The following is a 72,089-nucleotide window of genomic DNA, read 5'->3' as shown; positions in this document are numbered from 1 at the left end:
CACTTGTCATGGAGGGTTAAGGCTTACGGTGTGTGTGTGTGTGTGTGTGTGTGTGTGTGTGTGTGTGTGTGTGTGTGTGTGTGTGTGTGTGTGTGTGTGTGTGTGTGTGTGTGTGTGTGTGAGCACGTTTTAGAATTCCTCCTCTTCCCAGTCTCAAATCTTTGTCCGTGAGAATTTCAGCTGGACTTGTGCGTGTCTGAGTTTTCAGCAGAGATTTCAAATAGATAATAAATGTGTCAGTAGGACGAGCTAGAGCGTACTAACTTTCATTACGTCTGCAGTCACTCACACACACACACACACACACACACACACACACACACACACACACACACACACACACACACAAAGCCATGCCAGAAGGTCCGCTTCTAGATGGGATGTCTGCGTCGGCCTGTGATACAAAAGGTTTATAACTGGTGTCTAGTCCTCCCCGTCTCCATAAAGACAAGTCAGCTCTGCTTTGTGTGTCAATGATCTCTGTTAGGACCACTTTGAGTTATAGACCTTGAAGGTGAGGATGCAGACTGGGGACATTGTGTCTGGCCCTCACTTCTTCTTTGGGGTTAAAGCTGCACGTTTTTTATATTCATGTGTGTACAGCGAATTATCACCAAACACTACAGTTCCCCTCAGCTCCACTGAGCGTTTTGGCATCTTTCAGCACACTGTTTTGGTTGTTTGGCCTCAGCTCTGCTGTTTCAGTTCAGTCTCCTCTCACTTCACAGTAGCATCCGGCAGTGAGTACCGGGCTTGTGTTCATCGGGGGGATGATAATGTTGCTCTGTCTGCTGGATGTGTGTGAATAGGCGAACACTGTGTCAGTATTCTGTTGGCAGTTTGTTCTGCTGCCCCCAAGTGACCCAAAAAAACACATAATAATGCTGCTTTGAGGTGACAGTTGAGGTGATGGCAGAAAATGTAAATGATCATCCTCGCAAGTATAGAAATACAGATATGTGTGTGTGTGTGTGTGTGTGTGTGTGTGTGTGTGTGTGTGTGTGTGTGTGTGTGTGTGTGTTTTACAAAGGGTTGTCCTCCCTTTGGGCTGATCTGCCCACTTAGATCAAAGCGAACTTCCAGGACAAACTCTGGAGTGTCCACTGTTCCAGACGCCGCCTGGAAAATCCCACTCACTGGAACACAGTCACCATGGGAACCATCAGCCATTGTGTGTGTGTGTGTGTGTGTGTGTGTGTGTGTGTGTGTGTGTGTAGGTGTGTAGGTGTGTGTGTGTCTGTGCATGTGTGCTTGTAAGCCATGTAAGTTGGGTGTCCTGAGGCTCATTGAGACCTTTTATGTGGGTCACACTTAGAAAGCTCTTCTGTTACAGTCACACACTTTGAACAAGCACACATACACACATAGACACACACACACACACACACACACACACACACACACTCCCACATCCTGCTTGTTGGGCAGTGGTTAACCAGGCAAACCCTGTGGATGAGATGACAGGCCTGCTATGTTGCTGTGGTGACTCTTGAACCTGGCCGGAGGTCATCGTTCAAAAGGAGGTCAGCATTCAAAAGGTCACTCAGTGCCACGCTGTGGCGGCGGGGATGTTGCTGGTCCCTGAGCCGAGAGAGAGACACGGAGAGCTTTAGAGGACGAAGAAGCCAACGCTCTCCTTCGACTCGGCACATTTTGGCATTTAGAGAGAAGATCTCTTTACTCAGATGGAATCTGTGATACTGCTGCGTTTAGTTCGCTCGGTATAAAGCGGTAGTTTGATGGATTTATGTACATCTTCCCCCATACAGTCCATGTCTATCCAAAATGTCACAACTTAATTTCATCCTTTTAGACATGTGTGTGAACTGGTCATAATTAGCGTATACATTCTTGAGTTATGGCCAAAAAGGTGTTTCCTGAGATCATAGTGATCTTTGAGCACCAAATTCGAATCTGTCCAAATGGATGTTTGTGCCAAATTTGAAATAAATTCCCTCTGGCATTCCTGACATACTGCTTTCTCAAGAATGGAGCGGCCGGACTACCCCACAACGTAATGCCTCCGGCCACAGCTGTCGCCGGGGCCAAGGGATGAAAAAGACGGCACTGATGAGTCAGTTATGTGTAATAACTGACACGTTTTGAGTTATTGCTATAAAAACTGTATGATTCACTTCTTCATTTACTCATAACCAGTAACATATAGACTAACATATACACATCTGAACACATAACTCACATTAAACTCTTTTATTATAACACCAAAATTATTCAAATAGCCCTAGTGGTTGCAGAGATATACCTTTTTTAGTTCGGGTATGCAATTTTCGAGCAGAGGCCTACAAATGGGTGGGTTTTCAAAAGGTTAAATGTCTTCAGAAGAATATACAATGCCATATACTAAGAGCACGATTTAAAACTCATTGGACGTTTTTGGGATACATTTGAATCACTTAGTTCCAATTCCCAAAAAAGCATGAATATAATAAATGTTTGAAATACTATCCTAATACATTAACAACAGCAATATTCCACACGTGTCCCTTCAGACGCTCCATCAGTGCAGCAGCAGAAAAAAATTATACAAACTGGCAGCTCCACACGTTCTACATCTGCATGGCATTTAATATGCTGCATTGTGCATTTCCTCCCCCAAAGGTGAGATTGCAGACTTGCTCCAGTGCCTACTTCCATGCCAGATGATGGTGTTTGATAGTTGTGCGAGAGTGAAACTAATGAATTAGTGAACAGAGAGTGTGTGGAGTGCATGCAGATCTACGGGGAGCTTCGTCAGCCAAGGGGAACGGACGAGACTGAAGGCCCACCTTGAATTTCAACACGCGTTCACCCCTCGCAAATCAATAATCCCTCTGCCAGCACATAGAATACCGCATGTAGACGCTCACGTATGCACACACACACACACACACACACATAAACGCCGCACGGCTCCAGTGAGGAATCCTCGATGAAAGCGATTACGTTTGCAGACGTGATTTTTGACCGTATATCAATGCAGAGTGTCAACAGTGGGGGAAAAGTTTGAATCACCTTTATTCACCTTCCACATTCTCAGTCTCAGAACCTCTCCTGCTTTCTATATTTAAAGTGCAAAGCATGCAGATAAAACTCAGATGAGTTCCAGATGGGGCGTTAGTAGAACCACGTGTTCGAATCTGCCTCTCTCTATCGATTCCCCCATCAGAACATGTTGAGGTTGTCCAGTTATCGCTTCCCTTTTGGGGGCATTTGATCTCTGTGTTGTGAGGAACAGAAGGGAGGAGATGAAATGGGAAGTCGAGCAGGAGGAAAGAATGGAAATAATCCTCTTCAGTTTGGGCTCCTATTGTGACAAATAAAGAATGAAAGACAAAATCAACACAACTCAAAATGCATTGGATTAGCCAATATTTTTGGGCCACAAGGGGGCAGTGGAAACAACTTGAATACACAAGATTGACATATCATGACGTTTACATTTCATCCGTATCTTTAGCTGCTAAATAACTCACTATGTTCACAGGTTGGCTTTGTCGTCTGCTGTTTGCTGATGGGAAGGAAGCATCCAGGTTTTTAGAGCTTTTATAAAATAAAATAAAGCTTATATATATAATAGCCAAAAAACAAATAAACCGAAACAGTAAAGTTGGCTGGAAAACCCCCAAAAAGGAGGAGAGAGATCCCTTTCACATACAAGTAGTGCATGTAAATCATTGTTAACGTCAAAATATAGAAAAAAAGAAAGAAAGTAGACCAAATTCACAGTAAAGTCATAAAGAAATGATGAAGAGCTAAACGTCTGTACTTGTGTAATGTTTCAGGGGATCAACTGCATCTTAGGCCCAAATGACCACAGAATACCACACCACCTCCCTGGGGGAGTCGGCCAATCACAGCTCTCGAATGCCTCTGACTCACTGTCAGTCTGCCAGTCGGTCCATCCGTCCGTCAGTTGTCAGTCCGAAGCTGCATTCACATCACGGCTGCATGAGCAGACAGCGAAGGAGACGGGAAAGTCACTCTGATCGGCAAAGCCTGCACACACACACACAAACACACACAAACACACACAAACACACAGCCAAGTCACTCCCTGTCTACCCGACTGACGTTTGTAGGTTACACTGGGGGGCCGGTGGTGGAAACAAAAAGGCTCCCTACAAGCAAAAGACTTTGACCAACATATTCATATTTATTGGGTTCAACGTGCCGTAGTTTCCCCTGAGTCTGATACCTTTAGTGCGAGAAACGTCTTCCCAGCGTAACTGATTGCTTGAGTAACATATATTGGAGTAGCTATGGCCAATTGGACTCATATTGCAAAAAATTGACTTGGATTATGCTACTCGAGTTGTTAAGAGAAACATGCCGGTCTTTTTATGCCTTTTTTCACAGTAAACAACCAGAGTTGTGTATCTTAGTCATGGGTGGACTACTGAACGGGGCTACCAGCCCAGGGGCCCAAGGGCTCAGGGGGCCCCTAAGCCAGAGCTTCCACATGCTAGTCACTGTCATTAACTTTGCATTTCTTGCCGCATAGTCAGAGGGCTTAGTCATTCCTGTCAACAACAGATCCCTGAACGTCCGACTGAAAAACCGAAGTTACAGCCCAAACATTCACTTTGCAGATGTCGCAATAAAGAAACCACCGTGATCCATTCTAAGTGAGTGTTTATCCCCTCGGTTTATCTATATATAGGACCGCAAGAGTGATGTATTTTGTTAATGTGCTGCTGTCCGTGCCCAGGGGCCCATTATCTGCTAATCCGCCTAGGACCTCGGTTGTTTGGTAGAGGGAATGGGTTGTTCGCTCTGTTACACTTTTCATGGAGCTTTAGCTCGCGACTCTGACCTTGAAAAATTCGTACTTAACGCTTGTCAACTTATGCGTCCGAGTCATAAGTGAACTTTACACATCCATCTGCTGAGACGATGTGATGGAAAGCTCCGTAGCGGCCACTGATGAATCCTGGTGTGATGCAATGCTCACGCCATGTCGTTTGGTCCATAATTCTGCAGAGAGAGCAAAAATATTCACGTTAGACTCTGGGCAATAATGCGATTATGTTATATATATATTATATATATATATTTATACAACCTAGTCCGACTTACTAATAGAGATTTCACATGTATGCCATGTGGACAGGAGGATTATTCCTCCCAGGCCCGATGACACGGTGGATTTTTTGATGTCTCACCTTACTGGTGTGAATACTGCTGAATGTGAACATAAGTCTACACTTTTTAGTTGGTCGCCTGTTTTCAGGAACCCAGCCTATCCGGGAGTTACGAGCCGATGACAGGATGGACTGACGAATAGTAAATCCTGTCAGCGTGCACGCATTCGCAGATGAATGCTCGCACATACACACTACACGCAGTGGAGTCGAAAGGTTACGCCGCCTTCCCGCTGTGCCGCCGAGCCCCACAGGATGTCTCGCCAACTGTGGTACGAACACATGCAGCAGTTGTCTCTCTCACACACACACACACACACACACACACACACACACACACACACACACACACACACACACACACACACACACACACACACACACACACAATACTATACAATAATCTCCACAGAGGTCCCATCCCTTTTAAACCTCACTTCCTCCAGTCAGACTGATAAAAAATGTCTTAAATTCACACATTCACACGGAGACATCCCGTCCTAGCTTCCTGCTCTCCTTCCCTGGATGTCACGGTGGCGAAGTGGGTATGTGTGAGACGACATGCCCGACGTCAGCCGCTCCAACACACACTCCATCAGTCACCACACTCACTGACAAGACATTCCCAGCATTAAACCGCCGCATGTGTTCTCTGGTGTATTGTAGGCACACACACACACACACACACACACGTCTCCATCGTCCTAATGCAGTATATATGCGTACATTCACACACATAGAAACATTTTTTTTCACATGACCATATAAAGCAGTGCGCCACGGTTGTGTTAGATCCATTTCTTGATTCAATTACGTGTGTGTGGGTGGGGAAGCGCGGCTGTGTGGTCTATTAGTGTCAACCAGAAACACGCCGCACACTTAGAGTCAATCACGAGCAGCGCCCGTACCCTCGCAATCAATTAGTCCAAACATCTGCGCGTGGATGAGCATGTATTCATCTGAGGATATATATGTGTGTGTGTGTGTGTGTGTGTGTGTGTGTGTAAATTATAACTGATTTCAAGTGAGAAACTCTGTTTTCCTTACTTTCCCCGTCTCATTGGTGGCCCATACATGAGGTGGATTTTTTCTTTTGCCAGATCTGGTGTTCCCACACACACACTCCCACACACACATTAGCGATTTCATAGTCTGTGTTAGCTTCATTAGAGCAGGAGAGAGAATGGGCACAGCGCTATTGGCATGTGGGTTAGATTAGCCGGGCCTGCCGAGCCTTATAAACCCTGTTCTATTACTGAGCCGGAGAGACGGAAAGGGGGGGGGGGGGTTCTAATATATTTAGCAGAAAGGAACATAATTGAGAGACAGGAGCAAGGGTAAGTTTCCACTAAAGACACAGAGGCAGTGGACGTGCAGCAATGGAAACTCACCTCTTTGTTTAAAAAGATAAAGACACCTCAGAGACAGAATGAACACGCATGTATAGACTCGCATGCATCGTATAAGGAAGAGTCGTCTCTCTCTCACATGTGCACAGATGAGCGCATGAATACACATGCAAAGTAAGATAGTAGTGCAGGTGTTTAGCTGTGGCTACTCTGCGGTATCAACTTTTTTTTCTGCATTGGTGTGAGGTCAGAGGTGAGCCGGGCGGCTTAAAGTAGCACTGTGGGCTTCTTGACAGCACCATCTGGGTTTGAGGATACTAAAGGCAACACACGTTCACTCCCCTTTCTGAACAACGGCGCTGTAACACTCACAAGAGCAGAGAACAGCAAACCCACATGGGAGGTTGTTTTGTTTTGTCTCCACACAACCTATCATCACACAACGGTTTGTCTGGTCTCCTACGAAAAGTTAGTCTTTTCTTTTTCGTAAGTTTTCCTATGAAAGCCAGCAGCAGCACGTGTCCATTTCCGCCCGCTACGTACATTCAAACTTTTCAAAATAGATTTCCGTCTTCGCGGGAAACTTATTGAGGTGTGGGAAACAACACTACTCGGTTGGGTTTCGAGAAAGATTGTGAAATACTTGGTTAGGTATAGGAATAGATCCCCATATGGGTTAAAATATCCACAGTACACAAGCTACGTGACAAAAACATCAATATTGACTTCTTCAGCTCACAAATCAACAACCGGCAAGGAAGCTCTCAGTAAGTGACGTGGTAATTCTCAAAAGATACATACTACTGTTTATTCACACAGTACACATATTGAGTACGTATTTTATCTACTCTCCAAATTATTAGAGCATTATCTGTATCTCTTTTTTATTATCACTGTTCTGGTATTGTAGATTTATTCTGTTTTTAAGGGGTTTTGTTTGTTTGTTTTCTTTACTGTTGACCGAGCTAACCGCTATGCTAGTTAGCTCAGCTAATATGTTGCTAACACAACATTCTAAGAGACTGTTGATTCACCGTTTGGCTAGCTGTGGAGCTTTATTGTAGCTTCGCACCTACATGGCTAACGAAGGCAGAAGGAACACGTTGTTTTTGTTTTACAGGTGTTTGAAGGTTCAAGGGAGGTGCTGATTTTGTGTCTCCATCTTTGAAACATGGTCTTACTAGCTGGGTTCTTTCAAAAAGGTCCTTTCCAGTGACAGAGGAGAACTCAGCATCCGGCCCGAGCCAGTGATTTTATACACTGACCAGCAATAATTACAAAGTCATGTACACACTCAGGAGGCAAGAATTTACATTATATTTGCTTCATGCCCTGTCTAATCTTATATTTGAACCAAAAGAGTGTGTGGGTTTGTGTTTGTGCCATTCTAGAGTTAACATCACAAAGCACTTCACAAATATCTGTGTGAATGCTGGAAGCATGTTATTCAGCGGCATTCTTTGGCACTGAACTCATTTTTCAACGTGGACACGTCATTCAAACATAAAATTGTTCAGCTCAATCAGGACATGCCAGCTATTACTTTTCACATTCATAACTTTCATGAATACTCCACAAAAAAATGTTGAGTGGATGAAATAATCAAGATTGAAAAATGTTCATACATTCTATACACTCTAATCATTCATACTGCTGGGAAATCCATTAAAACTTTAAAATGTTCCCAAACTCCTTCCCATTTTTTATAAATATATAATCTTCTCTAAAGTTTAGTATCAAATGCCCCTCTCAGACTTTGAGTGGTAACGTCACAGCTAGACTGAAGAAGGGCTTGAAAATTCCCACAATTTTCACTCTTCGTGCATAGTTTCCTGTCAAAATGTAGTAAACGGTGTGCTTATTCATAAAATGCCCCTGTGGAAGCAAACAGACTTACAGATTTGGCCATATGGGCCCGAAAGTGACAATCCAAGCAGCTGCCTTATAAGCACTGCTCACAGCATTAATCTGTAGATTAGAGCAACCAGGTCATGGTTCCTGGAAAGAGACATTGCTGCTGAGGTTTTTTGGGTGTTTTGAGTACTGTACAGTTGCCATCTTGTTCCATGATATTGGAGAGCAGGCAGACATCTATACGGGCCGATATCTCCACAACAAGGTAAGAGGGAAAAAGTGTAGTTTTGATTTTGGGGTGAACTGTCCCTTTAATTGCATAAAAGATGCATCCGACTACATCAGTTACATTTTGATGATAACTAATCTACGTGTAATTTATAAAGTATTCATCGTGTTGCTTCATGAGGGATTTTCCAAGGATATCTGGCTTTAACACGACCAAAACATTACAAATAGATATGCAATTACATGATGTCACACTGTTAAGTCAGTTTGATAAATAACAAATGTGGATAAGCTTTCATCAGTCTGACAATATGGTCGCTTTCATACTGTGGAGATCACAAGGCCTTTTTCGTTTCCCAGTTTGTGCATCCTCGATTCCTTTCCTCGCCTCCTCTTTGCGTCTTAGTCCCGCCCACGTGGCGATACAAGAGGAGGGGAGGAAGGGAAAAATGAGGAATATGACGTGTGTCAGCGTTGCATCATTGTTTGGTTGTACTGCTGTATTTTATGACCTCAGATGAGCAGAACATGATCACTTATATACATTTCCTAGGAATTAAATTCATGTGTACGGATGTCACACATTTCCTTTTTTTATTTAACACACACACACATGTCCAGTATATATGTATTTATATATTTAATGAGTGAAGCACTACAAATGAAAATGACTATGAAAAGTGCTATACAAATAAAGAGTGACAAGTATTATATACATATATATATATATATATATATATATATATATATATATATATATATATATATATATATATATATGTAAATACATATATATATATATATATATATATATATATATATATATATATATATATATATATATGTATATATATGATTTGGTGATATATTAGACACACAAACTGTCACTCAATACTGTTGCGAGAGAGTGTTGGAACATGTTGCCGTTCACAGCTTTTTGCACTTGAAACCATTAACTACAGCAGTTGAATTTGAATGATATTGAAATTATATTCAAGATGAAAACTTAAGTGATATCAAGGAATGCAGTTAGAACAGTATAAAGTATTAAAAAAACGTATAGTTCCTCACTTCAATGATGGACAGAATACATTGTAGTTTTGTGGGAGAAGGTCATTTTTAGACAGGGTTGGCTTCAAAGTCAAGTGCTTTATTAATGCTAATCCTCCATACTGCTCCTGTGCTGCGTGAGCCCCTAGAGCCCCGCTTTACCTTTTACCTCCACTCAAAACAACCCGTCTCACTGAGCCCTGTCAATTACCTAAAGACCTGCACAGTCGCACCGAAGACAGACAGCTCAGACGGACAGGAAGAGTGAAGGGGGGGTCAGTTGGAACCAGCTGGACGGAGCAGAAGCAATGAAAGACTTCTTCAAGTCGCCAGCCGCTTGGTGTCTCCCTGCACAGCAGTGCAGCGCTCCACGTCTCTGCGTGCACACACACACACACACACACACACACACACACACCTGCTCAGGTTGAACTCCCCAGTTCCCCATTTCACTGCCATTTCCTTCCTCCTTTCTGCTTACCTCCTCTTCCTCGCTTATCGAGCACAGCTCCTAAAACGAAAGCTATATCTGTTCTGTCAAGGTATTGACGGAGTTTCGTAAAGGAATGTGGAGTGAGGCTCGATCACAAATAAATGATACCCTTCCACACGGCGACCGCCATCTCTCATTTGAAGCCAAGGAATTCTAAACAGATGTCTGTGTGCATTCGCTTGCACAACAGCGAGCGGAGCCGTGTGTGTGTGTGTGTGTGTGTGTGTGTACATGGGAAAGCTGAAGTGAGGGTTCACGGTGGATTCTGCAGGGACGGGAATGCTGCACCTCTGTAGTAATCACAGTGGCCACGGTCCAACCATAACGCTGATCTCTAACCTCTCAAACACACACACACACACACATGCATAATATAGGCCTCATGCACATGCACAGACACTCGAGCGCATGCTCCAAAAAAGAAACGACCCAGTAATCATTTCCATATTTATTTTCTTTGCATTCATATTCCGCTCCCCCCGGTATGTTTTCATAAAAACAATGCCAAGCCTTTTCAAAGCGGGTTGAATAAGCAATTTTTGTGTTTTATTTTTGTGGAAATCCTATTTGAAAGGACCCCCCTCAGAGCATGACAAGGGACTGCGCCGTGTCAGCAATTACACAGAAGGTCGCCGCCAAAAAACTCTCCCAATGCGTTGCGGTCTCACCCCAGCAAACGGGCTCATAATGATTCATTCAACGTACAAATGATGAAACATATTGGATCGGAGCATTAGCATACATGTAGCATGTACTCAATCCATCAACTGGCACAAGTCACCACCTTAAAAAACAAAAGCCAGGCCTCGGCTGGAGGCCTCTAGCTTTTAGACAGAGAGCCTTAGTGGAGTCTTTTGCTCCTTTATCAAGCCCCATCTAATTTAAACGTGATCCTCACTGGCTTATGCGCACCACAGGGCAGTTAAGTCAAATCTACCTGAGACTTTGGGGACGGGGGAGCTCATGAATAAATGTGACATGGTTTCTACCCCTTCACTTCCAACGCAGTAAACTCAGCAAGAGGTCTTGAATTTAAGACGACGTTAGACCAGGAAAAAACAACACCTACGGGAACTATGCGTCACAGTCGGTTCGAGGGCAGAGCGAGCCACTTTAATTGTTATTGCTAACAATAAAACCCCCACTAATACCAGCTAAATCCTGTTTCTTTTACGGCATAAAGAGAGCTGGAGCTACAAAAAAAAACATTGGGTCTATGGAATGCACCTGTAAATGTAACAGACAGAACGCTTTTTAATGAGCGTCCTCCACACCGCCCTCTTCAGGGAGCAGAGGGAAAGTGAAGCGACGATGGGGTGGATTTGAAAAATAAATAAATAAATGAAGTGGATAGATGGACAGTTTGGTCGCCTTGGTTATTCTGTGGGCGTGAGTTAATTGTAATGAGCTCTCCTGATTTGTTCATCCCGTGGCTACATCTAATACCTGGTTAGTTTGTCAGCGCAGTCTATTTCTGGCTGTTGTGTTTGGACTCGATGAGGCATTATGTGTAGCTACTGTCCGTCCACCCTCTTCTGCTCTACATAACAAGATCCAGGTGTCATGCTCAGGCTCACACACACACACACACACACACACACACACACACACACACACAAACACACACACACACACACACACACACCTCTGAGTGGCCCAAACTGTACTTAAACCTGCATGGTGGGTGCAGTATTGAGATATGTTGGTGGCTGAGGTGTTAAAAGTTCCTCTGGGCCGTGCAGCGGGACCACCACCTCGGTGCTAAGCTGCTATTAATTTTCTGATCACTCAGTGTGCACGCCGTCACACTGCGGGTCGACTGCATTGTTATACACCATACTTAATTAAACACACATGCATTCACACACACATACCTCACACACAGAGCATTGTGGGGACCCTGCACTGGGGGGGGACACACGCTGAGATGTGTCTTGTTGGTCACGCTTTGGCACAGAAGTGCCGTCCGCCAGGCCGCAGCCGCAGCCGCAACCGTCGCCTTTCATCGCCATTTCCGCGGCAACCAGCGTGGTTTTATGCCGCCGTGACAATGAATTCCACCTGGGCCTGTGACGTCTCGCCTCCTGCGAGCTCGACATTCAATCGCACCCCCCCTATCTGCTTCTACAACCCTCCAGCTCGTTAGAACTCTACGACCTCACATGTTGTCCCATCGGCCTCTCTGCCTCTCTCTCCCTCACTCTGTCACTCACACTCCTCATGAACCCTTTTTTTAATGTTTGGTTGTTCTCATACCTTTGAGAGACGCACAGCCAGATTGACCTGTCAGGAGACCCTGTGGCAGGAATGAGCTGGGGGGTATTCTGCCAACTCTCTGTGCAATAAAGGATTATCTTATCTTATTAGTGTACACAAGAGCCCATCACCCCAAGGGCAGTGCAACAAGAACAATACAAGTGTGACATTTGAATAGTGATCAGAACTCCTGAATGGTGGATTACCAGGTCCCAGGTTGACCGTGCGTGTGTGTCAAATGTGTGTAATCTCATGAATTTATTCTGTAAATAAACTGCAATAATACGCACGTTCCATGAACAGAGCTTTGCTATGGCCCCTTTTCAAAAAGAGAACCCCAAGATAATGCAAGACTGACATTAGAGGTCATTTATATAAGAGGATAATGTGATTTAGTGGTGCATAAACCCATTAAATCTGCTATTAATTACATTTTTTACAGACAAATTGGCAAACAATGAAACTGGGGCATGTGGGGCCCATAAAGGGTCTGGGTCTTGGCTGCTTCGTTGACGGCATGCAAACAGAGAAATCATATGCGGATGGTTTTGGAGAACAGGGTGGATGATACTGGAGATCGTATCATCGAGTTACTTTTCGTTCGACAATGTGTTTATGCCAACATCTTAGTGCGCGGGACCCAAAGGATGCGTTCTGAAAATGTTTAAAAGTTCTCTGCTGCCCTCACGTGGCAGCACTGAGGAGCAGCAGGCGGTCCATTCAGACTGTCAGCATCTGCTCAGAAATGACTTAGATTTAGGTAGACAGAGTGATAACAGTCAAGTTTGCTATTCTTCTTATTTTATTCATATTGGTTTTATCAGTGCCCCAGATGATTTTACAAAACTGCTTATCATTCATCATATTCATATTATAGTGAACAACTTGATTGGGTCCTGCACAGGGAGGTATATGAGGTCTGGTAAACCTGATGAATAATGTATAGGCTAGTTTGTTCGTCATCTTTCGATAGTAACATTTAGCACAGGGACACAAGTTTTTTTTAATCCCCCTAACTTTGGTTTGGGTTTATGAACGACGGGCTGCACCCATAGCACAGACAAAACAAGTGAGTTGAGGCAATTCAGTGAACCAGAACCAGTCACTGAAAAATGATATTCAAACAGCAAAAGAAAGTGGGGGGTCTGCTGTATCCGCGAGACCAAATTTAGGGCAAAAAGAAACCAACTGCCCCGTGGTATCTAAAGCTATTGCTCCCTCTAGCGGCGGCCGTGAGCATGACAGCTGGAAACCCGCAGCCGCTTCCTGTCGCTCTGACGGAGAGAGAGAGAGCGATAGAGAGAGAGAGAGGGAGAGGGAGAGAGAAGGACGCAGCAGAATGGCGACCGTGCAGTGCTGCAAATGCACGGCCGAAAGGAAAGGGTTTCGGCGGGAACTCGATTCTTGGCGACACAAATTGATACACTGCGTCGGTAGGGTCTATTTGCAGTTTCATATTGTGTGTGCAAGAAAAACAACAACAACGAGCTTCAAAGTGACTTCGCCCGGTAGCCGAGGGATCGCAACCCCCCGTCTGTTAGGTAGCTACTGGCTAGCTAACGCCTAGCTAGCAGCTCCATAGGTGGCCAACGTTAAACTGGCAGGCTAATATTCACCAGCTGGCTAGCCCTGCGAGTTGGCTCTTTTTCTTTGTCCCTCTCAGCTAGCTCCCTGCCCGCTGATGCTAGCTCTGTCAGACAGTGTTACATGGCCGAGGTGATATATCCCTCATGCAGCATGAAGGCTTATCATATATTATTTAGTTAACCGGTCGTTACAACGTCAGATAAACGTGTTTATTGACATATATGTCGGCTATGCTAATGCCGAGCTAACATGCTATGCTAACGTTGCTGTTATTTTTTGGGGGAGGGGATTGTTTCTACGTTAGGGCTTCTCGTGTCAGTGCAATATGAGACAAGCGGACGTCTCGGTGGTCAACGGTAACGGGTTTCCTTGAGCCGTTTGCCATTTTGAACGCTGTTTTTTTCTTGTTGTATGTTACAGAAGCCGGTAACCTTAGGCTAGCTCACCCGAAGCTAGCTGGGTTTATTCTGCTTTGTGAGGTTTAAGCACAGTGACGTTACACTTTGAGTGCTCTGAACCAAAGGTGACATGGATGTCTTGATGTTGCCACTGTTCACGAATCCAATGAATCGTTTGTTTAGTTTATTAAATGATTCCACGGGCTCTTTATTAAACATTACATATGTTGGTGACAGCTGTCTGTGGCAGGTGATCAATCTGTGTTGCCCTCAAACTGGTCTAGTTTGGCACACCATATACATATGCGCGCGCGCGCGTGCGTGTGTGTACACACAGGTAACTTGTTCATGTCAGTACTGAAGGGTGCTTTCTGTTTATTTTGTCTTGCAGGGTTTGAAAGCATTCTGGAGGGAATCTATGGCTCACTGCTGCTGAGGGACCTCAATTTATTTGATGGTGGGTTTTTGTGTGTGCATTAAAAAAAAGAAGTCTTCATCTCTTTGTGTAATCATAGTTGTATTTTATATTTACTTCCAACAACAAAAAGACTTCTCAACCCTGTCAGTAGTACTCTGCATTTTTTCCATTTTCAGTTGCACATTTAGTTCCATAGTGAGTATTTGTGGCTGTAGGACAGTGTAGTTGGGTTGAGTCACTGTTAACATACATTTAGTATTACATACATTTATATAATGTCACCATGGCTGTATTTTAAAGTCAAACTTGCATCTACAGAATGGTGATATAATCTTGTATACAGTCATTAATTTATCTGTAGAATTATGTTTAGATACCCCCACAATCGAACCCCTGCCCAACTTTATTAGATTATTTCACAGACATTTTTACATTGATGATGCTCTCCACTCACACTCGTCGTACATGGCACAGTGGCCCCTAATTCCTCCCACTTAAAGATAAAAAATTAAACAATAAGGCTTTTTATTAGCAAGGGCATATGCCTGGATAGCATGAATATAGATGCTGGATTTAGAGGGATAAAACTGACCCTAGAAGGCGCATGTCCGTTTACTGGTGGGTACAGACCAAAATGTTGCACGTTGTGCGGCGATGCCATCATTTAATCCCACAGTAGTAGTTGTCGTAATAATACCTCTTATAGATATGATGAAATCAGATTTTTGTCCGCTCAGTCAAATAGTGTACCCTTACTTCATGTACAGATAATGTGAATTAATTGTAATTTATATAAAATGTGTCACTGCTAAATTGATTGTCATCAAAGCTCAATTTTATATATTGATATGTATATACATCGTAATACATTTTCTAGAAGTCCAATTGAGAAACCATTCATAGATCAAATATTGTAGTGATGCCATCCTGCGCTTTGATTTGCAAAAATGCTGTTTGATCCTTTCTGTATCCATATTTATTAATGTTGTTGTGTTTTTAAGACTGTGAACCCGAAGAGGTGGACGACTGGTCCTCGGAAACAAGTTGCTCTCAATGTTCATTCTGCAACCTTCCCCTGGACAAACTCAGCAGTGTAAGGATTGTTCAAGTCAAGATAATCCACAAACAGTGTTTGTATTTTGCCTTTAGACGAGCCTATTTAAGTTACCCGTGGCGGTTGACAGTTGTTTGATATAAAATATAGAGTGCATTAGGATATATGTCAGTGATGTAAATGTTCCTCTTTTTTCCGTTGTAGGATCATCTACCTGCAGCCACGTCGCCCCTCTCCTCCCCCTCTGATTACTCTCCCTGTCAGGGTCCAACCATCTCTGAGAGCAGCCAATCAGCGCACAGGATCCTCCAAGCTGTGTTTCACAAAAAAGGTGAGTTAGGCGTCTGTCTGCCCTGTGACGCATTGAACAAATTGTCAAATCCCATTATCGCAATACAGATAGTTTCTGTTTTTTGAGATGAGATATCCTTTTCTGACCTTGATGCTGCCACACTAATTCCATGGAGGAGAATTACGTTGCATTCATTTAAACATTACGCATCTTTTTTTTTTTTTATCGAACAGTGTCTTTGTTCCTCTGGATAATCCAGAACTTTGTCAACACTTTATCAAGGAACTAGTTCTTGCAAGTAACTATTCTAGCACAAGAGTTCCCGAAGTAAATGTGGCCAGGGGTCCTGGAAGTAATGCCAAGCATTCACCAGAAAATATACCGTAATTTGATCACATGGATGAAATTCTCTTTCATGGTTCATGTCATTGATATATAGAGGGATTTAATAATACTAGTGCAGTGCTGTTCGGGGCCCCGAGCAGAACTGCTTACAGTGTTGTCATGAACCGTTGACTCCAGGAAAGTGAAGAAGAACAGTTGTATTGTTCGTGTGTATCCAGCAGCAAAAGGGAGCTGCTGCTAAAGCCTTCTGCGGACAACATGCTCGACTCAATCCACCGAGCACCAGAGTGCCTGGTAGCTTGTTTATTCAAAACTCGCAATACTTGCCATCAGTAGTTAATAACAATATTAATGATTACATATTAAATGCGGCTCATTAACTGCAGTTCACTCTGGATGTAGTCTGCTAACGCTACATTAATGCTGGATAACGGTTCAAGCAATCTTTTCTTTATTTCCCTGGAGTCAGCAAGCAGCTAGCCGATGGGATCAGAGCCACTCTGACCTCGCAACTCAAACTATGTACTTTTTTTGCCACACCAACTTATAACTTTACCGTTGGCAAAATACCTGCGCTCATTAAATCCATGTTGTACTTTATAACCGCGGTGGTTTTGTCAAAGCGAGCAGCTAATACGCCCGTTTGGAAATGAATACCTCGGCTAAGAGTATTTACTGATGCTGCAGGCGGTGCTACTTGCACAACTTGAGTGTGTTTTTCTCCCGTGAGTGAATTTCCCCCGCTGTAAGACCCAACACTAACTTATAACAATAATAACGTTATGGCCAGCAAAATACCTCCGCTAATTAAATCCATGCGCCACTTTATAACTGCGAGGGTTTTGTTAAAGCAAGCAACTAAAAATGCATATTTGGAATTTATCGCCGCCAAGTGTATCTCAACAATGACCCTGAGTAAGTAACCCCGACCTGCCTGTGTCATTCAGGGCTGGATTTATTGATTTTGAGGACCGCAGGCAAACACTGTCTTGCTTTACGTTTTACCCTATCTCTAACTGGGAATGTTGGCATTGGGAGTGGGAGAACAAGTACTCAAAAATGCTTCTTAAGTCAAACTGTCACTGTTTAAACATACAGAAACAAGTCCTGCATTCAAGTGTTTACTTAAAGTGAAAGAAACGCCATATCACAAGGCACAATGAACTTCAATGTACTTAACCTCTGTTCAAGGTGGAGCTTTCAATTCTAATATGCTGCTGGATTGTGAAATTCATATTTGAATTGTTGTATTTTGTTAGTCCATTCTGCAACATAACTAGTAACCCTTTCTGTTAAGCAACTTTAGTACTACAGGTTTCTCATGTCTTGCCCGTCAGCCAGCTGATGAATAAAGTGAAGGACTTTAACCTTGAAGTTAGCAACAACTCCGGTTCTCTTAAGATGGACCAGCTGTTAGCACCGTTAAATAGTTAATTGTTAACATTCCTACTGCAATTGCGCTCTATCGATATCAGCAAGTACCCAAACGTTACTACTTGTACTTGGTCAGAAAACAATATCGGTGGATTCCTACATATTGCCCACCGCTAACGGGGTGTACAACAAAAGGTATATATAAAGGTTTGAAAGATGGATGTTTCCCAACTCTTGATACTTGACCACCTAATTTATTGCCCTGTAATTTATGACATTTTGCAGACGTGTGTTGCTTTTGCTGTTAAAGTGTCGGGCCCCGGAGATCTTTTTGTCACAACAGATTCATGAAAGCAAGCAAGCAAAAAAATACCTCAAAACGTCCTCTTTTTTTCTTGTCCTATAAGAATAACAAATCAGTCTTGTTCATCCAGTCTTTTTCTTACTTCTCTTGCACCTTCTTCATTAGATGTGTCCCTGGGCTGTGATACCAACATCCCTCTGGTTGCTCAGGAGCTAATGAAGAAGATGATACATCAGTTTGCCTTGGAGTACGCATCCAAGTGCCTAATCCACACCAGTACAAATGGTGTTACAACAAGGACCTCATCACCTTTGCCACAACCATCAGACGCACCTCTGGACCTCACAGTTAGCCGAACTGGGGAGGAGAAAGAGAGTGAAAGTGACCCGGGTAAGGAAAGCATCATACCTATTGTGAATTTAAAGCCAATGAAGAAATGTTTTCAGCTTCTAAAGGGTTTAGATCTTGACATTGCTGTTGTAACTCAAACCCTAACCAGTTAAAATTCATTCTTCTTGTAACAGATGGCGTGCTCGACCTCTCCAACAGGAACTCTGCATGCTCAGCAACTTCATCAACACCATCTAATCACAAAGCCTCAGGGTAAGAGTTTTTTTATATTATAGTATTTCCTCTGGATATGAATTTGAGTGGTATTCGACCATGTGGCAAAATGCACAAGGGAAGCCCCGTCATTACTATTAGTTAAAACGGAGGATCTAGGCATTTATTTTTTCCCAAACTCAGCATAACTAAGTCTACATCCACACTAAAACAAAAACGATCTCCGTACACAGAGGCGTTTCAGTACCAAATAATCACCGTCACCAACTTGGCTGAAAATACATATCGCATGACCATTCACGTACACTGGCCGTGTAGTGGCTGTGTAAACAGGAAGCAGATTGTCTATTTAGAAAAATAGCTTATAGGCGTATTGTACTTCCTCTAATATAAGGTCTTGTTTGATACTTAAGATCCTCTACATTTACCTCCCACGCACTCAAACGGACAAGTTTATAATATTATGAGTCTAGAAATTGAGTCGACACACGTTTCACTTATTTCCCCTCGGTTTTGTTGTCGTCTGTGCTCGCGCTCGTACCTCTGCCTGGTGGCTGGAAGTCCCCGTCATACTGGAGAGCATTTATGCTTTTGTTTACATATTCGTTGTGCAGAACAAAATAAGCATAGATAACAAAAAATAACATCCTCCGACTTATGTCCATCTCCCTCCTCAAAACTGAAAACGTAGGGCCGATAACGCCACTGGACGTGCTGCTAGGAATAGCTTGCGCGCGTAGGCAGTAGTAGTAGTAGTAGTAGTAGTAGTAGTAGTATTACACAATGTAGAATTTAACTGCATAACAGCTGCTAGCATAGATGTCAGCAACGCCCAACCACTGGTAGTCACGTGGTAATCAAGGCTGATGTCGTTTTTCTTCTGAGAAAAGGCCACGTGATCGAATCCGAAGGACCAAGCAAGGCAGCGAATGTGGGTGTCTGCGTCATCGTTTTCCGTTTCTGCCCGTCCAGATTAAAACGTAATCGCAGTGTTTTCAAACTAAAATGGCTGCGGTGGCGTTTTCAATAGTCTCCAGAGCCGCAAGTGTGTGGACGCTAGGCTAAAATGTAGCGTGAGTTGTGCGTTTTTAAAACGAAAACGTATTTGTGTGGATTTACCCGAAAACGTTACTTTACATGTGAGGAACTTCCCATTTTTAACTTAATCCAGTACAATTGTCTACTGCATTTTCTTTAGGGTGTTTGGCATGACTAGGATTGAAGGGTTAGCATCAACACTGTGTTGTGTTTGTGTCCTTTGTTTGGCAGTGCATTGGATCAGTTCCTCTCTAGTCTTTATGAAGAGCTAGCTTGTGTTTTGTGTTTTGGTCCTAAGGGGTTGACTCTTTTATCTCTTGAGCGGTAACGTCACAGCAATGGCACCATGTTATAACATTTGCCAACAGCTCAGGATTGTGAGGAGAACATTGCATTACCTCATAACGATTTCACCTCCTTTTTTTTACTGATGAGTTTGATAATTCAACCTTCAAGCATGTAGGACTCTCACTGAAGGATATCACAAAACTACAAGGGTTGCGTGTGTGAGCGCCAAAGTAACCCCAGCCATTCAGACTGTCCCACCTGGACGTGAAGAGGCTTTGACCCACACAAAGAATATGTGTGAGAACAGACAAACATAACAGTCGCAGTGATGTTACCAACACAAGGCATAAAGGAGTGGACCCCTCGCTCTGCACCCCCCCTGTTCCTTATGCCAAAATCAAACTCCCTCCATCACCTCCATCCTGACCCTGCTGTTTGGTCCTCCCATCCCTAGGAGGCAGCGCAGGCAGTACATTGAGAGGAGCTTGGAGCTGTCTGAGGGGTTGCTGTCCAAGGCCTTGAAGGATATTCGTTCAGGTAGGCTGCAGGAGCAGCGGGCCGCATTGCTTTATGGGATACCCCTTCACACCCTGAAGCAAGGTCTGGACGGCTGGGCTGAAGGAAAGCTGGGGATACTACATCAACTCGCACCAGGAAGCAGAGATTTCAGGGATGAAGTGACATCATACAATGTGATGTCGTCAATGTTGGGCGGCGAAGCCCGTCTTGTTCTGCAGAAGGTGGCGGCGTGGGCGGAGCGGGCAGAAATTGGAGGATCTGCGGAGGAAAACGGAGACTTGAGTTTCCCTTCGTCCTCCCTTACCTTCTACCAGCCGAGCGGTCTGCAGAAAACCCTCCTCCAGTCGTTTCCCCAGCTCAGGGACGCTCTCCAGCCCGCAAGCCCCACTCCCAGTCTGGAGCCGCCCACGTCCCTGCGTATTCCTCGCTTCTCGTCCAACCATAGCAGATCCATCCCAGCTGAGAATGGCAGCGCGGATGAAAACCTAACTCAACGTACCTCATCAATGGAAGGTTTCGCCAGTTCATCAACAGCTACCGCGAGACCTTCGTCTCTCTTCAAACTCAGATCTCCTCTCTTGCCACACGGCTGTCCGGGCAGTGCCAACCAGTCACCTCATCGCCTGGGACCACGCGGGTCCTCGCTGGATGACTCAGAAGACGGGGGCGTCCGGGATAAAGACAAGCAGCCGCGAAAGAAACGCGGGAGATACCGCCAGTACGACCACGACCTGCTGGAGGAGGCCATCACCATGGTCATGGGAGGTCGCATGAGCGTGTCCAAGGCTCAGGGGGTTTACGGGGTGCCCCATAGCACACTGGAATACAAAGTCAAAGAGCGTACTGGAACACTGAAGAACCCGCCCAAGAAGAAATCTGCCATTTTTTGCTCGTCCAATTCCAACTTGTCGGGTTCTGGTGTCATAACCGGTTCCCCTAACTCAGGGACTCTTGCCTCAGCTGCTGACGCAAAGATGTTCTAGACCTCAAAACGCCTCTAGAACTCCTCAACACTTGTTGAGGAGTTCATCACCTTTGACAAGATACATGTTTTCTGGAGACACTTGTTAAACACAACACATGCCTTTACAAAAATATATATGGATATTGATATTCAGGTCTTTTAACTTGTCTGTAATGTGATAGTCATACTTTCAGCTGTGTTTCTCTGGCTCCGTGCTGGGCGTTGATCAGAGCAGCGGCGAGGTGCAGCGTTTGTCAGGAAGCAACGGTGCTCATTGCATCTTTTGTTCACGGGGATGCCGAAGTCGACAAACTCCTCGCCGCTTCAGTTTTTAGCATTAAAGCTAAAATATATTAAAAGGATATGGCTTGCTTTATATTATCTGCCTACAGTTATCAACAAATCCCTCTGAAAGACCCAAACTAAAGCTGAATTGTTATCCTACGAATCTGTGTAGCCAAAGCCTGACATCTTTCAATTCTCAGTGGCGATGTGCTTTTAGAGGGAAAAGTAGCCGATGTGCACATTGTTGGCACAAAATGCGATAAAGAAGTGTTACTTTTGTCTTAAACTTTTATCGGTATGACTGAAACGTTACTACGTTTATCCGCTACTTTTTCAATTGAGCTTATTCCCCATTGATTGTATGTTTACAGTCATTTTTTGATGACAATGGAGTTGTCCAAAGGCACAGAGGGGTATGCTGTGTCAGTCTGTGGCTACAAAGACCGTACTATTAAGAATAAATCAGTTGTTGGTTTTGGTCTTGTTAGGGAATTTTAACCGGATAAGATAACACCAGCATATCCTTAAAGACCTTCAGGAAGTTCTTAACTTTTCATGTCCTCTATGATTTAGTTTTTCTTCGAGGGGAAAAACTGACATTGATTGTTGCCCACCAGACTGCCCAGGGTCAAGCGTGCGAAACACAATTGTGGACCCCGTAGAGCTAAGAAACCAAGTGTGACTCATGTTTGCTAGCTGTTAGATTATTAGGTTATTCAGGTTTCAATTCTTAAAGCTCCCTCTTAATGGAGCGTTGATGATTGTCATTTGCAGCTTTCTATCTCTCTCTGGGTACTTTACCTAGGCCACTGAAGTGACTTAGAGCCATTATAACAGATTACAAACTCGTTGCTATCGTTAGACACCTACAAACAGGGAGATTGTACAGTATAAATCCGCTGTGGTGACTACATCCTCGTTCTGAGTTTTTCCGTTGAAGAGATTAGCTTGAGAAAGCCATTTTTGTGTCCGCATAGTCCTCTCTATTTGTGCTATGCTAGTCTGAACATTGTATCGAATGTAGTTGGAATGCAACTGTGCAGCATGTTTTTTCTAATGTGCACTGATAAGCTTGGGAAAATGTATGTTATTGTGTACGTGTACCGTTTGTAAAAAGATGTTCTTTTATTATCTCAGATATGTACTGATTCTGCTACGGTAGCTGTATTACTGTAAACCTCATACATGACTGCTGCTTAAAACTTTACTTTACCGGGGCGTTTCCCCGGCACCAAGAGGCGTCGCTCCGACCAGCTTGTTTCAACTAGCCGGGATTTCAAAGGCGACACGCACTGTGGCGCCGCAGGTTTAACGCTGTTGTGGGCGTTGTTTGTGTAGGCTGCTGGACGTTACCGTAGTTCCTGGTGGGGACAGTGACTTGATTCAGCGCGAGGCCCACGGGCCTTTTTGTATGCGTCTGGAGAAAAGCTGAATGTTGCATCTACACTCGTGTCTGCCACTGAGATGGGCCACGAACAGTGCTACCACCAAAGCAGCAGTTCAGGGTTACCCACACAGAGCTGCTTTGATTTGTTTTACTGTGACGTCCGCCTGCCTGTGTGTGTGTGTGTCTGTCTCGCTCTCTCTCTCTCTCTTTCTCTCTCTCTCTCTCTAACCTCATTGCCACATATATACCTCTGAACTTTATCTGCCTATAGCCGCCTGTCAGGTTTCACATCAAGGCCTCTTGTGTCATGATACTGAATCTGCTGGGCTTTAAGCTTAGGAATGCCTGTGAGCCGTTTGTCTCAAGGACAACCACACAGGTGTAAATGTATTGCCATGAACGACACTTCAATTTCCGCCAAGTAAATTATTATACAGTCAGTCAGCCGTTTTGTTCTGGAAGAATTCTTTGTAGATTTGTTTTTCGGTTGAAATTCTGCCATGTTCTTAGCTTGCACCAGGAAGCAGAACTTCTTGGTGACGGCATTTGTCATTGTCGGTTATCTTTGTGTGTTATTTGTCATTTTTAAGGCTAATTGTAACTGTGTTTTTTGGTCAGGTTGTTTTGGCATTGCAACCTTGTAAGTACTGATGTCTCCGCTCCTGAATGTCCGCTCTTAACAGGACACAGTGCCTGTGTCTGGGGCTTACAGCATAGTGCAGCATGATGTGTCTACTCTGGGAATTATCTGCTATTTATATCAAAGAGCCAGTTTGTGAACAGGCCTAAACACCTCTTGAGAATTAGAAAAAGTATTTCACTGTATAAGTTTCACTGCAGTGTATTCTGGGAACACACCGGGGCTTGTTTTCAAACTTCAAGCTTCAGGCATTTTTGTTTCTCTTGGACTGAACTGCTGGCAAATCTTTGAAACGACTGAACAGAAATCTGCTATTTATGCATCAATCAATTATTGCACTATGATTTTTAAGAAGCATTTTTGTTGTAGAAACCTTTTGTGTTGTTGCTGACTACTTATTTATTGATTGTGCTTCAGAACTGTGATTTTACTAGTTTGTTGTAGCTATTGATTTGTAATGCGGCACTTTGATGAAATGTGATGTGAGTATTGCTGCATGAACGCTTTTAAATGTTAGCACATATCATTTATTTAGTCCTAAAACGACACCCTTGACTATTGTGGTTGTTTAGTGCTTATGTTAAGATTAAATTATTTAAGTGATTAAAAAAGAAGAAAAAACTAAAAACATTTGGTAACACTACAGAATGTAACACTCTTACACTGCTAAGTTAATTATAATAAAATCAATTGCTTGTTTTTCTAGTGAAACTAATAACTCACAGGACCTGATGTAACTGTTCGTTGATAAGAGTTTTTCTTGTTTTTTTTTTGCTGTTTTGTCGGTGAAAGTGCTGTTGAAGTTAACATTTTGGTTTAAGCGTTTTACAATCGTTCCTTCTGCTTCCAGCAGAATGTTATCGTTCGCCTTCAGCAACCCATCAATAAAACAGTTCTTTAATCAGTTGCCAGCTGTCATAATTTTACTAACATAATGATTTGTTCCTTGCAGATTATTAACAGTTCACTTGGACAGTGTATTCTTTTTAATGGCTGCTTCTTTCAAGGAACTTAACTATTTATTTTAGCTTTTTCATGCTGGCTTGACAAACCTGACAAAGGCAAGCCCGGCTAGAAAAATGGTAATCAGCTTGTTCTGTCCACTCCAAAACGTGTGTGTGTGTGTGTGTGTGTGTGTGTGTGTGTGTGTGTGTGTGTGTGTGTGTGTGTGTGTGTGTGTGTGTGTGTGTGTGTGTGTGTGTGTGTGTTTGTGGCACAAGGCAATCGCAATGTGTGGGTTTCAAAATGTTTACCTCTAGTTAGTATTTTGTCAATTGTGGATGTCATTCTAATGATGTTAGAATACAACTGTAGTAACTACTGTAGTTGGCAACAGACAACTAGAAATCACATTATATAGCAATAATAAAAACTTGGAATAGTAATTGATAGATGGGTACTAACATAGTTCACCATAAGTGTGCATGGAGAAATAGTGTGACTAGCTATCTGCTGGAGTGACTAAGGTTGTGCCGCTAAAGTCAGAAATGGTTTGCCTCATTAAACAGGCCAGAGGATTACAGAATATTCACTCACGGATGAAGTGCAAATCATGTACCTACCAGACGACGATGGAAATAAGACGACATTAAGCTTATTAGTGTTGCTCAAAACATAATCCGACCGGGCAGTTAGTCTGGTTGATTATGTATTTGTTGTTTGTCATTTTTAAACTGGGTTTTTTTTTTGCCTCTAGCTCCCTGCCGCCATCCTGTGTGGAAGAACTGAGTGATCATGGACAGCGAGGGACTACGGGTCATCAGAGCTCTGCATTGGGTGCTGTTCTCGGCTCGCTCTGCTCAGCACACCGTTCCTTACTCTACCAGATGCTGAAGCTGGTGCGCCAGGAAAAATTGCTGTTGCTCCTTAATCACAGACCTGTAGGTCAAACTGAATCTCACCGCTGTCACTGTGGCGTAAACCCACAGGACATTGTTAGCCCTAACACAGTCCCATTTAGTGAATGTAAAGCCCATAACAGCAGCCCGTACTTCCCTTTAATTGATCGTGATAATCAAGGCCATGGCGGCACAATGCGTCATCCAGGAGACTCCAAGTCCAACGGTAGCATCGATCACTACCCTTTAACAGACTGTAAAAGTGACGCTCCTCTGTGCTCGAGCTACTGCTGTGTGCAGAGGTGCAGGATGGAAACCTACACTGTTATGTGCCCCGAGAGGCTGCACTGCATTTCCTGCCAAAGGCTTGCTGTAGGCCGCATCGACAACATGGTGTGTTCGTTTGCATCCTCTCCTTCGTTATCCAAATCCCCATCGCTGTGCACTCCCACCTCTAGTTGTTTCCCTTCCTCATCGATCTGCTGTAACCAACACAACCCCCACTGTGGCCCTTGTCATTCAAACAAAGCCTGTCTGACGCAGTTCAGGAACACAATAGAAAGAGGGGTTGGAGATGGGGATCCCCCTTGTCCTGTCCTAAAGAGAGAACAGAGCCCCTCTCCTCCTCCTCTGTCCCCTATCCCCTCAGACGTCGATAAGAAAACTGATGAAAAGCCACCCTCCCTCCTTCACCACAGACAAGAGGAGGAAGCTGACCTAATGGTTAAAGATGGTCTCGGGATTGCAAGCCACCAGGAAGCAGATGTGGACACAGCTGCAGAAGGGGAGCGATATAGAAACCCAAGAAGTAGTCCGGCTGAGCAGAACCCAGGTGGAACTTCACTGCAAGACGTCGTGAATCGCTTCAGTGAGAAACTGGAGACAATCGGACCCATAGAGAAGGATCCACCTCTGCTTGCAACAGCTGTTAACGTCTCTGGAAAGGAGAAGCAGCAGTGTCCCTCAACCAGTCAGAACCGGCAGTGTCAGGCTGACGCTCATTTGACTGAGATCATCACCACCGTGCTTCATACAGGCAGTGCTAGTGACTACAATCTCAGTGAGCTGTTTAATCGCCACGATAGCAAAGAGCCCAAGTCACCCAACACCCGCTCCCGACGTCGCCAAGAAGTCCTTGCTGCTATAGCAACACCTGCTGACGACGCTTCAACCAGAAGGCAAACCTTACAAATTAAACGAGAGCTTGCCATGTTTGACCAGTGCTACGGTAGGAGAAAGTTACCACTAGCAAAGAGGGCGAGATTGAAATATGGAAATGTTACTTTAACTAAATCAGCCACTTCATCAGATTCAAACCTGGTTAAAGAGGAGTCTCAAAGCGAAATGGAGGTAGGTCTAGAACCTGTAGAGAACCATAGAGTTAGGGAGGGACCACTGGACATTCTCACTGCAGAAAGTGAAAGGGATGAAGTAAAAGAGGAGATACAGCAAGGTATAGTAACAGAAGAAGTGCAGCTCATTAAAGCAGAGGAGAAAGAGAGGGAAATATCTGGTGAGGAAAAATATCTTGCCCTCTCAGACACTCAAATACCGGCCCATGAGCTGCAGACAAAGTATGGCGAGCAAGACTCAAAGGGTGACAATACACGAACACAGGTGATGACAGTGAGTGCAACCTCAGCAAAACGGTGTAGCAAGCCCTGTAAAGAAGACGGTACAGGTAGTGATCCTGAGGGTGTGGGGAGCCATGAAGAAGCCCCACCCGGTCAAAGCTCTGACAGTGACGATACACCAGGTACGGGTAAAGATTGCCATAGTCCTATTAGAGATGGGCAGACATGTCAACCACACCACTCAGAGGACACAAGGAGATCCAGGAGGAATATAGTGCGCCCACAGCGGTTCTCCTCTTATGTCACAGAGCCCTGGAAGAAGTACTATGTTGGATGTTTCCCTGAAAGCGTCCTTAACCAGGAAACGCAAAAGGACGAGGTTTTGACATCTAGCTCCCTGGGTGCCTTATCCAAAGATCCGGATGCTGAAGACACCCCGTTTGAATCAGGAAGTGAAGCCCCTCTGTCCTCACCTGAGCACACAGGGAAGCTTTCCTTTGGATCAACACATGGAGAACCACGTGGGCCAAAATGTCTTTCTACAAACCAGGTCTTTCCACAAACTGTGGCTGCCAAAGACACAAGTCCTACAAAACAGAGCTTAGACGATGAGACGGATGGAAGCGACTGTGCTGCCAAGCCTTTTGGAAGGCTACTACGGTCATCTCCAAAAAGACTACAGGGCTCAAAAGCAACTTCAAGAACTCCCCAAAGCCCATCAAATACGGATGATCCCACGACGTCTGCTACCTGTGTCGAGAGCCTTCCCAACTCCCAAGTCCCGTACACTAGTCCGATAAAGCTCATGTTTTTTTCACCAGTACAGGATAAGGAGGGGGTTAGATACAGTCTCAAATCAGCATATTCAGGTTCTAGTGCACAGGAACCCTTTGACCCATGTATAGTCTCTTCATGGTCAGGGATGCTTAAGAAACAAAAACGCCAGAGAACTGAGCCTGTCACTTCACCACTAAAGTCTGCTACCTCACCTGCAAGATCTGCTTCTTCTCCCAAGTCTGCTTCTTCTTCGCCCAAGTCTGCTTCTTCTTCTCCCAAGTCTGCTTCTTCTTCTCCCAAGTCTGCTTCTTCTTCTCCCAAGTCTGCTTCTTCTTCGCCCAAGTCTGCATCTTCGTCATCAAAGTCTGCTTCTTCTTCGCCCAAGTCTGCTTCTTCTCCCAAGTCTGCATCTTCGTCATCAAAGTCTGCTTCTTCGCCAGCCAAGTCTACTTCTTCACCCAAGTCTGCTTCTTCGCCCACCAAGTCTACTTCCTCGCCCAAGTCGGCTATGTCATCACCTAAAATAGGCTCCAGAAGATCAAGCGAAGGTACTCCAACTAAGCGTGGAGCTGAGAGCCAGCGATCACCAGGTGACTCGATATCTTTCCATGAAACCACTCCAAAAAGGCGTCCGGGCCGGCCAAAGAAGCTGGGACCACAGCTTGAGCAAAAGGCAAAGAGGCCAATCGGTCGACCACGCAAAGAGAAGGCAGTGGATTCAGTAATGGGAGCAAAAACGGGAGATGGACAATCTGTTACAGCATCTGAAGTTGAGGAGAATGTAAACAAGAACCTTAAAATAACAGTAGTGTATGGCCGTTCAAGGCGAAACAAACGGATGGTGTCTGAGGGCTTTGACCAGCTGCAAACAGAATTCCATGATGCTTGGCAAGCAGTGGGCCTAAAAGGTGACTTGGGCATTTTAATGCACAACTCTAAGACAAGCTCAGGTAATATCAAAGCAGCCTCAGCAGAATTGTCCGAGGAATTGAATTTTGTCGGCCCTGTAAAAGAGTCTGCCCCTCAATCTAGCAGTAACATCAAATGTCAAAAGAGGGATGATTCTGCACCCTCAAGGAAACCAGGTAGACCTGCAAAAGTTAAAATCTCTGGGATCTCAGTCACAGTCACCACGGTGTCGCCTCGGCAGCGTAAAATTCAGATAAATAAGGATACTCTGCCGTCTCCTGAAACACAAATTCATAGGAAAGTACTCTTACCAGAACTCAAATCTGCCAAAGAGCCCTGGACAATCAGTCGTCAGTCAACCAGCAAAATCCAACAAACGGAAGAAGGGGTTGAAGCGGAGGATGAAAGCAAAGGCCAACCGCAACATCAGGCTGTAGCAGTGCGTCACTCGATGAGAGTGAGAAAGCCCTCGATCCACTTTCTGCACGCCGTTGCCACCTCTAGATCCTACAGCCACAGTAATGCTCTGCTGCGGCGCTCCAAACAGCTTCTGCTGAACAAGGCCAGCAATGAAAGGAGACAGGGGGAGCACCAGGGTGGCGTAGAGACGTCGAGGGAGAAAAGACGGCTCTGTGGACCAGAAAGAAACCACATCTCTCAGGACCTGAGCAGAGTGGCAGGCGTGTCTGTGAACTCCATCTTTACCCCAAAAGAGACACTAAGGTGGTGGGCAGCATCCGCCGAGGAGCCGACGATGAACCAGGAGCTCGCCAGGCGAATACGACTCATCTCTGACACTTGGGTCTCAAACACTGTGGAGAACCAGGAAAAAGAAACTGCCTTTGAATCAAATCTAGGCACTAAAGGAAACGGTTCAGTCACCGGGAATTCAAAACATTCCTCTGTCCGAATGCTGTTTGACTGCCCTTCTAACAAGCCCAGGTCCTGTAGCATGCAGCAGCTCTGCTCCTGGTTCATGCAGACCACAGAGACCCAGTCTCTGGCTATTACCAAGAAGACAAGCTCCCGCAATCCTTACGAATTTATGCACTTCCCTCGTTATGTCAATAAGACAAGCGTTTGCCCCAGCCCTCAGGCGGAGCGACTACGCAAACACATCAAGAAATTTGCTAAAACTGTGCCAAAAAGTCCTTTGCAACACCAACGAGCTCAAAGAAGGTTGAGGAAGAGAAACGAGGCACCTCTACCGACGCACAAGATCAGGCGACGACTTTTCTCTCCCAGCTGTGCAACAGGCCGGCTCCGTCAAGGAGCCCAGCGGTGGAGACGAGCACTGGGCAAATACCGGACCACTCTATGTAGAGCCAGGACCAGGTTCCTAACCCGAAAAGAAAGGGAGAGGTGGCGAAAGAGGAATAAGAGAAACGTAAAAGTAGCTACAAGTTGTTCAACTGGACACGTAGTGGCTGAGCCGCAGCCACAGCGTAGATCATCACGCAGATCGGCAAAAGGTCAGTTATCTGACCGTCTGGAGAACAGTTCTGCCGGCGGTTCTGGTGACCAAACTCTGGAGCCTGTGGATGCAACCAAAGAGCAGAACCTCTGCTCTAAAGCCTGGAGTCCCGAGACACTGAAGGAATGCCGGGTGTTTCTGAGGAAGATCAACTCCCCCGACAACGAGTCCGCTGAGGAGGAATGGGACTCCTGCACCGTGACACTGGACAACGGGTCACCTTCCGCGTACCTCTTTGCGGGAAGGGAGAGAGAACTGGTAGGGGTTGTTAAAGCTGTGAAAACTGAAAGAAAAAGGAGCTCCGCCTCAACGGAGCTCGCAAGTTCTGAACCTAAATCAGTCCAGGAGCCGGATGAGACGCCAGCGGGGAGGCAGAAAGGCAAACACAGAAGTCCCGGGGTCGTGTCGGCCGAAGCGCCGCAACCGCCGCCAGCGAAGATGTTGAGACAATCGCGGATGAGGGGCCTCACCGGGCCCAGGTGGTGCGACTTTGTGTTTGGTAACTACCTCTCTTCTTTTATTGAATATGCAACTTTTGTCGAACCTCAATTTCAAATCGTGACCAAATCAAGTTGTGCTCTCTTTCTTCTCTGACAGAAAACTAAGTGAAGCATGACGCCTCCCGCAGCTGGGAAAAGGACTGGTTTAACGTGGTGCCTTTGGACATTGAGCTGACCACGTGGACTGACCATCCCGCTATGGTTAAGTCTTACACTCAGCAATTATGTAGCAGTCTAACTTAACAAATGCTTGATGTTGCACTATTTTTATCTATGTGTATGTACAGAAATGTCTGATTGATTTTGTTTTGTTTCTTTTTTTTTATTCTAAACCTGCCTTTGTCTCTCTGGACACGTTTAGTAGATCAAATCATTACGTCAAACAGAGTTTTATTGGGATCATTGCTTTTTATTGGAAGGAAAAGGCCAAGCTTTGATTGCATTAAGACAGAGCCATCTCCCCCAAAATATACCTCACTATCAGTGACCTTTTTATTGAAAATCTTGATCTGAAACTATACAAATGCACAGCCCAAGAAGCCCCCAAAAAGAATTGAATGCATTTCTTTGACACGTAATTTATAGTCACCTTTGCTTTGGCACTGTTTGAATTCCAAATTTCTCTTTTTATATTTGTTTTTATATTTGACAAAATGATTCACAATCCGAGCCTCGCTTGCCATGTTTTTCTTTGACGCTTCAGTCACTGTTGTATTGCCAGCAGCCCAAAACCAGGTGTGAATGAAGGACTCATTGTATCAACCATCTTCACTGCTAGTGTACGGGGCCCAAACTCTAAAACGGTGTATTGAACTACAGTAATTGGACAACCACCTTGTACTAAAACCAAATAATTAATGTTATTCAAACAATAGCTTCAAGTCTTGGCCCCAAACTGCGGGTAAACCCCAACGGCCATGTTCTGAGTGACGACGTGATCGGCCCCGCGAAGCGTAGAGGTCGACGTGAGGCGCTGAAGGAAAAGGCTTCCGGCAGGTATCGTGAGAGTAGAACCGGATTCACGAGTCGGTTTGGTGGATCTGTCTCGTTTTAGTTCAGTGATCTTTGTGTGTCTTTTGTGTATCTTCTCCTTTTCACCCAAAGCAGATACTGTATGTTGGTGTCGGATCTACTTCTTGCACTATCCCATCTGAGATTATTAACCCCCACTACACAGATTCCTTCCCCATATTTTGCACATCCCGTGTCCCACTACCAACCCCTACTGTAAAACTAGAGAACCTATTTGGTGCAATACAAACCCAGATGATTTATCCATATGTAGTAATTATTTTATTGCTGACAGACGAATGGATGTACACAAGTACCGATGGCCTGGGATGTTACTTCAGTTTTTTGTTTTAATTCCATAGCCATGTAATGTGATTTTTTTTTTTTTAAACGATATCGCTCTTTTCTTTCCCACCTGCTTTATTCTCCTCAATGAAGCAGAAAAATAACAGATCCCTAATTGTCGTGATAGCATTAAATAGTTTTTATCATAAACGTACTAGCATTATTTACCGTTTAAATGCAGGTGGGAAACGTGTTGCTGTTTAAGGTTTCGGCGAGAGACGCCTACCTCCACTGGGGCTCAGCTCGGCCTACTGCTCTTTTAAATATCAACCATGTGATCGACGAGGCCAGAGAGACGACCGGTCAACACTAACCTCGGATCGGTGTCGCGTGAGAGGAGAAAGTAGATCCAAGATGTCTGGTCTGTAGGTCAGGCCTTCAGCCTGTAGAGTCTGACTATGGTTGCCGTTTCAACAGGCGTGTGGGCGGGCGGCCCAGTCTTGTGATCAGCGCTCTGTTGAAGAACCTGGTGCTAAAACATCTGTTGTATGTGTTCTTTGTCATGTGTTTTTATATACTGTCTACTTCAGATGCAACAAAGAGGTGTCTGTAACAATAAAGACTCTTTTGAAATAACAAGCGAGTTTGATTTTCTCTGACTTAAATAAAATACAACCCCTATGATTTCCATGGTGGAGTAGACACGACTCCAAAAAATGAATGCAATGTCTTTTTTAGAACACCAGGTCTACCATAAAGACCTGCTGTTAGATTGTGTGCACCTCTAGGTGTGGCAGTGTGGCGCTACACCTACACCTACATGAGGATTGTTATGCTGGTTTCTGTAGGCTCGGGTTACCAGAGCAGTTCAACTGCCTAATGGTGTCGTCCTCTTTAATACAGTATGTTCGTTGAGTAAATGATGGTCCAGTTAGATTTAATAGACCAGTGGTTCAACCTTTTTTCAATGATCTACATCAGTGAAATATTTTCAGCGAAGTACCTGCTACCAGTGCAAAGCATATTTGGTTGAATAAAAATATGTAATACACAGCACTGTGCCATCAGTCTGTAATATAGAATATATAAAATTCAGTTGGAATTGAAACATTTTATCGAATATTTATTAAATGTTTAAAGGATTTTATAATAGACGCTAATTTTAAATGTTTTTTACAAATCCCACAAACCATTTGAGAACCACTGAAATAGACCATAAAGCAGGGTATGCTTTAGGGCGTGGCTACAAGGTGATTGACAGGTTGCTACTGTTCATACGAATTCTGTACGTTACTCCTCCCCCGACCTAATATGGGCACTTCCTGGTTCACTGGTCACCTTGAGGCAGTCCATTGGATGACATCACGATGTGGTCCACGCTGCTCGGGTGTCCATGACCTTCCTCGAGGACGAAGGAACGTGTTGATGGACCGTCAGAGCAGAGAACATCCTCCAGATGTTCATAACCTTAGCAACGCCGTAGTATAACATACAGATCAAGAGATGCCACATGGTTGTTGGCAACATTTGTAGCAAAAATATATATAATTGCTTCCAAATTACTTGGTGCTAAACTTTTTTTTTTTTTATATGTATGTAGTGTTTTTGGATACAGTCTGAATAATAAAACAATGCACTGTGATTTTGGCCATTTAAAATATATCTTTACTTTTTTCAATCTTCAAGTATTGTAGTAAGATTTGACATTGCTCCTTTATCTGTGAGAGGAAACGCACATCTTCGGTTGAACATACAGAGCCACTCAGCTTTTATTGACATAGATAAGGACAGAAGTAGAGGAGGAAACATGACAACATATAAAAGAGTCAGAGGAGGCTCAGTCACATTTACTGACTTCAATTGGACTATAAAAGAGAAGGTAAATGGCACCAAGTAACAAACGTGTTTGTGGATTATATTAGACAAGCACCTCAACACCGGTTAAAAGTAACATTTTTTGCATCCGCTGTTAGTGACCCGACTTCTACGACACGTTGGCCTCCTGGTTGATGAGGGCGTTGAGGTCCAGCTTGGTCTTCTCCAGAGCAGCAGTCTTGGCCCTCCGCGATGGACGCACCGCAGGAACCGACTCCGGAACATTTTCTCCATCGCTGTGGCCCAAACAACAAAGAAAGGGGAGGGGCCAAAAGATTATGAGAAATGTGAAAATGAAGCAATCGAATTATGGCCGTATTTCTAAACTAAAAGGGACGTCGTTGCGTTCCCTCGCGCCGGCTGAAAGCGCTCACCTCTCCTCCGACGACTCGGCCCTCCTGCTCGGCTTCCGGCCGCTTTTGGCTGTGCTGACTTTCCTCTGACCTGTGGAACAAGCGCTCAGGTTACCTCACATTGCCGAGTCCTCTCTTTGACTCGGGGAGACGAGGAAAGCTCCAACAATAAAGATGCACTATGAACAGCTGCAGTTTCTTAGGTACCTCTTTTGGCCCTCTTGGCAGATTTACACAGATCGTCTGTTGCCGCCTCTGTGGACGGATAAAGACAGACAATGAATATCCTTTGCAAAGACGCAGGTCCAGAGGAGGAGACGCTGGTTACGAGTGTTACGCCGGGTTGTTACCGTCTGCGTTAACGTCCAGCGGCTGGAGAGCGCTGCCGCTGAGGAGCTCGGCCTGTTCCCGTGCGTCCGCGAGCTGATGAACCATTTTCTCCAGAGCACGGAGACAGACGCGATCCTTCACCACCTGAGGAAACAGGACGGAGGAAATGAAACGTCGGGGCAGATTCATAGATGTAGAAAAACCGTACGAGTGTTTGGCCCAATCACAATCTCATGGACTTTGAGGCGGAGCAGATCGTGGCGCGTTTGAGGACTTTCTCACAGACAATTTGAGCCCTTTACGAGCATTTTACTTCAGTCAACATTTCGAGAGAGTTTGCCCAAGGGTCTTACCCACAATGCATAGCAATGAATAGGGTTACCAGTGGAAGCCAGAGATGTTAAAAAAAAGAAAGAAAATGGTTAAAAGAAAGTGGTTAAAAAAAGAGAAACATGAAAGATTAAAAATGGAACCTAGACACACATGAAAGCCAAACATTTTGTTTCGTTATTGAAGCCGTTTTGACAAATTAGTAATTAGATTATTGATCACAATCCCCTCTCATCTCCACGCCTGGAAGACGTTCAAAGTATAAAATAAATTAGGGTTGGGCCCACGTCATTCTGTTGGTGTCGACTTAAATATTTCAACAATGGATTAAAATGCCATTGTGAGCGCAACCGTAATCCCTCTGACGTTCCCTTTAGCGCCACCATGAGGTTGATTTTGCTTGGCACATTTAATGCGTCATAAGTTCAGCACATCATCGTCGGCCCAAACATGCCTGAACGAGCTGCTGCAGCAGCGTCTGCAGGTCCTTCCTGACGGTCTCTCCTCGGCTGAGCTCCAGGTTGCTCAGGGTCTTGGCGTAGAGACGCACCTCCGGGGCGGAGGGGTCCTTCAACATCTCCCCACACATGCGCACCGCCAGGTAGTCGTGGACACACACCTCCTGCAGGCACAAGCCGTTTGTCGTTGGTCCCATTGAGCGGTTACAAGTTACAAACAAAATGTGCATTGTGTGAGAAGAAAGCAACGCGGCGAGAAGCTCAGAAGGCCAACAAAAAGTTCACAGTGGTTCCGGGCGTGTTTTGTTCTTCTTACCTCCGTGTTGGCTGAGGGCTTGATGAGCGCACTTGGACGAGTGAGCTCGACGAGCAGCTCCACCACGTTGTTAATGTCCACCTCGGCGAGTGGAGAGGTGGCCGGGGCGTTCATCATGGTCCGAACGGTCGGCAGGAAGCTCTCCTCCACGACCTCCTGGTGAACCCTAACGCACAGAGACACAGTACTATTAGCTTAACTACAGGAAGCTACGACTTTAACTACAATATATTACATACATTAGAACTATGATTTTTTTGGACATACTACTCTGACCTTTTTGACCTAAAATAATGTCATAACTTACTGTACTATGACTTCTTCCATGGCATACCATCCCATGTTTTTTTTTAACATAAAAGATCTCATAAAAAAAAAATGACCATCACGACCAAACTACACTACGATTTTTATGACTTTTCTGACGCTATTCTCTGACTTTTAAGACTATACTATGAATTATAAAATGTGATAAGATACTGTATCATGACTTTCTTTGACAAAATATGTATGCTCTACTACACTGTGACACTTTCTTTAACTACATTTTGTATGATATACCTACTCCATATTAGTTTATGTATTTAATAACTAATTAATTCACCAAGGCTAAGTAATAAACTAATAGGAGGACGGAAAAAAACACGGGCGTAATAAATTAAATCCCCGTAGTCGGCTTGTGTGTCTGTGTGTGCATGTGTGTGTGCATGTGTGTGTGCATGTGTGTGTGCATGTGTGTGTGCATGTGTGTGTGCATGTGAGACCTGCTCTCGCGGGCGTAGAGCTGGAAGAAGACGCCGAGGCAGTGCCGCAACCGGGTGTCGTCCTCTGTGACGGGATTGTACCACAGCAACACCAGGCGGGAGAGCATCTTGGCACTGGAGATGCGGCCGGTGTACATGAGCTTGGCCAGGCCCTCCGCCGCCTCTGTGCGCAGGTCAGACACCTGAAAAATGCACACGCACGGACGATCCAATAAAACCCATCTTCGGCGACATTTACGCCCAGGGAGGGTAACTAGACGCGTACGGCTGTTAATATTTCACCTCGCTGTCCAGGAGCTCCGACAGCATCACCAGTATGCTCTGCGACGTGTCCTCCGCCGAGTCTCCCTTCTCCTCGGCCGCTGGAGCGTCCTCCTCCTGTCCGTCTGGGGATTGGGATGGCGGCGCCGTCTGAGTGGCGGCTGATTCGGAGAGCAGCTGGAAGCCAAACAGCAGCAGCAGGTCGATGACGGCCCGCAGAGCACTGATGCGGATCTTCACCTCATCCAGCTGGGCGATCTGAAAACACACGCACAGTTCTACAGTGTTTGCATTCATGTCTGTGTATTGGGGCGAGTGAACCACAATTACAGCTAAAATGCAGATTTCGGGGTTCTAGATTCTCTTTTAACATGAAGCCTGTTTATAAACGTATTTTGAACCGGAGGTGGATAAAACACTTGTGTGACATTACCTGCAGCAGCAGGACCATGTGGGTTTTGGCGAGCTCCTTGCTGTGCAGAGTGCATGTTCCCAGACAAACCACAGCCATGTTACGGACAGCAGGGTGAGCGTTCGATATACTGGGCAGGACCTGAGGGACGGGGAAAATAGTGACATCAGACTCTACTTCAGATGATAAAAACTAACAATGAGCAAATAACCACAAAAAAAAAAAAATATCTATCTATCTATATATATATCCATTTAAACATTAACTTTGTACAGAAGGTTGCACCCTGAGAGAGAGCTTGAACAAAGTGTTGGATCATTGTAAAAAGAAACATTCAGCAGAAAAAGTATGCCGTTAATTTAGTCACAATCTGCCTCAAATAAGGTATTTCATACACAGATTAATTATCCATATGGTTTGGATCTCCATGACTTCACTGTAAATTTGAATAATGTAATGCATCACATTTCAACTGTCAGGTTGTGCGATACTGAAACGTCTGCTGTCCAATCAGAGCTGAACATAGATATGTGAATGAATAAGGAAAGAAAGTATGACTGTGCCTGAAGTCTAACGGTCATGTCAAAGTGAAAAATATGATGTGAGCTGTGTGGGATTTTACCAGCGAAGATATTAAGGCGCTTATGGTTGGACCGATTCGTGTCTTGATGCTCATCTGCTTCAGAAGTTCTGCACACATTATGAGACATCTCAGGAGAGTCTCTGGGTCACTCTGGGAAAAAGAGAAAACCAAAAAGGCCTGAAAACATTTCCCCGTTTTGATTCCGGGAGGAAAACCTCTTCAACCACAACGGGTAAATAATAAACAACATGTTATGGTTATGCACCTTCTCAGCGCGGATCTCCTTGTCGGCCGACTGGCTGCCCTCTGCGATTTCCTGGAGGGTCTGGTTCCGGTGGTTCTCGAGCTCGGTGATGGAGTCCTTCAGCTCGGCGGCGCGGCTGAAGTCCTGGGCGGCGATGCAGTCGTCGAGGGTTTGCTTGGCCTCCAAAATGCGCACCTTCACCTCGGCCAGCTGGAGATGGGGACGAAAGCGGAGAGTCATTCCTCAGCTGAGACGGCGACTGCATCTCCATTTAGAGGAAAAACACAACACCTGGGGCTCTGGGCCAGGTGACGGCCCTCTGGAGCCTACAGCGCCTTTACCGACTGAGATCGGGAGCGGTGGAGAGAGATGCCGCCGCTACACAGAAGGGATGGCGTTATAATACACCTGGGCCAGGATCGTCTCCCTTTGCGGCCGCTTGTGCGCATTTGTGTTCCTTGGTAACCAGCGACTTCCACTGAAGCCTTAGAGACCCCATGTGTCTTTTAAAGAGGGGGGCCACGGCTCTTTAGGGGCCGATACAAGCCAACAGCAGACTCCACATAGACGCGGTGTACGCCATGTGGAAGCTGAGAACCGTAAGATCCACTTGAGATAAATCAGATTCAAATTTTATTAATTTATTGAAATACATTGTGGGAGTATATGAGAACAAAGAACATTATGATAGAATTTAATTGCTTTTTTTTACTATTTGAAAATTGATAACAATGATCCTTTCGAAAAAAAAAGTTACACACTAAGACCTTGAGGAACACGGTAGAAAAAGGTCCATGCTGATTTCTGCGAGAATTGCATTTTTTTTTTTTATCCGCAGGTCTCTAGCTTGTGGCTGGAAAGTTTCATGAGGCTGTGATTTCCCCACAGGTCACGTTAGGTCATTTTACAACGGTTCACACGTGAACACCGTTGGATGCACACCAGTCTCCAGTTTAGACCCAGTTTATGGAATTCCGAGACGGTTTAGGGACGCCAGTATGCAGAGATAATCAAAACACACCATTCTTTTGAATAGGTCAAAATATATAACTAATTTGTACTGCATGCCAAAAAAAACAGCTTGTTTTGGACTCAAAACGGCATGGGATTATCATAAAGTGGGCATGTCCGTAAGGAGGAGTCTCATGTGTATCCTTAGAACAGATTTTCGTTCACATATCTTGAGGGGAGAGGTCAAGGGACACCTTTGAAAAATCGCCACGCCAGTTTCCCTTCGCCAAGCCAGCATGCCAGGGTCTCTAGTTATTCTACGATAGCAGTATCTTCACTGTCGCTTTAAGACTGAGCCTCTTATTCTGCCGTCAATCCTTCGGAAAAAATGTTAAAAGAGAAAACCACAGGAACTCTCGAGGCAAAGACCAGATTGGCATATGCACCAACCCCTTCATCTAAACATGCTTTGTCTCCAAACACAAACCATCTGCTCCGCTGGAGGATCAGTGACAAACAAATGGAAGCAAACAGAACAGGGAGGACTTAGAAAAAAAGAAGAAAGTTTCTAGTAAGAAACTTTTCATGTATTTAGCTCTTCGGCTTTGACATTACTGGCTCTAAGTGCATCTGGGTGTCCTCACCTGGACCTGCTGCCGACGGGTCATGTTCTGGTCCACCGGCTGAATGGCCTCCATTATGGGCTCCCTCACATCCGAGATGATTTCTGCCACCTGCGTGACACAAAACCAGCTTATTTAGACATCTACCCACCGTAGGATGGAAAATTGTTGTTTTTATTATTTGCATGTGTGCATTTACAGTGGTGACAGAGTGGAGATTTAAGTGTCAAACTCACAGTCTGAATGCGTTTGTGGTCGTCAGGAACGAGGGTGAGGAGTTTCTCCATGAGAAGGGAGACCAGGGAGGAGGGAGTCTGTGGGAGAGCCAACATCTCCTGCAGGACAGCAAACACACGCTTCCTACAATAGAAACGTGCAACATATGTTCTTATTCGCATTCAACATTTTTGACAAGCAAAACAAAATAGGGCTGGAGATGTTTCGAATTATGGACACGAAACATCTCTGACCAAACTAAACAAACACACATTGTAGGTTTCAAAACATGGTCTGAAGCTCATGAAAATAAAAGAAAGAATAGCAGCAAGATCTAACCATATACATACATACCTTTCGGTTGACATATTAGAATCAAGGTTTCTTAAGGGAGGGAATATTTTCAGCACTCCTTAAATCAGAAAATACTGCCGACAGCCATAAAAAAAAAGTTCAAGAAATAGCTTTTTTTCCCTGGTAATACAATGAATAAAATGTCTATATGAATTTTTTTTTTTTTTTTCCATTTCATTCATAACATTAGTGCAAAATGCTCAGATTTTTGGAGAAATTAAATTTAGTTGTGCTTGTTATTATCAATTCTGACAGCATAATTGTGTATCACGATATCTCGACATGTCATTTCATCACGGTATGATTCCATTGAAAGATGATGAATTGTCATATTGAATTATAGCCCAGCCACAACGTGAAACTTCCCCTGGCCCTCCGCTCACCTGCTGCCCTCCTCGTTGGTGTCCAGACAGCCGATGAGGCGGATGAGCTGTTGGGAGATGAACTCCTTGGTCATGACGAGCTCCAGCTGGTTGAAGTCGGCCCTCTGCTCCTCGGACAGCAAAGGCACCGCCTTCAGATATCTGCGACGGGGCGAGAGACACACAACTCAGAGGACGACAACATCAGAAGCAGTCAGAGGAGACGGCGGCCGTACAAGAATCACACCGGGAACACAGTCATGAATGCAACAGTGGAGACGGCAGCCAGTCACTCAGACTCATGCAAACATGCACCTGCTCACTGATTTAAAAACATGCCAAGAAGTGACTTTCATGAGCAGAAAGCAACTATAGCGTCACATCCACTGGGCAGGTAGTAAAACAGCAGAATGCTCCTACGTTGATGCAGTCCGGGGATTTCAAAGTATAAATGAGTGAGAAGGCCCTCTGTGACTCACGCTCATATTTGGAAGTCATTGTGAGATTACGGAGTGCAGTATGGAGTTTGCCCCTCATGAACAATTAACAAAAACCAGTTTCAGTGATCGTATGGGCACCCGGACTATTGTTTCAAGACAGACTTGAAAAATTGTCAAACCATCCTTTCAACTACAAAAATAAACACTTTGTAGAACCTGCAGCAGTGGGGAAATATACAGCTGACGGCGGGAAAACCAGAAATGTGATCCAGTGAATCATCTCTTCTCTCACCCGTAGAGGTAGTCGGCATAAGTGGCAGCGTCTGGTAACACTTGCTCCAGCATTTCATCACCTTCGTCTCCTTTAGCCTTGATGAACTCACACAGAGCTCTCCAGTAAAGCACATTCTCGCAGGACAAAGAGTCCACCGGGACCAGCTTCCTGTTGACAACAGGGACATTTCATGAATGACACGATGACGCGCTAGAGACGTGACATGACGGGGGTTTGAAGTGTACCTGTTGTCGAGCTGCGCTCTGTTCTGCAGCAGCTCTTCAGTGGGCGTGCCTCTGAAGATGGCTTGCAGCGTGTCCAGAGCCGTCTCAGCACAGTTCTCTACATCCAGCCGGTGGAGCAGCTCTGTGAAGTTACCGTCCAGCCGAAGCATCCAGGCCGGCAGCAGACGAGAACAAACCACGTCCCTCACCGCTTCTGCAACACACGCAGCCAATCAGACGTCTTCAATGGCCACAATGGAATTTAGAGCTGAAGCAAACGCTCGATGGATAGAACATTTATTTTAATCCACTCAGTCACTTTAAACAATTAATTATGGCAATAAATCAAAAGATTAACTAATCATGTTTGTTGTTGCGTTTGGTTTACTAAAATGTGCAAGTACTTGAATTGAAAAAGGTGTCTAAATGTAATGTGACACGGGTACATCATCATCATTACCCGAGGCGTCGTGGAGACCCTGCTGCAGTAGAACAACTCTCTGTGCGATGGTCAAAGCTTTGATGTGAACTTTGTCGGCCAGAACCTTTCAACAGAAAACAAAATGGAGAAAGTTAAACCCCAATTCCCCACATTTAAGCCACTTTATTAGGTTGCTATCTGTACTTTGATCATTCGACTGCGTTTGCAGCTACCTGGTAGGCGAGCTTGCGGACGTTCTCTTTGATGTCCCGAGTGCGTTTGAGTACTTTGGGGAGGGTGCGAGGGGACATCGCAATGCAGGAAAGGACGGCGCGACGAACCTCGGCGTTCGAATCATTTTCTAGAATCAACATGTAGGCTGAACAGAAAAAAAAAAATGGAGCTTTAGACAGAGGGACAAAGAGATGAAGATAGAACATACATAATAAATCACAAAACATAGGCTACGTTAAGGATAATGTACTGAAGGCAGCATATTTTACAGGTGAATGGTGACAATATATTCTGCATTTGTTCGAGTGCGTCTTGTCAAATCAAAACTAAAGCAGGCAGGAACAGAAAACCAAAAAACAGCAACTAACCGTTGATGGTTGGACAGTCGGGCTCCTTTGGCTGTTGTAGACGTGTCATGGCCAAAGCGGCCTGAATCCTCACATTGGGGAACTTGTCGGTGACGCGGACCAGCATGGCTTGGTGGATGCGGTCGAAGAGGTCGTCGTCTATCTGGGCGTTCTCCGCCATGCTGCCCAGCAGCTTGTTGATCAGCTGGCACACGCGGAAACGCACCGCATGGCTACTGGCTTTGTGGGACTGAGAGGAAAGGAAAGGCAGGAAAAAACAAAGAGTGCGAGAGGAGCGGTGCAGAAAGAAGAGCGAGACATGGGATGGGAGAGGTGGTGCCGAGGAGAGAGGCGTCAAAGGAAAGAGGACAAGTGCGACAGAGAGAAAGGGTCCAACGGGGAACAAGAGGAGACGGTTAGGGACCCGTTAAAATCTGATTAAAAAGGCAGCAGAGGCATCAATCACATCTTTGTACAGCACACAACATTGATCTCTTGTATTCCCTGAATGTGTCTACCTCCAACAGGAAGTTGAAAAGGAAACTCAAAAATGGATGATCGTCATCATCATCATCTTCTTCCTTCTCCTCCTCAGCCTCCGGCCGCTCCTCGTCATCCTCATTCTTCGGCGGAGACTGGAAACTCGTGGCAAACCTCGCAACAAACTCCATGACATTTTCCACTGTGGGTTCACGCTTGTAGACAATCATGGCGTACTTCAGGTAGTGGACGAACTCCTCGTGGAAAAGAGTCTTGTCATCGAGCTGGTTGAGGAGACGGAGGGTGTCATGGTAACAAGAGACAAGGGACGCAAACCAAGAGAAACCATAGTTTAGCTTTTGGAAATGGGCAATAACTGAAACCAAAAGTCATGGGTTTTGGCAATATTCATTCACAACAGAATAGTTAATCAGGTTAGCTCGCGGATTAGTTTAATGCCCACAGGCTCAAAACAAAACAGAGAAGCAGCTTTCAGTTTCTGACACACATCCAACTTTTCTGTTTGCCACTTTTTGTTTTGTTTTTTGCCTTGTCTTTCTAATGTCTTAAAGTAAAGAAGTTTGAATTTTTTTTTTGCTGAAAGATGCTTTAAAAACACCGGTATTTGCTTTTTAAAATGTGATGTTATCATATTCATACTTTCTTTACCGAAACCAACTTTGCAGACATGGATGTAAACTACGAGTTCGCGTAGTATTTCTGATTGTAAACCACTAGTATCCTTACATGGTCACGCAGCACCCACCTTGTTGTAGCGGCTGCTCAGGCTCGCCACCAGCTTCGCCTTGTTGTTGTGGCCCCTCTGCGCGCGCTGAAACGCCTCTTTAATTTCAATTTCATTGTCTGCGGTCATCTTTCCTTCACATAAATCTAAATTAAAAAAGGAGAGCGAGAGAGAATCGGTGAAACAGCAGCAGACGCTTTCCCAACAGCGGCTGACACAGTCCGGTTGTAACTGAATGCTAACGGCAGCCGCTCGCGCTCGCTCGTCTCCGGTGTCTCATTAGCTCAAAGCTCCACCTCGCTTCAACTCCCACGGAGAGAAACACGTCACCAAGCTTAAGTTACGCAAACCTTGCTCAGTTGTTCGGGATAAAGTTTCTTTGGGATACTTTATAGCACCCTTTATCACAGCATTAAAGCACATACAGTATTATACAGGACAATTGAACGTATTATGAGTTTTAGAAACGTACCTTTTCTTCACTTCTCCTCTCGCAACAACACTGCCGCCGGTTTTCAAATTCCACTGTTCTCGCGAGAACTGAGACGTGATTACTAAACAGAGACCTTTATTTAGCCCCGAGTTTAGCCTGGCAGGCGTAGCTTACATTACATTACATTTAATTTAGCTGGCGCTTTTATCCAAAGCGACTTACAATAAGTGCATTCAACCATGAGAGTACAAACTCAGAACAACAAGAATCAAGAAAGTACAATTTATTCAAGAAAGACTTTTTATTTATTTTTTAGCTGTAGTAGCTTTGCTCTACTATACAAAAGTAGGAGGGAGGAAACAAAACAAATCAGATGTATAGTCAGTCAGTCGAAAATGAATCAGCAATTATTTTGATTATTTATTCACTGTTTTATTTATTTTTTGGAAAACCTTCCCAGAGTAACGGCTTCTCAAATAAAGCTCTACTGCCATTCTCTGTTTTCATTGTGAACCTTCTTTGAGTTTTGGACACTTTGGTCCCATTTCTCACCATTTTACAGATCAAATGAATCAGTTTATACCTCTCACACCAGAAAATCGTGAGGTTTCATTTCAGTTGGATGAAAGAAATCAATCACTAAACGTTGTGATGTCAAGGGTCACAGCAGACCGGCGCTCACCCCTGGAAAGTGCAGGAACAAGCGTCTCCACGGATATATAGGGCAACTGCAGCCCTCTCTCTCTCTCTCTCTCTCTCTCTCTCTCTCTCTCTCTCTCTCTCTCTCTCTCTGGAAATCAATTTAATATAGAGGCTGCTCTTCCGGGCTCCTGCTTTGGGACCTGCGTGCATGTGGGCCTAGGATCATCTGAGAGGTGTATTATCATATTCAATATTTATGCCGGTGGATGCAGGGGCAAAAAGTCTCTCCATTAGTCCGTACACCTGCTGTGGACTGAGTCAGATAGAGGTGGAAAAAATTGTCTTCTGCAAATCCATGAAAGCATACTGTACTGTGGGGGAAATTCAGATGTCTGGATGCTTTTCAGAGAGATACCCCCCCCCCGCCCCCAGTGCTAAACTACCGTTTCACATTACCTTGCACTCATTTACACTTAGAGCACAGTCCAATACTGAGTAGCTCCATCAAACACAGACACCCTGGGGTCCTCTGAAGCTCCAGCTTCACTATGTGCCAATTGGTTTGTGATCCTTTGACTAATTTCATAATTTGTTTGGGTCTATGCTCGACTAAAGAACCGGTCCCGCATTATAATCCTGCAGCCACGTCTTAAGGCCTCAGTATGCTACGGACAAACGAGGTGGTAAGATGTGCCGTTCTAAAGATACAACTGTTCCTAGCTGCTCTGAGAGGTCATCCCAAAAGGAGCGTGTCATGCATCCCCCTCTGCCTCACCAATCTCTCTCCAAGAGCTTTGGCATTTTTTTGGTACTCTCAAAAGCAATAAATCGTACTAATGGGTATTACACACACACACACACACACACACACACACACACACACACACACACACACACACACACACACACACACACCTTCGGACAGTCTCTCCTCGAAGGCATTCACGGTGTTGCACTTGGTTGGATACGTGATAACTGACGTAAGAGTGAAGAAGGAGAGCTCGACAGCCCATTGCCGCGTGATGGAGATTGGAAAATTGAAGGAGGGGGAGGACGAAACCAACAGAGGAGGGGTCTGTCTCCCAGGACGGCCAGAAGTGTGACAGATGTGGACTTGGACTTTAAAAGACATGCAATAGAGTCCCGTCCTTCCGGTCGACCACCATGGGACCTTGTTTGGGAAAACATTTGTTGTGAACGTAGCTAAATTACCTAGCTAGCTAGCAAGCCGGGTAACGGCCATGTTGCCGTGAGACGAGACATGCAGTTCACTGGTCGGTTTCACACCAAATTAAATGGTACCACGACAAATCGATGACAGACTACTTGCAAAAATATCTTTTACATTGAAAAAAAACAGTTGTATATCTCTGCCACAATTCAAATTGGTTTCTCACCGTTGACTACAAGTACATAATCTTTTTCGCAATTAGTTCCCATGGAAGACACTGGAAAGGGGCGCGGCCAGGCAGCAACCTCTGGCGGATTGGCTTCACTCTGCTTCACTTGGAAAATGGTCATAAAACTTGCATTCTCTCGACGGACCACCAGGAGGCGACTCCTCTGGTTGTACAGAAGTACAGAAATGACTCTACTTGTCACTTGATTTATTCCCTCAGTAAACATTGTAAACATGAGTTTATCGTCTCAATCTCTAGTTTCAAGTCTTCTTCAATACAACATGATGTCCATTTATATATATATATACATATATATATATATATAGTTCGTAAATTATGGTAATTTAGCATTAGGGACTAGTGCAAGTCACCTCAACTTTATGAAACAACACAGCTAAATTTTTATGATCTATTTTATGATCTATTATGCAGTTCTTTTGTTCTCCTGTTTTTGTTTGTATATTTTATTGATTTGTTTGTTTGTTTTCTATTCCATTTGCTCTTTTTGGTTATTTTTGGGGTTTTGTTGTATTCATTGCCTTTATGGTATGGTCCTTTTTGTTTACCGGTATTTAAGTTATTTATGACTACGCTTTGCTTTTCTGTAGAGCACTTTGTAAACTTTGTTTTTAAAGGTTCTATATAAATACAGTTATTATTATTGTTAGTAGTAGTATTATAAAGGGCACAAATATATCAGGTTTGGAGACAAATAGTTGTGAGAGCATTTTCTTGTAGTGGTAGTAGTGCAAGATGTATCCAACCGAGAGGACCGTTTATACAAGAAAGAAGCAGAGGTCACGTCTTTCTGTTTATCGGACTGATGGAGTAAAATCCCACGAGCCCCCCCCCCCCCCTCCCCATCCGCACGGTGATTGATACGGCAGCGCCGGTAGGGGCGGGGCAGCACTGCAGCAGTGCGTCTCTCTCTCTCTCTCTCTCTCTCTCTCTCTCTCTCTTTCTCCCTCCCTCTCTCCCTCTCCCCCCTCTCTCTCTCGCGCGCGCGCCGTCTCCGGTGATGTTCCGTAGCAGGGTACACACGCCCCTCTCCGCCCCTGCCGCGAGACAGGTGGTCGGGCTGTACGCCTTCATCTTCGAGCGCTCCCTCCTAGAGTAAAAGACAGAAGAAGACAAACACCATATCTATTGACAGCAGGGGAAGGGGTCGTCTCGGCGCGAGCGCGAGCGCGTCCCCGATGGACTTCCAGCGTGTGACCTCCGAGAGCACCGGGCGGGAGACAGCAGCGGGAAAGGCGGTCAGCAGCGACCGGAGCGCGCGAGCAGGAGAGACCCCGCCGACCTACCGCCAAATGTTCCCCAGCGAATCGCTCGAGACGGGAGGGGGGCTGCCAACGGACGAATGAGACGCGCGAGTGGGAAAGTTCACACGTTTTTTGTTTAAATCTGGGGTGGGGATTTCTACATCGGGATCGTCGGTGACTATCCTCACGGCGGTGCGAGGGAAGTTCGTGCGTTTTTTTGTGTTGTTTAAATGATGGCTTCCTCAGCCGGTAAGGCGGCACAGCCCGCCGGGCCGGGCTCCGCGGTGAACGGGACTGCGGCAGAGTTCCCCAACATCGAGCAGGAGCTGTACGACTACCAGATGCACGGGAAGATGTGCAAGAAGATCGCTCAGCTCACCAAGGTAACGGCCGCCACTGACGGGCTCCTAACTGACAGGGCACGCGCTTGTCACCGGATCCGTCAAGCTGATTGGATGATCTGATGTCTGCCTCACTGTATCTGCCATCGCACCTATAATACCTACATAATAACATATTGAGAAGGCCAACCTGTAATGATCCTGTGATATATATATATATATATATATATATATATATATATATATATATATATATATATATATATATATATATATATATATATATTAGGGGACTTTAGGCTGCCTCGAGGGACAACAATGGACCATCGCAGCCCAAATAAATGTAAATGCATATAGAAATCTATAATTGATCCACCGATATTAAGATAATACAGCCTAAAAAGAGAAGTAACCCAAAGACCTATAGTGTGAAAATGATATATTTCTGTATACACATTCAAATCGTATACATGAGGTTCATCGTTGTCTCTCGGGATAGTGATTGGAAAACTTGGCTTCATTCGTCCTCGTGACTGACACCGTAATCAGACATTACTGAGAGCTTTAGGGGGCTTTAGGCTGCAGAGCTCCGGCTATTGGAGAGCCAGACCTTTCAGATCCATCAATTAGGAGTGATAGGATTATCAGTTGACATATGGATCATCTTCTCCATGCATCGACTCGTAGCTCGGATGGTGCTATGGAAGAAAAAGAAGAAGAAGAAATAATGAGAGTAAAGAGAACTGTACATCAAAGATTGTAGCCAGAGCACATTTTCTTTTTGTCTGACCAACAGATAACGAGACAGGTACCCAGAGGTATCAATTATCAGTGATATGAGACAGCAGCAAACATGGAAGTACCTGGTGGTGGTGGTGGTGCTGGAGGGGGATGCATCACTTGAGTAATCGATCACATTCATATGAACCCGCAGGCGGGGGGCTCTAGCTTTCTGTGCAGCAAGCATTGCTATATGGGGATTATCTCTCTCTCTCTCTCTCTCTCTCTCTCTCTCTCTCTCTCTCTCTCTCTCTCATGGTGCACAATAATGCTTACAGAAGCAGGGCATGACCCATCGCTTGTTGAGCTATGACAATTACTGATGACTGTGCAGTTCCCACCCTCCCTTATGGGCTCACCTCTGTGTAGCCTGTAGGTGTGTGTGTGTGTGTGTGTGTGTGTGTGTGTGTGTGTGTGTGTGTGTGTGTGTGTGTGTGATGCGTGCTGCAGTTGCATATGCAGCATGTTGTTCAGAGAGCTTCTTCTCGGGACGCGCAAAAACAAAGATGACAACAGATGAGGGCTGGGGGGGTCAGCACTTGTGTCTGTGCTTGTTAGGGGAATTTGCCAGCATAGTCCTTCGACCTCCTTCATCCTGAAATGAACCCAAAACGAAGAAGAAGAAGAAGAAGAAGAAGAAGAAAAAAAAACAGAAGAAGAAGAAGCCCGGGATTGCTTCTCTTGAAACTTCACACAAGACCCCCGTCAGCCTTCTTTGGCTCTTTTGATGACCTGCAGTGAATACATCCGAAACCCACAGCGCTGATGAAACATACGAATCATCAAATCCGATATTTGGTGTAAGCGTTTTTTCTGGGGGCTTTGGGATGCCGGTCATGTGACACACGGTTTATTTGAGTGTTGCAGAGGGTGTGGAGTGGAGTGGAAGCGGGAAATGGGTCAGCTGTGGTAACCTTATATATTTATTAACCTCTGCTCTCTGTGTGCGTAGGGAAGGCTGGCGCACACACACTTGTACTTAACACACCTCCTCACGTCGGCCCGTCCCTCACTCCCCTACTTGCCCGTCTACACTTCTGCTTGAATTTGACGGCTACCCATCCCCCCCTCCCTCCCTTTGCCACTGAGAGTGGTCCGCCCCGGTTGAATGGGTGCTGCTAAAGATAAACCGGTAGCACGCCGGAGTGTGTTTACGTGGCGGAACAAGCCAACGGGAAGAAAGCGAGGGCCGACCGCGTCCGGCCAGCTGTTGTGAATGTTCACATAAGCTTGCACCCGCATGAATACACAGAGAAGAGTCTTTTAACGTGACTCGCGGGGAGATCAACAGTGGCACATTAAAGGATGCACATATATGCCAGGACGTTTGATTGGCAGCTCTAATTCTGTCTGTTTGACTTCCTGTACTTATCTAGCTTAAGCTGTCACAATGTCCCTGCTTTGGACTTCAGAATAAACGGTACCCTCTTTGGTATGTGTGGAGGCATGTGTGTGTGTGTGTGTGTGTGTGTGCGTGTGCGTGTGTGTGTGTGTTTGTGTGTGTGTGCTCCCTTGTCTCTTTGCCTAACCTCTCCTCTGTGCACCAACCATCCACTCCACATCTCACCACTGTTTTTAAAAAAAAAAGCCTCGTCCCGGCGCTCCTTTACACACTGTAGACAGAATATTAATTTCATGCTTTGCTGACTATGAAGTTATTGTCAGTAAGCACGGGCACTGGCTCGCGAGGCCACATGAATAACACTATCGACTGGCGGGATCAATGTGGGGATCTCGAGGCAGGATTTACAGTAGCAAGAGGCTCCCGCCACTCTGACCAGAGCTGAATTTACAACCCAAAAGGGGAATCAAAGTGTGACACTGCCTTATTGCACTGAAATTATAAAAGGAAGTCTGAATGTTGACTATAAATAACGTTACGGCAATGTCCAATACGTGTTCACAGTCATATGTGGTGCAAATTGGCGGCTAAATATCATCATTGTGTTTGGTTTCTTTGTAAGATGCTACAAATCAGAAGCTAACTTCAGCGATGTTGGTTTATGCTAACAAGTGAACAGATCATAACTGTTTTATTACCAGATAAGGGTAAACGCTGAAACTTAGTGCAACAGTAAGACCAGTAGAGAAAATCCGACTTCATTACAAGTACACATTAATCTAGTTGTAAAGTTTGCCAAATTAAGCTAACATTAGCCAGAAGGTTGTTGAACACGAGTACGTTTTTGTTGCTTCTAATTAAACTTTTCATTTATGAGAGAATGTTGTGAAAGTTGTCGCATGAGATATTTCATGAAATCTGGCCAAAAACAAAAAAAAGCTCACCAAGCTGTCTGCGGCGACTCGCTCACGTGCGGCGTACAGCAGTGTGTGTACTGGAAGTTACGTTAGCTGTTAGCTGTTAGCCGTTTGCGCTCCGGCGATGGATCTTTTTTCAGAAAGGAATCTGCACCTTCAATGCGTCATTTTTCATACCTAATATTTTGCTTGCTGCTGCCACAAACACATTTTCCCTTGGGGATGAATAAAGTACCTACCTACCTACCTACCTACTTACCTACCTACCTACCTACCTACCTACCTACCTACCTACCTATCTTCTGTTGGTGGACCTACATACTTTGTAGTGGTGGTTTGTCTAATCTTCTTAAAATAGTTAGTCTCTGTGCTTGTATTAGAGTGTGTTATTATATGTTTTATCCCTTAAAAGCCTAACCGGGGACAAGGGCTGTCAATTAGGTCCTATGTACGTTGTATTGGTTGCATTTTATTGAAATGTATTAATGCCTATATGTGCATAGTCCGTCAAATAAATGGATACATAGACAGTAAGATATATTTTTACATGTTCTGCTCTTGTCGGTCAGTCTGAGGGGTACTTAGCCAGTGAAATGTTTGTCAGACTTGGTGTGTTTGGTGATTCTGAGGACTCAACCTCAACCCCCACATCCAACACCTTTGGGCCAAACAGGAACGACGGCCGCGACCTCGCTGGTGCTTTTTGTTGTTGTTGTTGTGCGGGCCAATCTGTGGAGAGGCTTCCCAGAAGGGCGTACGGGTGTAGTGTTCGGACGCTCACATAGCTCTTCACTCTCCTTGCTCTTCATTCTGGCCAAAGAGGAATGCCGAGTACAGCACACACACACACACACACACACACACACACACACGCACCCTCCCCTCAGAACCAAGCCCTCGAGTCAGAATCCTCTTGAGTCACAGGTCAAAGTTCACGGACAGCGACGCTCTTGAAAAGGACCGGCAGCACGGGATTCAGAAACGTGTCCCATCCATCATCGATATCGGTCGCTTATTTATGAGAAACACGTCGTATATTAAAGGAGTGTGACGATTGCCGAGACAACGTAAGCGTGTGCGTGTGAGAGAGAGGTGGTGACATGCTCACACACACACACACACACACACACACACACACACACGCACACACAGAGGGAATGTCCAGCAGTGCTGTGCCAGCTATGTGCTGCAGACAGAGAGGCGTCCGTGTAAAATATGAGCCTATGCGTCCCCCCATGTGTAGACCCATAAACATGCACACACACACACACACACACACACACACACACACACACACACACACACACACACACACACCTCTGCGGTTGTATGTGTAAGTGAGCCATCAGGGTCAGTAGGAGCCGATGAAGACACTGTAGAGATGGCGTGGAGGGTACAGTGGATAGTGGGGGAGAAACGGGCCATATTTCAGGTGTTAGTCACAGACTATATCGGGCCTCCACACATGCTGACAGGCAGAAGAATCACCGAACTGCTTTAACTTATGGGATGCTGTTTGCCCGTGCTGCTGTTTAACCTCTGTTATTTGTGTTCGGGGGATTATTGTGTTTCCACGTCAAGTCCGTTGTCAGTCTGATATTTGCTTTCGCAAAACTGGCAGTTCTTATGATGCTGGCTCCAAAAAAAAGGCCCCGTGTTTGTGGACCAGTGTTGGTGTCAGTCTTTTCCTTCTGTTTGTGATGCACTCCCACACACACAGAGCGGATCACTTGAATGGGAACTGTAAGCAGGTTGTTTTCCAAAGGAGACCAAGAAGGCAAAATTGAAAACTATCAGCACACGGGGATATCAGCCACATAAAAAAGAGAGAGGAAAAACAGTGAATCAAATCTTCACTATAGTCCATAAGAAAGATGCATTTTATACTCTTACAAATGAAATTAGGAGGGCAATTTGAAGCTTTTCTCATCAAAGGGGAAACATCTATTACTCAATCTGCAAATAAATCTCTCAATGTCAGCTCAAACTCAACAATGACTGGCTGCTCCTGCTTTAAATTATTCTGCAGTTAGTTCCAAAAATAGAGGGAAGGCTACACAAAAGCACTTTTTCCTCAAATCTCTCAACCTGAAGGACAGGAAAAATGTTTTAACTACTGTAAAAAAAAAAAAACATGAAGAAAGCGCTGGTTGACTTAAAAAAAACAAACTAATTAAGCAAGACTACACGGTGAACGAGAGAAATTAATAAACATTAAAAAAACACGGATGGTAAAAGACACGTCAGTATGAGATATGACCATAATCACGAGTCAGTCGAGCAGAGCGGCCGCAAAGAGGCACGATGGCCGATCGTACGTTTTGTGTGTGCAATAACGCTTCAATCTTTCCTTGTCTGTTGTCGACACTCCAGGTGATTTATTCTCTGAACATGAAGAACGAGGAGCAGGAGGCGGCCCTGCAGGCCTTGAGCCACGCCCACCACGAAGAGCTGCACCGCGTCCTGGTGGAGACGTGTCACGAAGGGGAGGGGTCGCCGCTGAGGACACGCCTCCTGGAGATGCAGGACTCTCTGGACGAGCAGCATAGAGTTGGAGCCCAGGTGTGTGTGTCTGTGTGTGTGTGTTTCTGTGTGTGTTTATGTGTCTTAGTGGGTTAAAATTCGCATGACGCTGAGTTGAGCTCCGCCCGTCATCCCTGCCGATGCTGAATCAAACTGCTGCTGGTCCGCCTGAAGGAGTGCTGGAAGCGGCTTCATTCAGACACTGTTCCTGGAGGAGTCGGAGCTGTGTGCGGTTACGGATAATATTATGAACCCAGACACGATGGCGTCTGATGGTCCGACGTTTGTGAGACTTCCACAACAAGTATAAAGCAGAACTAGTGGTTATTTCAATGGTGGATGGCGGAAATAGTAACTGTTTTCACGGAGATAAGCCACAGAGATAAGCCGCGCCCCCTTTCCGGCGCGAATGAAGTGAATTAACCACATAAAGTCGAGCAACTAAACTTGAATATTCGCAAAGCTGTTGGTGTGAACGTAGCATAAGACATTTTTTGTAACTTCTCTCTTGATTTATTGCCTCAGAGACAACATGAGTTTATGTCTCAATATCTAGTTTCAAGTCTTCTTCAATACAGCATGATGTTCATTTCGTGAATTATGGTCCATTTAGAGTAAAATAGACTATACAGCATGGGATGGTTTAGGGCGGGGCTACGAGGTGATTGTACTTAGCTTCACCCTGTCCTGTCACTTCTGGTTGCAAAAAGCCAAGATGACGACGGCCAAAAACCAAGATGGAGAAGAACAGAATGCTAAACTCTAAGCTTCAAAACTGCAATCCACCAATCAATATATACAGTCTATCATGTGGGTTTAACCTCCTGATTATGAAATAGGCTGACCTCAGTCAAGGGCTCCTCGTATTGCTGTAATGTCACGTGTAAAAACCCAGTGGGAGCAGCAAATCAAACCCGCCCTTCATGTGACCTACAACAGTCAACCCCGCTCAGATAGCCTGTGACTTTACAGCCTCCGACTTCATGCCTTATTGACATGCTGCGCCACAATGAAACATCAACATGAATCATTAAGACCCACATGACTTTCTCATGAGCTCTTTGGAAACATCTCAACTAAGGAGACAAGAAGTAATGTGACATCTTCACTTTTAATTTGGAACGTGTGGCCACGCTCGTCTGCCTGGTTGTTTTTGTAGTCCGTCCTTTGGTTTTCCTGTTTCAGGTGTTCTTTTTTCTTCTTCTTTTGCTGCAAAATTCAGGAGCATGACATCACCTGTGTAAACACACTTAACACCTGTCAACAAACAGTCTGATCCCCACTCCGTCTGGATTATGAATTAATATATTATTTAGTGAAATAGTCTTTATTCAAGCGCCTATGGTATAAAGACAGTAATACACTCAGAGTCGTCCAAATAAAGCAAATACTGTACTTGTTTGAGAAGATGTCAGGCATATTTTACTTCCCCATAATCACCAAATACATACAACGTTATGAGGAGAGGAGCATCAAGTGTCTCCTCCTGAACCGGTCTTTTATTGTCAGAACTCTTCGCTGCATCGCATAACTTGCTTATGAATCCATGTGACCGGCTGGATAAAGGTTTAGAAACCAAACTGCTGAGTATTGTCTGAATTTATCATAGACTGTAAACAAAAAGTAGACGTAGTCGTCATGACATCACCCATTGGTTTCGTGGACTGACGTTTTTAATCCTTATTTTCTCTGTCGCCATCATGTTTTTTTTACAACCAGTGAATGGAAGTGACCATATTTGGATTGCGGAGGAGTTATGTTAATATGGCATGGCGTCTACGGCTCTGGTAGCGACCTGTCAATCACCTTGTAGCCCCGCCCTAAAGCATACTCTGCTTTATGGTCTGTTTGACATCATGCTGTATTGAAGAAGACTAAAGATTGAGACTTCTATACAACCAGAGGAGTCACCCCCTGGTGGCCAATAGAGAGAATGCACTTCCTTTGAGGTTGCCACCTCTTTAACACTGTAGCTAGTTCGCCTGTGTGGTCAAAGTTCATGCCCTTTTCAAATGTTTTGCATAAACACTGTTCACTTGCTGGAGCATGTTTGCAGTGTGAATGTGCCACCAAGAAAATAGTTGAACTCAAGGACGCATTCATGTGGAGCAAAGCACCTGAACGTGTGGCTGGGAGTAATAACATCACTCTTTTGAATCAATGCTTTGAATAATTTGGGCAGCGCTGAAAGAAAAGGGTGTCTTACGACTTAGGGTGCACACTCACTGGGTGAGGAACTTTGAACTGTTAATGAAATTTAGTACTGAAGATTTAATATGACCTACATCAGTAAACGAGACCATTAGCGAGAAGATTTAGTCTATTTCCGTCGAATTATTCTTGTAATGCCATCGGTGCCACCGGGTCAGATTCCGGTGAAATCTAATGAAATACTGCAGGGCCACTAGAAACTCCTTCAGCTCCGACTCCCCTGCAGTGACTTTGAATGTATGTGCAGTGTGTAACTCCTTCCCCTCTCTGCCTCCAGGTGCAGGCGAACTTCGAGTGCTTCCGCATCCAGTCGGAGGAGAGGAAGCGTGAGACGGGGGTTGAGCTGAGGAAAGAGTTCGAGGAGAGGCTCCAGGCCGCGGAGGAAGAGCTCCAGGAGGCCAAGGCCCACATCGGCGACGCCCAGGAGGAGAACCTGCGGCTGAGCAAAGAGCTGGAGAAGGCCGGGGAGCAGATCGGGGAGCTGGACGCCAAGTGTGAGGAGCTGCAGAAAGCGGCCGAGGAGGAGAGGCGGCGAGAGGAGGAGCAGAGGCAGAGGGCAGACGAGGAGGGCAAGAGAGAGGAGGAGGAGAGGCAAACGGAGGAGCGGGAGGAGGAGGAAAAAGTGCGAGCGCTCTCGGAGGAGCTGAAGGCGCTGCGGGAGGAGGGCGACCAGGCGGCGGAGGAGAGGGGGCGGGCGGCGAAGGAGGAGAGGGAGCGCTGGGAGCAGAGGGTGAGCGACCTCAACGAGGAGCGGGAGGACATGAGGAGGGCGATGGAGGCGGAGTGGAGGGAGGAGCGGCGGCGGCGGGAGGAGCGGGAGGAGGAGGAGAAGAGAGGAATGCACAGCGCCCTGCGAGAGAGGGTGAAGCGGGCCGAGGCGGAGGCGGAGGGTCACCTGGAGAGGCTGGCGGAGGGCAAGAGGAGCACGGCCAAGCTGCAGGAGCGGATGCAGGTACACACACACACGCACACGCACGCACACACACACACACACACACACAGACACACACGGAAAACAGAGGTGAGAGAGAAATTTAAATGTGGCAGCTTCCTGCCTCGGATGTGCCCAGCTAATGATGGTGCTGACGGGAAGAAAAAAAAGGGAGCGGATTGGAGCCAGAGAGAGGGGGAGTGGATCTTGCTCGTCTCACCACCGGCTGCCCTCCCTGAGTGCTGCTCCCCCGCTGCCAACTCTCTGCTAATGAGCAGTTTGAGCGGGATAGATCCGCCACACCACTGCCATTACCACCTTGTGCACGAGCTTTAAGAAGCCCTGCGAGAGCTGGCAGCGAGCCGGCGCGAGGCCTCACACAGCAGACCATTAACCGCCCGTAGCTGGGAGAGATGCGCTCCCTGACTCACCACATTTCACCCCCCCTCCTCCCTCTTATCGTCCTCCCTGACTTTCTCTCCTCTCCCCTTCATCTGTGTCAAAAGCTGCTTCCCTCACCTGTCTTCCTTTTCCCTTCCCGTGCTCTTTGTCAAACCCCACAACGATTCCTCTCTCGCCTCTCGTGGGTGGTGGTGGGTGGGTGGGTGCGCGCCCGCCAGGACCTGGAGGAGGAGCTGGAGCTGGACCGGAGGCGCGTGTCGGAGGCCGAGGGCGCGGCCAGGCGGGCGGAGGAGGAGCTCGCCGTCGCCAAGGAGAGGCTGCTGCTGCAGGAGGACGAGCTGCAGAGCAGAGCAGGTAGAGCCGCTCAGTCTCCCCACCCTCCCCTCTCTCTCACCTGCCGTCTCGCCCGTCTGTCCGCCGGGGGAGAGGGAGCTGCCGTCGGCGAAAATCCGCTGAGCTCAGCGCATTCCCATCGGCCACTCTGACTCAGCGTTAATTAAGTTTGTAATATATACAGGGAATGCAACAAACGCACGTTCTTCATCCTCCACAAAGGAGGATGAATAACAGTTTCATCAAAGTGTCATCACACCCGGTCAGCAGAAAACAAAAACGCCCAGCGATTCCAGTTATTGCACGAGAGTGACTTTTTGTTTTGGGCGCTTCCTCACTCGCCATCGCTTCCATTCTGCTTCTATTATGCATGATCAATCAGTGTGTGTGTGTGTGTGTGTGTGTGTTCACTTGGGTTTATTGGGTTAGTGTTTATTTGGGGCGTGTTCCTTGTGTGCACCAGAGGAGCTGCTGAACCGCGGGGGCTGCGAGACGTGTGTGTGCACCGAAGTGGAGGAGCTGAGGAGCCAGACGAGCCGCCTGCAGGGCCGGAACCGGGAGCTGGAGCTGCAGAGCAGCGGCAGAAACAACGACCACGCCCGCCAGATACGCCAGGTAAGGCCCGGCACACACACACACACACGCACACGCAAATAAGGAGCCGCCGCGTCCACTTGCATTGACCGCGTGTTCGTGCGCGTGTGTGTTATCAGCACGCCGAGGCCCTGTCCAACCAGCGCTCCGAGATGGTGCGAGCCCAGACCGAGGAGCTGCGTCGCATTCAAAAACACGCCGACGACGAGCGGGAGAAGCTGCAGAAGGAGATGGACAAAGAGAGGGAGGACCTGCGCAGGGAGCGGGAGCAGGAGAAGGAGAAGTTCGAGAAGGACCGAAACAGGCTGCGCCGGGAGAGGGAGGAGGAGAGGGAGGAGGTGGAGGGCGTCAAGGAGCGCCTGAGGAGGGAGAAGGAGGAGGAGGTGGACCACCAGAGGAAGGAGCTGGAGGTGGAGAGGGTCCGCGTTCGCCTGCAGCTGGACAAGAGCATCGAGCAGGTGGAGGCGGAGCGGGCCAACGTGCAGCAGAAGCTGGAGGTGGAGAAGAGGAGGCTGGTGGAGAAGGCCGAGGAGGACAGGAAGCGGCTGAAGGAGCAGGTGCGGAAGGCGATAGAGGAGGTGATGAGGAGGCACGCCGCCGAGCTCCACGGCGTCCAGGAGGCTCTGAGCTCAGAGAGGAAGACCAACCAAGAGGTCAGCATCTGTCTGGGGGGGTTGTGTGCTTTTACAAGGCCTGTTCCTCTTCAGGAGGCACACCACCAGGCCTAACATTATGAAGAGTGGGGAACCACAAAGTATGCATTTTTTTATTTATCATGAAAAAATATACAGATCAGGAATAAAGGAACACTTTCTGTAGCTTTTAAAAGTCTGCTCACCTTTTCTATCATCTCGCCACTTGGAAAACTGGTCTGAACATTTTCACCCCAAAATCAAAAAGCTTTCCTCTCACCCGTATCGCCATTTATCAATCTATCAAATCAGGATTTTTTTGAGTAACCGGGTCATGATTTAGAGTTTATTTTTACGGTGCTTTGAGCACGACAAGCCAATTGCCATATTTATTTATTTTTTACAGTATATTGAAGAGAAAGTGGACACCTCTAAGGTTGATACCTCCAAAACTACTCACAGAAAAACAATACAGATTGATAAATAGCAGTACAGCTAAGAGAAAAAAATATGTATTTATGATTTTGGGGTGAACTGCCCCTTAAAAGTTGAAGATATAATGGTATTTAATGTAACTGCCTTTGAGCCTTCTTATAATGTGCTCTCTATTGTAATTCTTAATTCGGCTTAGCAGTCAGGAGATAGCACGGTGGGTTACAGCGCTCAACAGAAGATGCGCTTGTTCATGTCATGATGCCGTTGACGAGGAAGAGTTTTCTTGGCAGGTGTGTGCGCGTTTGGATGAGGAGAGGAGGAGCGCCGAGGAGCTACGCAGCGAGCTGGAGAGGGAAAGGGAGGAGCTGAGGACGAAGCTGAACGACGCCACCAATGAGGTTTCACTAAATGAGACGTAACTGATCAAATGATTCTTTAATACCAGTCGCAATATGTGTGAAGTGAAAAGCTCTCGCGCTCTCAGATCTGTAGGCTGCAGTCTGCGATCCGACAGCAGGACCAGAAGGAGCAGGCGGCCCCCGAGGCCGCGGCCTCTGCCGGGCCGCAGTGCTCCCGTCTGGAGGAGGAGCTCCGTCAGGCCCGGACGCGGCTGGCCCGGACGCAGGAGGAGGCGGAGAGGCAGCGTGAGCGGCAGCAGAGGGAGACGGCGTCCCTGAGGGCCGACAAGCACCGGCTGGAGGAGAAAGTCCTGGAGCAGAGCCGGCTGAGCACGGAGCGGAGCCTCCTAGACCAGAGCCAGCGGCACACCGAGGACCGGATCAGGTAGCGGGAGAAACGTGCATCCGATTCAGTTCCGCTTGAACGAGCGTCATCGACGGGTGATGTGTTTCCTCAGAACAACACACGCCGAGAGATGACCTGCAGCAGTAAAAACGATGTGATACAAAAAAAAACGTGTCAGTGCATAAAAGGGGAATCAATATTACGATCCAAATCAACATTAACCATAATGGATTTCAGCAAACCATTTAGTCCTGTCCTAACTTATGAAGGGATTCTACATATTATGCACATGTTGAAAACAGCCATTACTTTTGATTTAAAGTTACTGTGAGGAACTTTTGTTGTGAATCAGTCTCAGTTGAGTCCTGATGCCTCCTTCAGTAAACAGACCATCGGAGAGAAGATATACAGTTATTCTTAAAGCTCCTCTGGGTCAGATTCTGATGAAACCAGATGACATCATGCAGGTTCACCAGAAACTCCTCCAGCAGAGACCAGCCCAAGTCTTTGGTACAAATAATCAGGTTCCTGCCACGTCTAACGAAGCCCAAAAACCCGAGATGATCGTTGAACTGAGCGAGAAGCGCGACAGTCGTGCAACGCAGGGCTAACGCGCTTCCTCGCTTTTTCCTCCCGCCTCCAGGGCGGAGTGCGAGGACCGCCTCAGAGCGGAGTTCAGGATCGAGATGAACGCCGCCGTCGCTGAGAGCGAGCAGAGGTGGCAGAACAAGGAGCAGGAGCTGCAGAGCAACGTCTCCGAGCTGCAGGCTCAACTGAGCGAGCTGCAGTCACAGCAGGTGAGTTTATTTGTTTTATTGTATTTGTATTTTTTTCTTCTGAATATATCTGAAAAGAGAGATGTAGATGTAGGCAGTGAACCCGAGGCTGTTGGATGAAGGTTTTGTTGTTGCAGCATCGATTGGTTTTCTCCATCAACAGGATGTCTCTGAAACGCTGGTTCTGATCCGCCAACAGTCCAACGTTCAGTTTACTGTCAATTGTGACGAAGCGAAGCAGCACATCCTCACATTGAGGAAGCTGGAACACAAAGAAGTAGGATTCATGGATTCTCAGAAATGGTCACTAATTTGTTTTCTGGTGATGATTTTTGAGAACGGGAGATGATTCCTCACCCTTTAAAATGACATGAAGAGAACTGGACTCCAGACTAACGTTTCCACTTTTAGTTCTTCCTGCATGTTAGTTATTTATTAATCAGCATTGGAAAGAAACTAAGTGCTTTTACTCAAGTACTGTACGTAAGTGTACATTTGATGCTACTTTCTAATCCACCTCATTTTAGAATGAAATATTGGACATTTAATTTCACTACATTTATTTACAATAAATGAAATACAGTAGTATTAAAAAGAATGCAGGCTACAACAGCTTATATTACTGCATCAACAATACTAATATAATACTATAATAAAGATTAGTACAACAACTAAAGAGCCCATTTGTCTGCTCAATGACTACTTTTACTTTGACACTTTATGTACATTTTACAAGGGTTTACGATTTTGAATGCAGGACTTTTTATTTAAATCCTGATATTAGTGCTGATACTGAAGGAAAAAGTGAAAGGTGGATATGGACGTCGAGGGGCTTTACACCTTTCAGCGACCTGATGTGGGATCCAGTGTTTCGAATCTTTACATCTAAATAAAAAGGGCTGGATGTCTCAGCTGACCAACTTAATGGCAGCTGCAACACTGAATCACTGCAGTGCTCTTTTAATGAGCTCCACGAGCCTTTTCATGAGCGCACAATGAAGTCTGCATTTATTAATTTATTTATGTCAAAAGTCTGCAAATCCTCAAACAAAAGCCACATCTCACACTTCGCTCCGCGCCCGATCGCAAACTCATCAACTCAGGATTACTGTTCCCTCACCAGGCGAAGGAGGGCCCGGGAGACGATTGCCATGGCAACCCCGAAATTGACAGACTGAGGAAGGAGGTCCAGGACACCAAGGAGATCAACAAGAAGCTGAAAGACCTGCTGCAGGTACCCTGGAATATTTTATAGTGATGAATAATTAAGTGGCTTTCATGATGAACTCCGCCGTGAAGAGGCGTCGTCAATTGATCCTATCAAATATGTGTGTGTGTGCGTGTGTGCGTGTGTGTGTGTGTGTGTAGCCCCAAACCCAGTCTTTAGGGGAGGAGAGGCACAGTCACGTCAAGGCTCTGCAGGCGCTGGAGAGGCAGGCGAAGGAAGACGTGCTGTCTGAGAGGAACCGGCTGCAGACGATGCACCACCTGGAGCTAGGTATCGCACACGTGCACACGTAAACACACACACACAAACGTAAACACACACACACATGCACACACGCTAACGCACGAGCGTCAGCGGGCAGACAGTAACGCATTCTGTATAAGACACACACACACACACATGGAGCGATACACACGTTGAAATTATGAATTCAACAGTGGAGCTGCTATTGCCATGGATACACTTCACCATGGCAACAGCGGATGGGTACCTGTAGCAGTGGGCCAAATTGATTTTGTTTTTTTCTGTGTGTGTGTGTATGTGTGTGTGTATGTGTGTGTGTGTGTGTGTGTGTGTGTGTGTATGTGTGTGTGTGTATGTGTGATATCAGATAAGCAGCGTGCAGAGTTGACCCAGCAGCACACGGAGTGGAGCCGGCAGATGACCCAGAGACACATGCAGCAGATAGAAGACCTGCAGGCTCAACTGCAGGCACACACACAGATGATGGCCCTGCAACAGGTAACACACACACACACACACACACACACACACACACACACACACATGTAAATGTGACCACACGAGCAAATCACAGCCTGTGATTTCACAACTGATGTTTTTGTCATGTGTGTGTGCGTGTGTGTGTGTGTGTGTGTGTGTGTGTGTGTGTGTGTGTGTGTGTGTGTGTGTGTGTGTGTGTGTGTGTGTGTGTGTGTGTGAAGGATCTGAAGCAGCAGAACCAGTATCAGGTGTTTGAGCGACAGCTGGATGAGAGCCGCTGTGCCATGCTGGAGCTGCAGAGGGAAAACACAGCGCTGAAGAAGCAATTGAAGGAGAGGTGAGGGGAGTTATTTCCACGTTAATGATTCCACGTGTGGGACTGCGGTGGCGGCGGCGAGCGATTGTTTGCATTGTTGGTTCATCCGCCGATAGTGAACAATCATCACCAGTCTCCCTACGACCCAAGGGGATGTACAGGGGATGATTGGTCGTTTCATTCAGAACCAAAGGTATCGCAGGTGTGCTGTCATGGACGACAAAGAAAAAGCATCATATGTGTCACCAGCCGGAAATGATCAAACATTGAACATAACAGTATCACATTCCTGTAGTGCATTTTTTTTCTAAAACATGTTCTAGTCGCGTAGTGTGTCTCATGTTTAGCGTACAGTTGGGATGCTGGAATCCATCTTGTTGTGTAACTCTCTGCAAAGGAGCAAATCCTCCTCAAATGTAGAACCATCCCTTATCCATATCCCGTGTCCTTCGTCTACATTTGATTTAATTCCAGCAGTCTCTGCCAACCACTTTCTAAATTATTAACAAAATATTTAAGATCATCTCCGACTGAAATTTTTAGTTTTTTAAATGTGTCTAAAAGGATGTACATAATCTCTTAAATTAAATTAGTAAGTGACAATGAATTGCATGTTTTATTACAGACTGGTCTAGATGAAAACTATATATACTGTAGTACAGTAAAAGAAAGTAGCACAAATTAACGCTTTCAAGATCCCTTTCTATCATAATTGTTGTATTGTACTATACGGGCCACCTCCATTATTTCCATCCTTCCCCTGTGTCTCCCGTCTCTTATCAGGTCGGTGCAGGAGAACCCCGAAGCCGAGGAGAAAAAGGAAGAGGAAGTCGTGGATTTGCGCAAGAAGAGGGACGCCCAGCTGGAGGAGGAGGCCCAGCGTCTGAAGGAGGAGGTGGAGAAACTGAGGGTGGAGATGGAGAAACTGGAGGAGTCGCAGAAACACTGGGAGGAGAGGAGAGAGGAGGACGTGAAAGAGGAGGAGGTGGACGAGGAGAAGAAGAAGGAGCGCGAGGAGGACAAGAGGAGGGAGGAGGTGGAGGAGATCCGGCGGAAGCACAAGAAGGAGATGCAGAGCCTGGTGTCCGAGTACAGCAGCGCCCAGACGCACCTGCAGGCTCGCATCGTGGCCCTGGAGAACGAGTGAGTAGAGGGCGAGACGTGCGGGGGGAGGGGAGGGGCAAGGGGAAAACCAGCGAGTTTGTAAATGAAGGGCGGGTATGTGAGAAAAGTGTGTGTGTGTTTGCGTATATGATTTAACTGCAGACTGCGCGAGCGGGAGGAGCGGTGCAAGAGGAGGGAGCCCCGAAGTGATGACCTGCAGCTGGGGAGACTCCAGGAGAGACTGACTGAGAGAGACCAGCTCATTAAGCGCTTAGTGGTGGGAGCACACACACACACACACACACACACACACACACATATACTCTAACAATCCCCTGTGGAACTGATAAAGGGTTGGTCTGGTGATATTTTATCTTATCATTTTAAAAATATATATTTTTGTTGCTATTATTGGGTGACATGTTGACATGTTTCTACATCACGTCAACCGAAAAACTGCCCAGTGTTGTCGACTCCCTTCCAATAAAAGTAGCTAGCAGCGCTAACTGCGCTAGCTCCAAAAGCTCTGAAAGCTTCAAATGTAGCAAGAGGGTTGTCAAGTCGGTCCTCCCACCAAAGCCACACACCTAAATTATCATAATTAACACCCAACATGGCCACTAACGGCAGCTTATTACAGGGCTTGTTACAGTTCTACGACACTGATGTGATGTCAGAGCATCCGATTCACTGATTGCTGTCCGGCTGTAAATAGAATTTTGACAAAAATATTGAAATTATTTTTGAAGAAGATTGCCTACCCTGCCTTTAACTGTACCACCATTCACACTGATATTCATGGTGATGATGGGTGAAAGCTTTGAACATATTTTTCTGCTCAGTCTCCATTGATCCGAGCACTTCTAGGATTCCCATGCATGTGGCTCATGTGGGGCATGGGGGTCTTTTGATTCCCTTCAGATATTTTTTATAGTTGAACCCCTCCTTTCTCTCTTTCTCTTAACTGTTGCTATCCAGTGAAGGCAAAAGGCCCAAAATAATCTGGGTTGTAGTTGGTCCAGAACCGTGTCATGCGGTCAGAAGCTCCAGAACTAGCGCTGAGGAAACCTTAATGAAGACACTGCACCCTGCTAAACTGGGGACATAAATTAAAAATGGTGAACAATGTATGAATTAGAAACATTCTTGTAGCCAATTAACAGCAAAGGGGCAGAGAGTGAATGGAAAACTTGGCCCACTCGGACCAAAGCAAAGCAGCACAGTGTTTCCATGAATCATCAGCGAGGAGAATTTTTCTAAGTGTCCTCTGCCAGAGTGCTGTGTGTGCCATCTGTGTGGCGTGAGGCAGAGTAGGAAACAAGCGCACCCTCCAGACACAACCCCAAAGCAACAACAACAACACCAACTGTGAACGAGGCCAATGAAAGTCCTTCCTCGTCCTCCTTCCCTCCAGGAAGAGCGGCATCAGCTGCAGCTCCACCCTCCCGTCGCCGGGGACAACAGCACCCTCAGGCCCCGTGACGGCAAGTCCCGCCCCGGGAGCGTCACGCCAACCATGAGGGTGAGTGCATGTGTTCATAATGTGTTCATCAAAAGGAGCCAGAAGTGCTCGCTGGGCCGGAGCCAACATCCCACTGACACACTTCCTACTCAGCCCGTTTTTGATCAGACGTTTTTGATCAGCTGTTTCATTAATAGGATTGATGATACTCTTTTTTTAAAGTTACAATGAGGAACTTTTATTTTGTGTTGATTCTGGCGCCCCCTGTGGACGAAAGCGGCAGCGTTTCCGAGCACCAGATTCCCTTTAGAAACCTCTAATTTCAGGAGGAGTCTGAGCTGAAGGAGCTTCTGCTCAACCGGCACGATTTCATCTCATTTTGCAAGGAATCCAACCCATTGGCAAGTATTTAGGATAACCATATAGAAATAGACTATCTTCGCTCTGATGGTCTCGTTTACTGATGGTTATATATATATATATATATATATATATATATATATATATATATATATATATATCCTCTATATATATATATATATATATATATATATATATCCTCTATATATATATATATATATATATATATATATATCCTCTATATATATATATATATATATATATATATATATATATATATATATATATATATATATATATATATATATATATATGCTCTATATATAGAGGATCAGAGGAGACTGGTTCATAACCAGTTGAAAGTTCCTCACAGTAACTTTAACATCAATATTGAAATACAGGGAACAAATATATGGTTTAATTAACACACAAAAAAGTAATTTCCTAAAACAAATGTGTAGTAAATGTACACGTACATTTGATGGGGACTACTTTTAGCCGCGGATTAATCCACATTTTGTGCTCTAGTGCAGTGTTTTCAGCGCGGCACATTTTCTACAATAAAAAAATCCCGCTGCACACCAGCAACCAAAAACGTTACAAAATGTCACATTGTAGCATAATACAGCATATATGGTCGCTAATTATTGCGCTACCTACTGGCATGGAAGAGTATTTAATTACTAGGCCAGCCACTATATTGCAGGCTCAGACACTCAACAATGGAAAATTATTTGCGGCAACTAAATAATATTTTTCGGACCCAAAATTGGACATTTTCCCCGGCACACATGAGGATATCTCACGGCACACTGGTTGAAAATCACTGCTCTAGTGAATATTCCCGGAAACAGGAAAGTGTATGAGGGATTGAACGACAGTGCCCGTGTTCATAGTGAAGGATTGATACCTTGTTTTGGTTTATTCATTGTGTTTATTGACAATAAGGAGAATATAGAATATCAGCAGTCTTAACTTTTGATTGTCAATCTGTCCTCCCAACAGAGGAAGCAGATGGAGTCTCCTCCTCGCGTCACCAGCATCCCCAACGCCGGCACCGGCACCACCACCTACGACAGCAACATCTTCGTACCCCCCTCATCCTCATCGTCCTCCTCTTCCTCCTCCTCCGTCCATCAGCGCTCCTCCTCAACCCTCCCCCACCACTCCACCTCCCAACCCCAGACCTCCCCCCACTACTCCACCTCCTCCCTCCCACACAAGCACACCTCCCTCTCCCTCGGCCAGAACTCCTCCCCCTCCCTCTCCCGCTCCACCAGATCCCGGACCTCCTGCGTCCCGACCACGCCGGCGCCCACCGCCCCGCTTCCCGTCTGCCCCTCGGCGCAGACGGGCATCCGCTACGTGGCGCCCTCCTGCCAGGAGCCGCATGCACACCTGCAGGCCCAATCAATCAGGTAAACATGTTTCATGTCCTGGCTGTGATACATCCTCACAAGTAATGGTTATTTAGGGTTCAATTAAGAAAACTATGCTATGTCATTCTAAGTATTTCGAGCATAGACTGTATATAAGAAGGTGGAATAGTCACTGTGACGTCACCCATTGGTTTGTGGACTACTTCTTTGAAGCCATCCAAGTTCAGCGATTTGACCGTCACTATCGTGGCTTAGGCTGTCGCCATCTTGGATTCAGGCCATTGCCATCTTGGTTTTGGCCATCTTGGATTTTGGCTGCCGCCATCTTGTTTGTATGCAACCATACGTGACACAAGAGGGTTTTTCAGGCGATCAAAATGTTGCAATTAAGTTCCATGAAGTAAAAACACACTGAACGGGTTTAAGTTGTAAGACGAAAACATGGACGACTCCAGATCGGACAACACTGTGGTAGCAACCTGTCAATCACCTTGTAGTCCCGCCCTAAAGCATAATCCTCTTTATAGTCTGTTTGTCTCTAAATAGAGCATAATTTACTAAATGTACATCATGCTGTATTGAAGAAGACTTTAAACTAGAGATTGAGACCATAAACTCATGTTTACAATGTTTACTGAGGGAATAAAGTAGAGTCATTTTCTCATAGACTTCTATACAAACAGAGGAGTCGCCCCCTGGTGGACATTAGAGAGAATGCAGGTTTAGGGCACTGACTTATCAGAGCCGGAGGTTGCCGCCTGCTTTCAAGTCACTGACTGAAATGAATGGAGAAAAATAAGCAAAATAGACAAATCAAAACCTATGCAGGTTTCTAAAAAGAACAACTTTGGGTTGGGGAAGTATTATTGTCTTTTATTCAAGTAACATACATGTGAATGTAAATGTGATTGGTTTCCACCTTTCCTTTGATTCCTGTCAAGTTGACCGGCCTGATGTGAAACACTGCGGCGTCGTTAAAGTCGGCCCAACGCTCTGAACTGTAGCATGACGACATATTCATTATGATTTTAGAAAAGAAAAGTCAATGCATGTGTCTTTCCTTTGTTTTGCAGGGGCCCGTATCTGGATCAGAGGGGGTCAGAGGGGCTGAAACAGGAGTGGTTCACCAAATACTTCTCCTTCTGAGCACAAAAAGAGAACACACACACACACAGCAGCAGCAAGTACATCTCCTCATATACAGTTCATTGCTTCTTATACACATCCGTTTGCTTCCCACACACACTCCCCCACACACACACACACACACACACACACACACACACACATGGGCTCATCACCAGCAAGGCCATCTCAAACATTGCCTCAAAGCTCAACCAAAAAGTGCTTCTCAAACACATGCCTGACCTCTTCTCTGGAACATAGGCCTGCCGGATCTTGTTTGCTTGGATTGGAATGTCTCCATATGTTGTTTTTTATTAAAGCAGTCTTCCTTTTTTTTAAACGCAACCGTTGCTCCGATCTCCACCACCACGCGGTTTATTCCAGGAGAACGTCCGTTTCTTGAAAATCAGCAACCGGGTATCTCCGGGTATGGAAGCATTCGACGCATTCAATCAAGATCCTCGTCAAAACGGACACACGCCACTCACCGTACCAAAATGAAGCTTGTCTCAATGCAAAAATGTATGATAATCTCGATGAACAAATTATATTAAATATTTTGTTTTTGTACTGGCTTCTTCTTTGTACACCGACGGGACAAAGGAAAGACCCAGATTACATGCAGTTGTTGTTTATTTTATCGTGGGTATGAAATTAAAGGTGTCCCATGTGTTATATGTGGATGGGCAAGGACTCCTCAGTCACTGTTGTTTTATATATAGATATACATATTATATATTTTGATGATGTGACCAGTTGGGAATGTTTTGGTTTTTTGGTAATTCAGCAAATGAAATACCTGAACAATATGCAACCAAATTATAAAAAATCCCAAATAGTCATTATAGCCTGGCTGATGCGGAAATAATAGATATTGTGGTTTAAAAAAAAGAAATCCAACAATGGTACACAGTTCAACATTCCTGTCCTTTTTATTGGTCAACATATACCGACCAGCAATATGCCAACATGTTGCTCATGCTCTGATGTCCATATGCAGTCCTGGTCATGTGGACTGTCTGAATGCACCACAGTGTGAACGCTTTGCAAGCAACTGCAGTGTTTCAAGTTGTTTTGTAAACTAGCAACACATTCAGAAGGCTTATGAGGTGCATTTCATGTTTTTGTTGTAACCCAGACCTGTATAATAATCCATAATTCTGCAGTCTCACATGTCCACATAACGTGGCTTGCTTATTTAATTATATATATATATATATATATATATATATATATATATATATATATATATATATATATATATATATATATATATATAATTAATTAAATATATTTAATACAAATTCCTTGATCCACCAATAGCAGAGACCACAAAGACGTTCAGAAAAAAAGATTTTGAAGGGATGATATTTTAAAAACAGTCTATAGATTTATTGATGAATCAACAAATCACTTCGGTACTAATCTGGAATTGCAAATATCAGGATTGCAAAACCTTTACAAATCAGATACAACATTTTTTCCCCTGCATATACACACAGAAATTCAGAAACAGGCTTTAAAAGAAGCTTCAAAATAAAAAAAAATGTAAGACATATGAATACGTTTCCAAAAGGGTTTTTATAATAACCTTTGTGAAATGACACTGGAGCTCAGAGCTCACGAGGACCGTCTTCATAGGACCGCACTACTGGAACATGGGGCAGGTTCTCACTACTGGAACATGGGGCAGGTTCTCACTACTGGAACATGGGGCAGGTTCTCACTACTGGAACATGGGGCAGGTTCGCAGCGCCTCGGTGGCGGAGCTGTACTGGAGGACGTTGTCATGGAAACGTGTGAGCTCCTCTCGCGTGGCCTTGGCGCCCCGCCCCGCCGAGCCCCGGTACTTCATGGAGAGCAGCTTGGCGCACAGGTAGTGGAGCCACAGCACGTTGGTGTGGGGGTGGTAGTTACTCCAGTTGTTTCTGAGGAATCAGCAGCACAGTAACTCAGAGATGTTGGACACACACAGACACACACTTACAGACACACACACAGACACACACTTACAGACACACACTTACAGACACACACACAGACACACACACACACAGAATAAGACCGATGAGGTCTGTTTTAAGCAATAATTCTACATTCAGAGGAGTGAGGCAAACATTGCATACTTTTATGGCAGAGACCTGTCAATCACAGTAAGCCCACCCTAAAGCATGCTTTATGGTCTGTTTGACTCTAAATGTCCATAATTTAATAAATGAATATCACGCTGTATTGAAGAAGACTTGAAACTAGAGATTGAGACAAACTCATGTTTACTGAGGGAATAAGCGTAACTAATCAGCTGACTTGTACTTCTGGACGACATGTTGTCAAGATTATTTAGTCAAATCAATAAGAAATCCATTTCATGCTCCACATTCAGTCCATCATTAAATGTGAATAAGAAGATTTAGTTATTTTTATGTGTGCGTTGTTGAGCTGCTCCATGTGACCGATACTCCTGGCTACATGGCTACAGGTCAGATCAGCCTCACTGTTACTGAGAGCACTCATTTATGCTGTGATTTATATATATATATATATCTATATATATATATATCTATCTTTTTCAATGCACACAAAACTAAAGTTGTTCAGAAATGTATCCCAAATAATCCCAAACAACAAGGTTTACAAACATATTTCAGATGCTCACACAAATATTTCTTGTTTATTTTAATAAATGTAATAGAAATCCACAGATATATACATTTTAAAGTATGGCATTTTCATCTAAAACATATTTGAATGTACTTGTTCTAGTGTTCCGATCACTAATAAAATAATCTTGCTGCTGCTTTTAATGTGACTGTGTGTTCTTATTGTTTTTATTTGTTCTATTATTTTATTAGTTTTATTGTATAGCTTTTAGGATATTTTCAAAATGCTGTGTAAAGTGACTTTGAGTATCATGAAAAGCACTATATAAATTTCATGCCTTATTATTTATTTTTATATATATATATATATATATATATATATATATATATATATATATATATATATATAAATAAATAAATAATATGGCGCAGACACATAAACACACTGACCCGTTCTCCCGTCTCATCAGTCTGTAGACGTCGAACTGGTAATCTCCGCGGCCCATGAAGAGCTCCTCGTCGTTGGAGATATCGCAGGACACCGTCAGATCATCTGGAGAAAGCAAAACATGTTATCTTACCATTATATACATTATTATTACAATACAAATACACAAAGTCTGACGAGAGGGAGGTGAAAGATAGCCCACCGATTTCCAGCCTGGAGAGAGAGTAGTCGATGATGCGGACCAGCACCCCTTTGGTCTCCAGAGAGTGGGCCGCTCCGTTCAGGAGGAAGCTCCCCGTCTTCTGCGTGGTGGGTTTGACCAACACGTTGCCCCAGTGGAGGTCCCTGCAGGCAACAGGTTGCTCGTCATTGGACGTTTCTCGCATCACGTCTGGTTGCCGTATAGTGAGCTACGCTCTATTCTACACAAGTCATTCATAAATCAAACCGTGACACAAAGTTGTGGCGACACGATCTCACAAATCCATTAATAACTGGAATTTAAGAAGTGGTCATTAAGAGCGTTGCCTTTATGGCACCAATAGTCATTTAGTCAGCAAACAGACCGCGTCACCGTTTTGATCACTTTTTAAGCAAAAATATGAATATAATCTGGTTCCTGCGTCTCACATTTGCTGGTATTTTAAGGGTATTATGAGAGTAAAGAGTTATGAGACGTTTATGGTGTTTATGGCTTGATGCACGCAGACAATTGTGTGTGTGTGTGTGTGTGTGTGTGTGTGTGTGTACACTACCTATGTTCAAAGTGTAGCTCCTGCTCAGCAACAGCCATGGCAGCAGTGACCTGATGAAGGATGCTCTTGGCCACCATCAAAGACTTCAGCTTGAGGAC

At 45.2% G+C, this 72,089-nt stretch overlaps 3 protein-coding genes across 3 annotated transcripts; 2 read left to right on the top strand and 1 right to left on the bottom strand.

The window, feature by feature from the left end:
• Positions 1-13,710: 13,710 nt before the first annotated feature.
• On the top strand, positions 13,711-21,535 carry lcorl (ligand dependent nuclear receptor corepressor-like; the record flags this gene model as incomplete). The annotated part of the gene is made up of 7 exons (XM_079219244.1): positions 13,711-13,804; positions 14,748-14,813; positions 15,776-15,867; positions 16,033-16,159; positions 18,309-18,533; positions 18,668-18,746; positions 20,488-21,535. The coding sequence occupies 7 exons, from the start codon at positions 13,711-13,713 to the stop codon at positions 21,533-21,535; spliced, it is 1,731 nt and encodes a 576-aa protein (XP_079075370.1).
• Positions 21,536-33,953: 12,418 nt separating this feature from the next.
• ncapg (non-SMC condensin I complex, subunit G) lies at positions 33,954-43,922 on the bottom strand (the record flags this gene model as incomplete). Its single annotated transcript, XM_079219659.1, has 21 exons — positions 33,954-34,307; positions 34,446-34,515; positions 34,632-34,679; positions 34,775-34,898; positions 35,539-35,706; positions 35,859-36,024; positions 36,623-36,804; positions 36,905-37,141; positions 37,317-37,436; positions 37,918-38,028; positions 38,144-38,332; positions 39,718-39,807; positions 39,933-40,056; positions 40,650-40,790; positions 41,361-41,510; positions 41,588-41,780; positions 42,027-42,111; positions 42,221-42,366; positions 42,590-42,818; positions 43,087-43,332; positions 43,815-43,922. The coding sequence occupies 21 exons, from the start codon at positions 43,920-43,922 to the stop codon at positions 34,181-34,183; spliced, it is 3,054 nt and encodes a 1,017-aa protein (XP_079075785.1). The 3' UTR covers positions 33,954-34,180.
• Positions 43,923-47,743: 3,821 nt separating this feature from the next.
• fam184b (family with sequence similarity 184 member B) lies at positions 47,744-68,781 on the top strand. The gene is made up of 18 exons (XM_079220261.1): positions 47,744-47,913; positions 53,284-53,472; positions 55,922-56,596; positions 57,196-57,331; positions 57,774-57,925; positions 58,024-58,557; positions 59,262-59,386; positions 59,464-59,754; positions 60,359-60,512; positions 61,615-61,725; positions 61,860-61,989; positions 62,330-62,460; positions 62,664-62,779; positions 63,542-63,901; positions 64,025-64,139; positions 65,277-65,384; positions 66,690-67,102; positions 68,137-68,781. Exons 1-18 carry the CDS (start codon positions 47,761-47,763, stop codon positions 68,207-68,209), a joined length of 3,966 nt encoding a protein of 1,321 aa, XP_079076387.1. The 5' UTR covers positions 47,744-47,760; the 3' UTR covers positions 68,210-68,781.
• Positions 68,782-72,089: the final 3,308 nt, after the last annotated feature.

Source organism: Taurulus bubalis (assembly GCF_910589615.1).
Source record: "Taurulus bubalis genome assembly, chromosome: 6".
Classification (NCBI taxonomy): domain Eukaryota; kingdom Metazoa; phylum Chordata; class Actinopteri; order Perciformes; family Cottidae; genus Taurulus; species Taurulus bubalis.
The sequence above is the reverse complement of the archived record's forward strand: the minus strand, read 5'-3'. Positions and strand labels throughout refer to the sequence as shown.

Coding starts and splice junctions, on each gene's coding strand:
- fam184b (XM_079220261.1), top strand. CDS start 47,761: ATGATGGCTTCCTCAGCCGGTAAGGCGGCACAGCCCGCCGGGCCGGGC. Junction 57,926..58,023: donor ACGCCCGCCAGATACGCCAG/GTAAGGCCCGGC, acceptor GTGTGTTATCAG/CACGCCGAGGCCCTGTCCAA. Junction 60,513..61,614: donor GCGAGCTGCAGTCACAGCAG/GTGAGTTTATTT, acceptor TTCCCTCACCAG/GCGAAGGAGGGCCCGGGAGA.